The 68,936-nt window shown below is 56.5% G+C and overlaps 2 protein-coding genes across 2 annotated transcripts; both read left to right on the top strand.

Annotated features, from left to right (window-relative positions):
- Positions 1-20,683: 20,683 nt before the first annotated feature.
- On the top strand, positions 20,684-34,173 carry LOC126037294 (electroneutral sodium bicarbonate exchanger 1-like; the record flags this gene model as incomplete). The annotated part of the gene is made up of 16 exons (XM_049797608.1): positions 20,684-20,819; positions 21,631-21,699; positions 27,532-27,613; positions 28,319-28,465; positions 28,917-29,052; positions 29,269-29,429; positions 30,362-30,547; positions 30,657-30,745; positions 30,866-31,023; positions 31,402-31,489; positions 31,995-32,141; positions 32,314-32,405; positions 32,739-32,913; positions 33,050-33,183; positions 33,721-33,966; positions 34,071-34,173. Coding segments are annotated over exons 1-16 (2,049 nt in total), but the record flags the coding sequence as incomplete, so codon positions are not given.
- A 26,244-nt stretch (positions 34,174-60,417) lies between these two features.
- On the top strand, positions 60,418-61,774 carry LOC126037292 (U3 small nucleolar RNA-interacting protein 2-like). The gene is made up of 6 exons (XM_049797605.1): positions 60,418-60,539; positions 60,728-60,790; positions 60,871-61,016; positions 61,115-61,194; positions 61,314-61,387; positions 61,485-61,774. Exons 2-6 carry the CDS (start codon positions 60,768-60,770, stop codon positions 61,606-61,608), a joined length of 447 nt encoding a protein of 148 aa, XP_049653562.1. The 5' UTR covers positions 60,418-60,539; positions 60,728-60,767; the 3' UTR covers positions 61,609-61,774.
- The last annotated feature ends 7,162 nt before the right edge of the window (positions 61,775-68,936 follow it).

Below are 68,936 nucleotides of genomic sequence, written 5' to 3' on the forward strand. Positions count from 1 at the left end.
CTTTTAGTCACCCGGTCGTAAAAGCAGCAGCTCTGGATCCCCGTCGGAGGGGGCCGCGCTTGCCCTGGGTGCGTGACACCCAGGAGGAGACAGTACCCGCCGCCGCGTGCTCCCAGAAAAGGCCTGGGTTCTGCACAACGTCCCATGAGGAGAGGCTGGGGCTGTTTGTGCTCCACAGGGATGGGGTTAGTACATCCCGTCCTGGTACTTGGAGGATTTGGCGCTCCCAAGGACACCCTCGGTAGGAACGCAGGCCTCTCGCTCCCGCTGTGGGAACGGTGTGTGGCCTGGGGGAGTGGGGACAACGGCCGTGAACCGGAGGCCCAAGATCTCTCCCGGCCTGTATCCTGTTAATGAAAGAGATTGCTCTCTGTTGGCGAGGCACCTCTGGCTGCCAATTTGTAAGTCGTGGCAGGGACCGATGCCGGGGGCGTGAAGGCAACCGCGCTCGTGAAAACATAAAACTGGATTTCATTTCAGAGCGCAGCTGAGCAACCCCGCTCCTCAACACTCCGCCATCTGCACGGCCCGCTGTGGCTGGGACTGGGCAGTGCTGCTCATCCCAAAGGCCACCAGCTCACACCTGTGTCCCTGCTGCTTTGCCAGGAGCTTCTGCGCTGCGAGCCATGTTTTGGGGGCTGATGTCCTGGACTGCGAGAAGTGCGTCCCCGACCCGCAGCTGGCCAGGAGGATTGTGTCCCAGGTGGAATTCCCCCTCTCTGACGAGAACCTGGCCAAGGATGCTTTCCTCCTGAAACACATCCCGAAGAACAAGATGGGCTTCGTCAGCATCAAACTGCTGCCGTCCTTCAAGAAGGTAGGCAGTGCGTTGCGTTGGCCAGCCGGGGTGGGAAGTGGCCTTCACGTGGAGGATGCCTGGGTGTTGTGAGAGACTGCAAGAGGTACCGTCTCAAACGTTGTGGTGGGGCAAGTTCTGCTTGAAGACAAAGCCTGCACAGCAAGGAACCAAGGGGAAAAGCCCATCAGCTCAGACCTCAGCAACAGGAGGGGGAGGGCGTGCTGGAGGCTGCCCAGCTCCCTGTTCTGATCAGCTGTTCTGATACAAAGATAAACAATGGCCATGTCTGCAGGCAAGGAGAAGTTACTCCCCAAATGACCCCCAAGCCCAAAGGCTCACAAGGTGCTCATTAACCTGAGGAGTTTGGGTGCCCGCCCGAAGGAGGGGCAAGGATGATAAAAGGACACAAACTGAAGCCCCGGGCGTGCGAGAACACCGGGACTGGACCCCTAGGCTGACTGGACACCTTGGCTGACTGAACCAACGCTGGAGCAGGACTGGTGAAATCTTTCTCTTTTCCTTTCTCTCTCTCTGTCTTCTTCTCTCTTGCCTTTTCCACAATCCCTAGACCTCATCCGTTTCAAGATATAAACGGTTGACCAAGTCTGAGACTAAGAGTGGATCCAGCCGCCCCTGGGCCCTTCTCTGAGGAGGAGTCTAGAAAGCCAGGGGGTCTGCTCGGAACCTCGTGACTCAGCGGGAGGGATCTCCTTAGGATACCGAAAAGCCGGTCGAAGAAACTCTCTGAGACTCGTTTTGGAGTTTTAGAAAGCAGGCATTCTTTATTGCAGCGCTGGATGCACGGGGGATAGTTCCACCTCGCGTGCATGCCACAGCTTCAGCACTAACAGGTTAGTTAGAATAACGAATTGCTTATGAATCAGATTAGTATACACGTACGTAAAAATGATTGTAACTGATTATCTTAGTACTGCCTACACCTGCTCACGCACAAGGAAGGATCCATTTGAGTCGAAGGGCTGCTTTTGCGACCACCGACCCATTTGAAGTTCTTGCTGGCTGTCCTTGAAGTCTTGATTCTTGTCCTTTGCTCTTGAAGCTTAACGCAGCTTCAATCACATGTGGCCACTTTCAACGCTGTTCTCATCGAGCGTACAGGAACATCTAGTGCTAGGAGCAAAGAACTGCAAAACTTCTGAGTAACTACCTCTACTAGTTAATGGCTTGGCTATACTTTTGTCTTCAATCATAGCCTTAGGATAAGAAATCTAACAATTCTTTACCAAAGCTCACTTTTACAGTCACCTAGCAGCCAACCAGTTTCCACGGCTGGTCCAAAACACTAAAACCATCAAAATATTTAGACGTGCCGTACAGAATGTATGGGAATATGCTATCACTGCTTCCCTGAATTGATGTCTGTGGTTACAGCGTTTAGAGAAGTAGTCTTATGCCAATTCCTGTGGTGAGAAACCCTGCCCCCTGCTTCCACGCCTCCCCAGTTCCGTTCGCTTCTGTGCTAACTCCAATCTTTAACCGGTCGTTTGGTGTCGTTTCACCCGAATTTAGCGCGAGGGAATTTCGCCTTAAAGACGACTCCCTGGTCTGTCCAGTCTGGGTGGTGAGCGGTGTCTGGGTGTGCTCTGGCTGTCTGCGGTGAGGTGGACGGGGAGGTCCAGGCTCTGCTCAGGCTGTCTGTGTCCCTGCAAAGCAAAGCACTCGCTGGTGGTGCAGAGCTGGGCCCTGCTCTCTGCCTTCCATGGGCTGCGGCAGTCCTCCAACCAGGGAGGGTGAACAGCTGGGGAAGCGGTGAACAGTTGGTTGCCTCAAAGCCAGCCCAGGGCTGGCTTCAGCTCTTCTGGCCACGGTTTCCCCAGGCTGCTTTGGGAGAGGAGAGCTCTTCCTCCGGCGCTGAGGCTCCTTGATGTTTGGGTTTGGGGCTTTTCCTTTTCTGTTCTCTCCTTTTTCCTCCTCCTCTCGAGCAGAAGAAGGGCTCTCGGTGGTCCCCGAGAGCTGCGGGCGGTGGTGTTGCAGCGGCTCCAGGGGCCAGTTTTGGGGCAAGGCCAGTGCTTGGGGCGAGTCGGCGTGCGGGGCGAGACGCTGAGCAGCAGCGGCACCGGGAGCTGCGCCGTGCTGACGCCGACGGGACTGCGCCTGCCCGGGGTCCGGAGCGGCTCCCGCTGCCCCAGCGGCACCCCTGGGACTGCCCGAAGGAAGGGGCTCAGCCCCCCCAACCCCCCGGTGCTGGGGGAGCTCACCCTGCAGGTGACGCTGCTTCTCGAAGGTGCCGTGGGTTGCCTTGCTCCTGGGTTGTGGAGCTGGGATGGGAAATGGGCAATAAGGAGAGGTGAGCTTTCCAGGCACTTGCTGGCTGGTGCTGAGATTTGAGAGATTCATTTTTTCCCCCCTTCCCGGTCTTGCGGCTGCCCAAGGTGCAGCCAGAGAAGGGGAGGAGGGCCCCTGGCTGGCCCGCAGCTCCCTCCCTCGCCATTCTTGGGGTGATTGGGGGTTATTTTGCTGTGTCGGTGAGGCAGAGCTGGGCTGCGGGGCTGAGCGCGGTGGGACCCGAGGAAGGGCGTGATCGTCTTGAGGCTTTGAAGGGCTTTGCAGCGAGCCCTGTCCCCGCCGGTCGGGTTCAAGACGAATGCCTTGCAGGTCTTGCTGTCGTGTGTGCCCGTGTGTCCCCCCGGCCCCCAAGGTCTGTCATTGTCGCAGGGGCTCTGTGCTGCTTTCTGCGTGGGGCCGTGTCCGTGAGTCCTGCAGGGACCTGTCTGTCCTGGCTTCCCCACCAAAGGGCTGCTTCCCCTGGGGAAGGGGACAGGGGAGTTGTTCCCGTTCCCGTCCCCCCCCCACCATCGCCTGCCGCGCTGGTGGTGACTCAGGCCTGGGGGTGGCTGGGTTCCCCTCGGGGCTTGCTGGCTCGGATCTGGGGCTCGGCGGGTCTTTTGCACCTCTTGGGGGCTGTTTCCCGGTGCCCCCCGCGCTCCCTCCCCGTCCCACACAGGCACGGAGCGGTTCTGGAGAAAGAGCTTTTAATGGGAAAGACTAAAGAAAAGGTCCCACCAAAGCTGCTCTAAACCCACCCTACCCCCCACCCGCCTCCCACCCACCCCCTCAACCCCCCCCAACCAATCCACCCCCCTCCCCTCCCACCCCCCACTCCCCCCATCTCCATCTCACCCCTGTCAGATCCCCCCCTCGCACCCCCCCACTCCCCCCATCTCCATCTCACCCCTGTCTGATCCCCCCCTCCCACGCCCCACTCCCCCCATCTCCATCTCACCCCCGTCTGATCCCCCCTCACACCCCCATGTCGTCTGCCAGAGCCCTGCGCTTGCTGGGTGGCATTGGCAAGGAGCTCTGCGCCTGCCTCTTCCTCGGCTGCTCTGCCGTGGCAGACGGGGATGGTGGCAGGTCCATCCCCGCATCCTTCCGCGGCTCCTGGGGCTCCATCCCGACGATGTTAAACATGTCGAGGCTCAGCGTGGTGTCGCTGAGCTCGGGGATGCAGGAGTCGAGGGTGAGCAGCTCGTCCGGCAGCGACAAGGGGCTGAAGTCCCAGTCGGGGGTGGCTGCGCCGGTGCCCTCGGTGTCCCCAGGCACGGGGCTGCTGCTGGGACCATCCTGGCTGGCCCCCACCGTGTCCAGGGAGCACCCAAGGAGCCTGAGGGCCTCTTCAAGAAGCTCCTGGTCAGGCACTGCAAGGAGCTCTGCGATGTCCCCCAGGGCTTGTGTGTGAGGGGCAGCGCAGGGGCTGGGGGGGACGTCGCTGCCCGAGGGGACGTCGCTGCCCAGTGAGATGTCGCTGCCCAGGGGTGCCCCCGCAGGGGTGGCCGTGCCGGAGGTGTCGATCTCTACCAGCTGCCCGTCGATGTACTGGTAGCCGGGGATGGATATCGGCATCACTGGGCAGGCTGGAGCCACCCCTGTCCCCTCTCCGCTGGTGCCCCCAGGGTGGCCAGGCATGGGGCTGCTGCTAGGACAGCCCTGGCTGGCCCCCACCGCATCCGTGGAGCACTCAAATAATGTGAGGGCCTCTTCAAGAAGCATGTCCTCGGCCGCGGCAAGATCACCTGCAGTGTCCCCCAGGGCTTGACTCTGGTGGGCAGCGGATGGGCTGGGGGGGACATCGCTGCCTGGGGGGATGTCACTGCCCGGGGGTGCCCCTGCAGGGGTGGCCATGCCGGAGGTGTTGATCTCTGCCGACTGCCCCTCGATGTGCTGGTAGCTGGGGCTGCATGTCGGCAGCACTGGGCAGGCTGGGGCCACCAGTCTTGCCTGACGTTGGTAGGGGGCGAGGTACTGTGGCTGGCCCTGGGGGGTCCCCGGGGCTGCCCAGGCCAGGGGGGCCCCGCAGCCCCAGGGCCCCCACAGGGCAGCCCCTGGCAGAGAAGCAGCGCCTTGGCCGAGCGTGGCGCTGGCCGGTGGAGGCAGGTTGGTGGCTGTCCACTGGATGTGGTAGAGCCGGGGGTCGAAGGGGCAGCCCCACGGAGCCATCTGCAGACCTGTGTGGGTGAGAGGGAGCCGTGCTGGGCCGGGGGGACTCTCTGGGGGCACCCACCAAGCCATCCCCCACGGCCGACATGCCCCAGCTCTGCGCCAGGCGCGTGGGGAGCTGCTGTGCCGGTGGGACGCGGTTGCACGTTGGGGAGGGGACTCCCTTCTAGGAGGTGAAATGGGAGAGGTGGCCCCAGATATTTGGGAAGTTCTCCGCAGATTGGCTTGAGTGGGCACGCGTCACCCAGGCGAGGGCAAGGGTGCTCCCGTGGGCTTGCTGAACGCCCGTGCGAAAACCGCCGGGGGGACGGGTGTGACAGGGATGCCAAAGGTGCCAGAACAGACTGGGGTGCCATAGCTGCTGGTGGTGCCTGGGGGGCCTGGAGTGGCCCCCATGGCAGGGGTGCCCAGGCTGCAGGGAAGGGCTGCTCCTGCCCGGGCAGATGGTACAGGTTGGCTGGGCCTAAGAGAGAGAGAGAGGAGCCGTGGCCGGCGGTGAGCTCTGCTCTTGCCCCCACGAGCGTCCGTGGGCTGCGGGGCTTGGGACGGGTCCCTACCTCCAGGGTAGAAGGTTTCGGGGAGCACAAAAGTCTGAAAACGCTGGGACGCCGGGGGGCCCCAGGGCCCACGCGGCGGGAGCTGCCGTGGTGGCTGCGCCATGGTCCCTTCTGGCTGTTGGCTGCTAAGGACTCTTTGGCGTCTCCCAGGAAGGAATGCGGGGGCTCGCTGTGTTCCGCACCGCCCCCGCCCTCCCCCCAAGAGCCTCCCCAGCTCCTCCTGGGGAGGGAAAGGGTTAAGGGAGGCTGGGGGGCCCCTGGGGCCTAGAGGCGGCTCTCAGGGGCTGTGGGTGCCAATACTCTTGGCTTTCAACAGTATTTTTCCGGTGGGGGAAAAAGAACAAGTTGATTCGGCCGAGCCGAGAGGGGACCAAGCCGAGGCCACAGCCTCCTTGTGGCAGGTGGCCAACGCATTTGTGACTATTGGCCGTGCTTCTGTTCGCTGCCTTGGCTGGAGTGACACAGAAATAGGAGAAAGGGCTTTGAGGGCGCGAAGGAGGGTCCCGCGGTGTCACTCGGTGGCGTGCTTTCCCCCAGCTCAAGGAGTGCTGTCGGGGCTTTTAGTCACCCGGTCGTAAAAGCAGCAGCTCTGGATCCCCGTCGGAGGGGGCCGCGCTTGCCCTGGGTGCGTGACACCCAGGAGGAGACAGTACCCGCCGCCGCGTGCTCCCAGAAAAGGCCTGGGTTCTGCACAACGTCCCATGAGGAGAGGCTGGGGCTGTTTGTGCTCCACAGGGATGGGGTTAGTACATCCCGTCCTGGTACTTGGAGGATTTGGCGCTCCCAAGGACACCCTCGGTAGGAACGCAGGCCTCTCGCTCCCGCTGTGGGAACGGTGTGTGGCCTGGGGGAGTGGGGACAACGGCCGTGAACCGGAGGCCCAAGATCTCTCCCGGCCTGTATCCTGTTAATGAAAGAGATTGCTCTCTGTTGGCGAGGCACCTCTGGCTGCCAATTTGTAAGTCGTGGCAGGGACCGATGCCGGGGGCGTGAAGGCAACCGCGCTCGTGAAAACATAAAACTGGATTTCATTTCAGAGCGCAGCTGAGCAACCCCGCTCCTCAACACTCCGCCATCTGCACGGCCCGCTGTGGCTGGGACTGGGCAGTGCTGCTCATCCCAAAGGCCACCAGCTCACACCTGTGTCCCTGCTGCTTTGCCAGGAGCTTCTGCGCTGCGAGCCATGTTTTGGGGGCTGATGTCCTGGACTGCGAGAAGTGCGTCCCCGACCCGCAGCTGGCCAGGAGGATTGTGTCCCAGGTGGAATTCCCCCTCTCTGACGAGAACCTGGCCAAGGATGCTTTCCTCCTGAAACACATCCCGAAGAACAAGATGGGCTTCGTCAGCATCAAACTGCTGCCGTCCTTCAAGAAGGTAGGCAGTGCGTTGGGTTGGCCAGCCGGGGTGGGAAGTGGCCTTCACGTGGAGGATGCCTGGGTGTTGTGAGAGACTGCAAGAGGTACCGTCTCAAACGTTGTGGTGGGGCAAGTTCTGCTTGAAGACAAAGCCTGCACAGCAAGGAACCAAGGGGAAAAGCCCATCAGCTCAGACCTCAGCAACAGGAGGGGGAGGGCGTGCTGGAGGCTGCCCAGCTCCCTGTTCTGATCAGCTGTTCTGATACAAAGATAAACAATGGCCATGTCTGCAGGCAAGGAGAAGTTACTCCCCAAATGACCCCCAAGCCCAAAGGCTCACAAGGTGCTCATTAACCTGAGGAGTTTGGGTGCCCGCCCGAAGGAGGGGCAAGGATGATAAAAGGACACAAACTGAAGCCCCGGGCGTGCGAGAACACCGGGACTGGACCCCTAGGCTGACTGGACACCTTGGCTGACTGAACCAACGCTGGAGCAGGACTGGTGAAATCTTTCTCTTTTCCTTTCTCTCTCTCTGTCTTCTTCTCTCTTGCCTTTTCCACAATCCCTAGACCTCATCCGTTTCAAGATATAAACGGTTGACCAAGTCTGAGACTAAGAGTGGATCCAGCCGCCCCTGGGCCCTTCTCTGAGGAGGAGTCTAGAAAGCCAGGGGGTCTGCTCGGAACCTCGTGACTCAGCGGGAGGGATCTCCTTAGGATACCGAAAAGCCGGTCGAAGAAACTCTCTGAGACTCGTTTTGGAGTTTTAGAAAGCAGGCATTCTTTATTGCAGCGCTGGATGCACGGGGGATAGTTCCACCTCGCGTGCATGCCACAGCTTCAGCACTAACAGGTTAGTTAGAATAACGAATTGCATATGAATCAGATTAGTATACACGTACGTAAAAATGATTGTAACTGATTATCTTAGTACTGCCTACACCTGCTCACGCACAAGGAAGGATCCATTTGAGTCGAAGGGCTGCTTTTGCGACCACCGACCCATTTGAAGTTCTTGCTGGCTGTCCTTGAAGTCTTGATTCTTGTCCTTTGCTCTTGAAGCTTAACGCAGCTTCAATCACATGTGGCCACTTTCAACGCTGTTCTCATCGAGCGTACAGGAACATCTAGTGCTAGGAGCAAAGAACTGCAAAACTTCTGAGTAACTACCTCTACTAGTTAATGGCTTGGCTATACTTTTGTCTTCAATCATAGCCTTAGGATAAGAAATCTAACAATTCTTTACCAAAGCTCACTTTTACAGTCACCTAGCAGCCAACCAGTTTCCACGGCTGGTCCAAAACACTAAAACCATCAAAATATTTAGACGTGCCGTACAGAATGTATGGGAATATGCTATCACTGCTTCCCTGAATTGATGTCTGTGGTTACAGCGTTTAGAGAAGTAGTCTTATGCCAATTCCTGTGGTGAGAAACCCTGCCCCCTGCTTCCACGCCTCCCCAGTTCCGTTCGCTTCTGTGCTAACTCCAATCTTTAACCGGTCGTTTGGTGTCGTTTCACCCGAATTTAGCGCGAGGGAATTTCGCCTTAAAGACGACTCCCTGGTCTGTCCAGTCTGGGTGGTGAGCGGTGTCTGGGTGTGCTCTGGCTGTCTGCGGTGAGGTGGACGGGGAGGTCCAGGCTCTGCTCAGGCTGTCTGTGTCCCTGCAAAGCAAAGCACTCGCTGGTGGTGCAGAGCTGGGCCCTGCTCTCTGCCTTCCATGGGCTGCGGCAGTCCTCCAACCAGGGAGGGTGAACAGCTGGGGAAGCGGTGAACAGTTGGTTGCCTCAAAGCCAGCCCAGGGCTGGCTTCAGCTCTTCTGGCCACGGTTTCCCCAGGCTGCTTTGGGAGAGGAGAGCTCTTCCTCCGGCGCTGAGGCTCCTTGATGTTTGGGTTTGGGGCTTTTCCTTTTCTGTTCTCTCCTTTTTCCTCCTCCTCTCGAGCAGAAGAAGGGCTCTCGGTGGTCCCCGAGAGCTGCGGGTGGTGGTGTTGCAGCGGCTCCAGGGGCCAGTTTTGGGGCAAGGCCAGTGCTTGGGGCGAGTCGGCGTGCGGGGCGAGACGCTGAGCAGCAGCGGCACCGGGAGCTGCGCCGTGCTGACGCCGACGGGACTGCGCCTGCCCGGGGTCCGGAGCGGCTCCCGCTGCCCCAGCGGCACCCCTGGGACTGCCCGAAGGAAGGGGCTCAGCCCCCCCAACCCCCCGGTGCTGGGGGAGCTCACCCTGCAGGTGAGGCTGCTTCTCGAAGGTGCCGTGGGTTGCCTTGCTCCTGGGTTGTGGAGCTGGGATGGGAAATGGGCAATAAGGAGAGGTGAGCTTTCCAGGCACTTGCTGGCTGGTGCTGAGATTTGAGAGATTCATTTTTTCCCCCCTTCCCGGTCTTGCGGCTGCCCAAGGTGCAGCCAGAGAAGGGGAGGAGGGCCCCTGGCTGGCCCGCAGCTCCCTCCCTCGCCATTCTTGGGGTGATTGGGGGTTATTTTGCTGTGTCGGTGAGGCAGAGCTGGGCTGCGGGGCTGAGCGCGGTGGGACCCGAGGAAGGGCGTGATCGTCTTGAGGCTTTGAAGGGCTTTGCAGCGAGCCCTGTCCCCGCCGGTCGGGTTCAAGACGAATGCCTTGCAGGTCTTGCTGTCGTGTGTGCCCGTGTGTCCCCCCGGCCCCCAAGGTCTGTCATTGTCGCAGGGGCTCTGTGCTGCTTTCTGCGTGGGGCCGTGTCCGTGAGTCCTGCAGGGACCTGTCTGTCCTGGCTTCCCCACCAAAGGGCTGCTTCCCCTGGGGAAGGGGACAGGGGAGTTGTTCCCGTTCCCGTCCCCCCCCCACCATCGCCTGCCGCGCTGGTGGTGACTCAGGCCTGGGGGTGGCTGGGTTCCCCTCGGGGCTTGCTGGCTCGGATCTGGGGCTCGGCGGGTCTTTTGCACCTCTTGGGGGCTGTTTCCCGGTGCCCCCCGCGCTCCCTCCCCGTCCCACACAGGCACGGAGCGGTTCTGGAGAAAGAGCTTTTAATGGGAAAGACTAAAGAAAAGGTCCCACCAAAGCTGCTCTAAACCCACCCTACCCCCCACCCGCCTCCCACCCACCCCCTCAACCCCCCCCAACCAATCCACCCCCCTCCCCTCCCACCCCCCACTCCCCCCATCTCCATCTCACCCCTGTCAGATGCCCCCCTCGCACCCCCCCACTCCCCCCATCTCCATCTCACCCCCGTCTGATCCCCCCTCACACCCCCATGTCATCTGCCAGAGCCCTGCGCTTGCTGGGTGGCATTGGCAAGGAGCTCTGCGCCTGCCTCTTCCTCGGCTGCTCTGCCGTGGCAGACGGGGATGGTGGCAGGTCCATCCCCGCATCCTTCCGCGGCTCCTGGGGCTCCATCCCGACGATGTTAAATATGTCGAGGCTCAGCGTGGTGTAGGAGCTACCCTCCTACCCAAGACACAGTATTCCTGTGTTTGTTGAGCTGCCAGAAACAAACTGAGTGTCACACACCAATGTGAATCCCGTGTTCCAAAGTGAGGCCTTTGGAAGAAAGGGCTAATGCAAACCAGCCAAAGGAATCTTCTCTGTAGGGCTAAGGCAGCATTTTGCCAAAGAGTCGCCTGCTACTCCAGGGTGTCCCTTGCCACCTGCTGACTCTGACATTTCTGTCACGCGCAAACAAACTATCTCGACTAGATGAATGAGCAGCGCAGTTTATTACAGCAATGGTACAGGTGCTTTTGGATTGCCTGTGATAAATAGACTGTCTGCAAAGCACGTGCAGGTGGCATTACAGTCGCTTACAAGCACATGAAATGATGAAAGAAAAGAGCTCTGAAGAATTCTAAGTTAGAATTCTAATTCTAATTAGAATTCTAATTCATTTCTGTTGTAGGCACCCGTTGCTTTGGCTCCAACCACCCCTGAGAGCGCGGCAGAGCCCCTGGTGCACCCAGAAGAGCTGGCAAACCTGTCAGAGGAAAGATGGTAAAACGAGCTCGCTTTGGTTAAAATCAGAACCGACTCCAGTGGGTTGTGCCTTTCCCTACCTCATACCGCTGTGGGATGAAAAGGTTTGCAGGCTCTCCCCAGGACAAGGAGAAAAAGAAAAAACGAAAGAGAAAACAGGTCTGGGGAGAGAAGAGTGACAGACGCGCAGAAAAGAGGAGGAGGAAGAGAGAAAACGTTTTTGGGGACGGACCGGTGAAAAGATGCAGGAAGGTCCAGCAGTTCAGGAAGCCCAGGTGTGTACCAGGCTCTGCTGCCCATCTTTCCCAACTCTCAGCGCTGCTGCAAGTCAGTCCGACCCGCTGGCAAGGGACGGTGCTGCGCGGGGCTTGGAAATAACTCCATGGCCGCTCCCCAGGGGCTCCCCATCGAGCCCTGCTGCGTGGCACAGGGGCCCTGTGCATCTGTGCACGCATGCAGGTCTCTAAGGGCATTTCCCGTGGGGATAAGGCGCCAGAGCCGTCCCCTGGTTGATGCCAGCCATAGCTCTCTCTTCTGGGCTATGAACAATTCCTTGTCAACGGTGTTCCCCAAAGAAAGGGGAAGCGAGTCATGCCTATTCCTGCCTTCATGGGTTTATCAGTGCTCTCTGACTCTGTTTCGTTTCCCTGTTACTGGTTGAAGCCCTGTGACTCCCAGGCCCGCCCCCCGTCGCAGTTGATGTTTGCAACAAAAGGATCTTTTCTCTCTTCTGAGTGTGTCTGCCATACGATATTCTGGAGTAGGTAGATGGGGTTTTGTGATGAGTCCTCGGGGAGGAGTCTGGGATCTTGCCTTGTCCCAGCATCCTTTCCCGCAGGCATCAGGGCTGAGTTCAGGTGCTTTAGGAGTGAAACCAAAGCACGGACTCACACAGGAGGGTGGAGGTTGGAAGGGACCTGTAGAGTTCCTCTGGTCCAACCCGCCTGCTCAAGCAGGCTCACCTAGAGCAGGTTGCCCGGGACAACGTGCCCTTGAGTTTTGAACATCGCCAAGGACGGAGACTCCGCAAACTCCCTGGGCAACCTGTGCCAGTGTTTGACCACCCGGACAGGAAAAAGTTGATTTCTCATGTGCAGCTGGAGCATATCATGTGTTTTAATTTGTGCCTGTGGCCGCTGGTGCTCTCACTGGGCACTCTTGAGAAGAGCCTGGCTCCCTCATCTTCATTCCCTCCCAGCAGGGATAAATAGATCAATAGATCGATAGATCGATAGATTGATAGATTGATAGATAGATAAGACACCCCCCGGCTTTCTCTTCTCCCCACGGCAGTGTGCCAGCTTAAAAGCACCAGGGCAAAGTCGGCTTCCTTGAGGCTCCTTGTTTTGCAGGTGACCTGGAGACGTGGAGGTGCGTGAGGTTCCCCTGCCAAGAGAGGCAGAGGGCTGGAGGGCACAGCTGGACTCCTGCTCCTGCAACAGCAGGGACTCGCTGGCCAGAAATGGCCCCGAGGACCCCGGCAAGGGGCTGTGCTCAGTGCTGCAGAGGAAGGGGAAACTCCCCCCGGGAGCTGTGCCAATCTGCCTGGGGGAAAAAACTCCTTCCTGAGCCCAGCCCTGGTGCCCCGAGCAGGGTCCGGGGAGCTCCTGCGGGGGAGCGCGTTTGGGGTCGGCAGCCAGGGACCTTTTCCAGCCTGTTTGGTGCAAAGGCACGGGTGGGCGTGGGGCATCAGTCCCGGGAGAGCCGTGGCTGACTCCTCTTTCCCGGGAAGGGCAGGTCGCTCTCGCCGTGTCTCTGTCCTGCGCCCACCCGGGTTTCTTTGTCCTGCCAGCTGCTGCCCAGCGAGGAGGGTTCGGCTGAGCTCAGCGGGGATGTCCCGGGACCCGCTGAAGGAGAGCTCCTGCTTGGTCAGCATCCTGACTGCTTCGCCTTGGGGGGGGCTCCGCCGCTGTGCCGAGCTCCGCCGAGCCGTACCGAGCCGAGCCGAGGCGAGCGGAGGCGGTCGGGCGCAGCGGCATGGGCGGGCAGGGCGGGCAGCGCTGCCTGCGGGCGCGGTGCGGCTCCTCCAGCCGCAGGTGATGGTGGGCAGGAGCCGGCCCCTCGGCACCGCGCACCGGGCGCTGCAGCTCCTCGTCCGGGGGAGCGCGGGCGCGGAGACCTCCTGCCCACGGCAGGGGCGGGCGGGCAGATGGAGAGGGACACTGCCAGGGGCCGGGGAGCGGCCCGGGGGGCCCCGCGTCTCTGGCAGCGATTGCCCCGGTGGCAAGGACACCGACGCGAAGGGACCGAGCCGGGTCCGAGGACACCGGCGCGGAGGGACCGAGCCGGTTCTCGTGGCTCCGGCGCTCTGCAGAGGCGCCGAGGGCCTGCCAGGACTCAGGCCGCGCCAGCCCTCGGCTGCACCCACGGCAGACTTTGCCTCGGGCTCGGCGCTGCTGGCCAGCCTGTCCCCGCCGCCCCTGGGCTAGCCCCGCTCTCGGGACGGCACGGCACGTCCCACGCGTGAAGCGGTGCCTGGGCTTGCCCTGGGAGCGGCACAACTCGGGAGCGTTCTCCGGCTGCTGCGGCTCCCGTCCGTGCGATGGACGGAGGCGGCGGTTTCCCTGGCGGCTCTCCGCTGGTCTCGGCCCGCGACCCCTCGGGCTCCATTTGGGCAGCCCTGCCCCGCACGCTGGGGATGGAAAGCGGCGCGATCCTGCTGCAGCTGCAGCTGCCGCGGGGACAAAGCCACGGGGGAGTGAGCGAGCAAGCAGCCTCGTGGTGCTTGGTCGCCGGCTGGGCTGAAACCACCACAGTCCTTTTTTGCTGACATCATCGCAAGTGGGGAGAGAAAGGGCTGAGCTCCCAGGGCCACTGCCAGCAGACTGTCATTAGGCACCAGAGTCAACGTTGACTCGAGAGGCCTGGGCAGAGCCCAGACCCCCCTGAAAGCAGCTGCAAGACCTGCCACGAGGTACAGGCCAACTGCTCTGATGCTTCGGGCTCACGCTGGAACCCCAAGCGCTCCAAGCCCCAAAATGCAGCTGCCTCTGCAGCGCAGCAGCAGCAGCAGCAGCCAGTGCAGAGCAGCGTGGGGAGCTGGAGCAGAGGGGGGGGCGCCCGGGCCGGGCTCGGCTCCGTTCGGGTCCCATCGGCTCGGTTCGGCTCCTCTCGGCTGGGCTCGGATCCCTTCGGCTCATCTCGTTTCTGTTCGGCTCCCTTCGGCAGGGCTCGGCTCCCTTCGGCTGGGCTCGACTCCCCTCGGCTCGGTTCGGCTCATCTCTTCGGCTAGGATCGGCTCCTCTCGGCTGGGCTCGGCTCCTCTCGTTTGCACTCGGCTGCCCTCGGCTCCGCTCCGGCCGCAGCCCCGGCCCGGCCCCGCCTGAGGCAAGGGCGGGCGGCGGGCGCGGCGGGGCCGGTGGCAGTGGCGGGGGCTCCTCCCCGTCCGTGGAGCGGTGGGCTGCCCGGCGGTCGCCAGCGCCGGGGCTGCCCGGGGGCCTCGCAGGCCGGCAGCGGGGCTGAGGCGGCGGCGGCGGTGGCGGCATCTCCCCTCGCGGCAGGCCGGGGCGCCGGGTCCCGGCCTTCCCCCCGCAGGCCCGGCCAGCCCCGGCCCCTCCCTGCCGCCCCCGGGGCTGCGGGGGCAGCAGGGGACTGCCTGCCGCTGGTGGCTGTCCGGCGGAGGCCGGCGGGCACCGCGGAGACGTGCGGCTGTGTGTGGAGAGAAAGGAGTTTCTGCCGGCTGTCCCCGCAGGGAAGGGACCCGCAGCCGCCGGGGGTCTCCCTCCCTCCCTCCCAGCCTGGCGTGGGTGGCGGGCTGCGACACAGTCCTGCCCGGGCGTTCTTGGCAGCCCCCGGGGCAAGAGGCCCTGGAGGGAGCTTCAGGGAGGTCGGCAGTGGCGTTTCCAGAGCAGTCGCGTCCCGTTGGCTCTCCTGCTTCCTTCCCTCGGCTGGGAGAACGGAGGACGTCCTCGACAGCAGGTACCTACCTGTCGGTTGCCTGAAACCAGGTTTCTTCACGCAGGCAGGCAGGCGTGTGTACGGACTTCAAATCGGCAGGTGAGCGTGTTGAAGCTACAGCCTGCAGTTTGGTGCCTGCCGGTAGCAGTGAGTTCCTAGGAGACCCTCAATTCGGACGGGACTGGGGGGGCTGCTTTTTTCCTGCCCTCTTTCACTGACCGTGAAAGCGGTCGCTTCCGAGGGGCTACTGCGCTTGCACGGGAGTGTAATGGGAGTAATGGGAGCTGTAAAAAGCGCTCCTGTTCCAGTGCCGTGCGTGGGTTTCGTGCTTCAGTGGGAAAAGAGGCTGGTTTTACTGACGGTGTTTTGAAATGTTGTTTAAAGCGTTCAGCTGAGAAGCTCTCGAGCCTCTGTAGTGGTTTAACCCCAGCCGGCAGCTAAGCCCCGCACGGCCGCTCGCTCGCTGCCCCGCAGTGGGAGGAGGGAGAGGATCGGAAGGGTGAATCGACTCGCGGGTTGGGATAAAGATGGTTTAACAAGTAAAAGCTGTGCACGCGAGCAAAGCAAAGTCAGGAATTCAGTCACTGCTTCCCATTGTCTGGCAGGTGTTTAGTTTGCAGGAAAGCAGGGTTCCATCACGCCTAACAGTTACTTGGGCATGTCCCCCCTTCCTTCTTCTTCCCCCAGTTATATTGCTGAGCGTGACATCCTGTGGTCTGGAATATCCCTTGGGTCAGTTGGGGTCATCTGTCCCAGCCTTGTGCCCCCCCAGCTTCTTGTGCACCCCTAGCTGACTCCCTGGTGGGGTGGGGTGAGGAGCAGAAAAGGCCTTGATGCTGTGTAAGCACTGCTTTCAGCACAAATCCAAAACGTAGCCCCGTGCAAGCTACTGTGGGGAAAATTAACTCTCTGCCAGTCAAAACCAGCACAGCCGTGGAGCTCTGTACGCAAAGTATGTCCTTCTTTCTTGGGCTGTCTGCTGTTAGCAATGTGCCTTTTGCTGGCCTGGCAATCTGGCGCTCAAGTGTGGATGTGGAAAGAGTCTTTGGAAACTCTCAGTGGCAGCAGTTGTTTGTTGTGCTCTTGGGATTTTTTCTTTCACGAGGTTCCCCTTGCGCTGCCACTCCTCTTTGCGACGTGTTTGTGACAAACCTGTCGTGTTGTTTGGAAAGAAGAGCGTGCCTCTGCTGCAGGCAGAGGGGCTGAGCAGGCCTTTTAGGATAACTGCTGCTCTCAGTTTCTAGAAGGCACTGTAGTGGCAAGCCTGAGAAAGGAGAGTGAAGGGAGAGTGTTTTAGTCTGTGGTACTGCTGGCATGCAAGGCAGAGAAAGGAAAGCGGCCTTTGGGTGTGCAGAGGACAATGAATAGGAAGGTTGTGGGAGGTAACAGTTGTGTGGTAAGGCTGCAATGGGAAGTTTGAGTTAGCAGCCAGCAAAGTAACTAAAGCACAGGGTGCTGAGCAGCCTGGTCAGCTGGGGAGGATGTAAAACAAGTGAGGAGGATGGTCCTTTAGAAGTGAAAAAGAGACTTTCCCTGAGGGTGTTGCCCTGGAGGAATCTGCTTGTGTCTGCTAGTCAGGCAGACAGAGATGATGGGCAAGTGCTTTTGTGAGTGGGCAAAACCTTGACCAGCTCAGTCGAGGAGCTCTGGAGCTTTTAGTTTGAGAGGGGACTGGGAATTGCTGGAGGCTGCGATCTGTAGTAATTCCAGAAGTTTGAGCTGCTCTGAAAAAGGAGCTGGAGCTGCTTAGGTTTAAGGGTTGTATTTTTAAGCAGGTGCCTCTAGATTGGGTCCTGCTGAAGGAGTGTTCTGTAGGGCTCAAACTTGGTCTGAAACTTTATGAGTTGTTGTTGGTGTCTCAGCCTCTGATAAAAAATGAATAATGATAGTATTCATAAGTATTACTAAAAAAGCAGCAGCTCAGCATAATCTGGCTCCCTGTGTACGTTGTTGCAAGGCTGTGATCATCATCAGACAGCAGTTCAAGGTTGATGCCCTCAGAGGGCTTTTGGAAAATGTTCTGAACTGTTGAGGTGAAGTCTCTTTTCAGGTGGTGGCAACCGTGCAGAAACTAGGACTGAGATCCTTTTGAGCCTGGAAGTATCCCTGCATCAGAGGAACAGAACAGTGTCGTGGCATCCCGAAAGGGCTGTTTTCATGCCAGTGAGGTTGCAGCAGGGCTAAAATGCCATAGGCAATGACTCAAACCTCTGCCTAGAGAGTGGTTTTATGAGTGTGAGTGAATTTGCTTTGGCAATGAGATGTGCACAGGCATTGCCAGGGCCTGGCTTTACTCTGGAAGTGACTGTTGTTAGCTGCTGCAGAATTGAAGAGAGATCATCCTCTTTCTCTGTCAGAAGCTGGTAGGTATGAGAGCAACTTATTCCTGTTACTGCCAGGAAGAGAAAGTAGCCCAGAGCATCGTCAGACAGGAGGCACCCAAACAAAGGAAGCCTCGTTGTTGGTTTGCTTTGCTAAAGTGCAGCCAGTTTTGCCTGCGTGCTTGAGGAGGGTTTGATTCACGAGCTTGTATTTCTGGAGCTGGGAAGTCCATCCACCTGCTCAGGCAGCACCGGGCCCTGCGGAGAACTGCAAGCTCAGAGGCCTGGCGTGATGAGTTGTCCTGCAATCTGTGTGTCGGGCTTCTCGCTGTAGCATACCTCTTAGTTAATCGCCAGCTGTGGGAATCCTTGAAGCCAAACTCAAACGAACAATTTCATCCCTTAAAGGAACCGACTGTGTCATCTAGGCAAATCTTGGCCTCCATCTCCGGTCCTCAGGATGCAAATGGAGTAAAAGTATTCATGTTACCTGTTTCTTCCTGAGATCAGAGGCATGTAAAGAGACTGCTGCCTGGCGTCACCCATTCTTGAAGGCATGAGCTCCTAGGTGTGCAAACTGCACCCCCAGGAAGGAACGTCTGTAACTGTGGCGTTTGTCATGTCAATTATCTTTTGTCCTCCCATTTTGAGGAGGACTGTGAAGTGAATGTAATGACGCTAGTCCTGTGAATCCTAGTCCTTTTCAGGTTTAAAAATAATTTTTAAAAGAATTACTTTTTAGTTAGGAAAGCTGATGAGGTTTTCTTCACAGGGTTGGGAGAGCCTGGCATGTTGTTTTTTGCGGGAAGATGTCAGGACTGAAGCCAGAGGCAGTTAAGGAAACACAATGCTATGAATGCAAGCAACTGATGGGAGAGTGTCACCTGGATGAGTGTTTCTTGTAATGTGTTACTAGCGTATGGTGTCCCCTCACATCTCATTTCTCCGCTGTGTAGTTCGATGTGTCACTTGTTCAGCTGCTGCTGCTCATTAAATATAAATCTCCATTGGCAGGAGCAGTTACAGGGTCATGGATCTTGGACCAAGATCCTCAAAACCCCCTAGCTATGCGAGGTTTCCCTGCCGCACGTGCACTGCCTTTGTGTCCTGACGCTCTGTTTCTCCAGGAATGTCGGTATTTGCGTGGGGAATTTCAAGGACCTGCCTGTGGACGCGACGGCCCCTACACCCCTGACGTGTTCTTCTGGTGCTGCATCCTCTTCTTCGCCACCTTTGCCCTGTCAAGCTTCTTGAAGAAGTTTAAAACCAGCCGCTACTTTCCAACCAGAGTAAGTAGAAGGAGGTGGCCAGTGTCCATCTCCACACTCATTTCCCAAAATGGCTTTCCTGGAGCACTAAGCAGTATTTGCCCTGCCTTGGTCAAGCTGGGAAACGTTGGCCTTGCAGGCCAAGCTCTCCAAGAGCTTGCATGTCCTGCACTCATTTCCCTGAGTGCAAAATCATCGTAGCATTTCCCACATGCCTCGTGACCTGCCCCAGATTGAAGATTTTTGGGGGTTGATTTTTTTTAATTATTTTTTTCCTCCTCAGGTAGTAGGAAGTCAGGTTTCCCAAAGTTTTGGGGGTTGGGGTTGTGGGATTTTTTCCCTACCTTCTGTGCATTATGTGCTCGAGCAGAAAGTAGATTTGAATGAGGAGCTTCCTTTTGAGGACTAAAGGATGCCTCAGTGCCTTGTTGCCATCCATTGTAGCTGTGAGTGTAGCTGTAGTGGCAGACATGTGTTTTCTTATTTTTAATATTATTATTATTATTTTTAGGTTTTGACTTAAACCAACCCTTGTCGGCCTAGTTAAGCTTTTTTTATTGTCTGACCCCAGATCTCACAGGGACAAACACAGCAGCAGTATCTAAGCAAGGGGTCAGGCTGCATGTGCTCAGAGGGGTGGTGGGATTTGGTTAAGCAGCCTTAGTGTTGTGGATGTCTGCAACTCTTGCATCTCACGTTACGGCCCTGTTTGCCATGCCCCTCTCACCTCTGGTTTCTCACTCCAGGTGCGGTCCACAGTGAGCGACTTTGCTGTTTTCCTCACCATCGTCATCATGGTGCTCCTTGACTTTGTGGTTGGGATCCCATCGCCGAAGCTCCAGGTCCCCCATGCGTTCAAGGTAACGGGGTGTTTTGGCACGTGGGGGTGCCACAAGGTGATGCCGGGGCAGGGCAGGGCTGAGTCTGGAGGAGATGCTGGTGGTGTGACCATCTCCTCTTCCACCTCCAAGTGCCTTGCTTCCTCCTGGAAACAAGAAGATGGCCCCAAAACTAGATACCTACAGGGGAAGTATCTAGAGGTGCTTGCAAAGAGGAGACTGGCACTGCTGAAGCCCCCGGGAGAGGGGGACATGAAGCCAGGGCTGGGAGGTGCTCTGACACAGGGAGGGAGGGGAAAATGAAAGCCAGTGGAGTGCCTGGGCTGGGAGACGATGCTGATGTGTGGGCTTTGTTGCAGCCTACCAGAGGCGATCACAGGTGGTTCATCAACCCCATAGGACCCAACCCTTGGTGGACGGTGTTGGCTGCGCTCGTCCCAGCTCTGCTCTGCACCATCTTGATATTCATGGACCAGCAGATCAGTGCCGTTATTGTGAACAGGAAGGAGCACAAGCTGAAGGTAAGGGCCTGTGAGAGATGACTCCAGCCCCTTCTGGGCTGCAGGTCTGGGGAGAAGCTCTTATTCCCGATGCTTTCTGAAGGCATTGGTTTGGGACAAGGTCAAGCTGCATGGCAGGATGCTCTCCTGGATTAACGATGATGCAGGGAGCAAGTGACAGGGCAGTTCAGATGAGCAACCTTTTGGAGGAGCAAATTAATCTTGGAGCAGTAGAGAACTGCGTTTTTGTTTTAAAATGGCAGCAGCAGCAGGTGTGGGGAATGAATTGTTTTGATGCGCTGCCAGGGATAACTCAGAGTCACACCTTCCTTGCAAGTGGTAGAATTTTCTTTGTGAGTGGAAAAAATGGTTTGGTGCTTTTGGGTTGTCGGTTGGTTTTTTTTGTTGGAGAAGTATGTATCGCACAAGCTCTGCATATCCATTGTGTCTGAACTCCTGCCAGATTTTCATGCCAGGTGCTTGTGCAAAGCCTGCATACACCGTTACTTGTTTCCATTTCTTGTTTTGACTTCTGAAGAAGCTGACTTGTGCTCGAGCAGGGTTTGAGTCTGACTTGCGACGTTATCCTTGCTCTTGTGCTATGGGATGCTCTGTTTCTTGTTTTCCTGCCTGCAGAAAGGATGTGGGTACCACCTAGACCTTTTCGTGGTGGCAGAGATGCTCAGGGTGTGCTCTGTGATGGGGCTGCCCTGGTTTGTGGCTGCGACCGTCCTGTCCATCACCCACGTGAATAGCCTCAAAGTAGAGTCTGACTGCTCAGCTCCAGGAGAACAACCCAAGTTTCTGGGGATACGAGAGCAGAGAGTCACTGGCTTGCTGATCTTTGTGCTCATGGGCTGCTCCGTCTTCTTCACTTCTGTGTTAAAGGTGAGAGGAAAATGCAAACCACCCAACAACCGCGAGCTTGTTGGAAGTTACAGAAAAAACTCCCCTCTCTGCAGGCCTGAGTAGTTAGTTGTGGAGCGGAGGAGGAGGAGGTGATCCCAACCCTTGGGGCTTGACCCACGATGGGAACCAGCCTCGGTTAGGTTTTGCAGCCCTTCAGGCCCCCCGTTTGGTGTGCTCGAGGCGAGCAAGCAACGCAACTGCTTGAATTTTTGGGTGTCTTTCAGGCCTGCCCATGTTTATGGGTTACAGTTGAGCATATTCAGACCAGCACATCTGCTGTCTTTCAAACAGGCAGCCCTTTAGTGGCTGCAGTTTGCTCCCCAAATGCCCCGGAGCAGCCGTTCCCAGGAGCTAAACACACTGAGGTCATCCCCGTGGGCTTCCTTGCACGTTCCTCCCACAAAGTAATCTCGTCTCTAGGCTAGGAGGAGGCCTGTGGCCTTTGCCTGTTGCCCCAAGAATAGGCAGAAGTATTTCTTCTACCGCCAGAGAATGTGGCATAGGGTAGCATGGGTGAAATCGCCTATTTTCCTCCAACCTTTCTGGAAAATAGGATTATTCTGAGGAGAGGTAACTCCCAAGTTCAGCCTAAAGCAGAGCCTTAGCTCACTCGTGTGCACAAAATGGCAAAACAATGGTTAAAATCTGACCCATCTCTAAGCCTGAATGGAAGCTGGAAAGCTTCAAGCAATTTTAGGCAGTGCCTGTGGAAGAGGGTGGTAATACTGAAAATGCAATACAGAAAAAGAAAGGATTGCATTCTTTCTTTTTTTTCTCTCCCCCCCCCCAGTTTATACCAATGCCTGTGCTTTATGGCGTCTTTCTCTACATGGGTGTGTCGTCGCTCAGAGGAATTCAGGTACGGACTCTTTTACAGCGTGCAGCATGTTGGCTCCCTGGTATTTTGTCTCCGTAGCAGCAGGGAAAAAAGCAGTGGCATGGGAAAAACTTCTCGCAGAGCAAGCAATGAAACTCTTTTGTGTAAAAAAGAGATTGGTGGAGGCACAGGAGGTATATAGGGCTGGGAGGACCAGGCAAGTTCAGCGCTCTCTGTTGCAGGGTTTAGGGCAGGTCAGTGTTTGGTTACGTGAAAGCGGGGGAATTCAGTGCAAAGTGAAGGCATTTTTGTTTCAGTTGGAGGATTCCCATTAAAGCCATGCAGATGTTTTCAGTTATCCTTGGTGTGCTTCAGGCATTCAGTATCTCTAGACCAGCAAGCTGAGGTGAATGTCACAGTCAAGGGGAGTTTGGTGGTGTTCAGTCTGTGTGCGTACGTGTGTGTGGGGGTGTGGCTTTGTAGTGGTAGAGGGACTGCTACTGCTTTATCATTCAGTGCTCTTCATTTAATACCTAATTCCTCCTCTTTTTTTTTCCTCTTTTTTCCAAATGTAAACTGGGAATGTCCAAAATAATTTTCTGCTATAGTTGATGCATTCTCCACTTTCTTCTTGATCATGACTGGGTTTTTGGTCTGGTTTGGGGTCCTGGCTTTAATTCACTCTTATGTCTCTTACTGGTACGAGAGGGATGCCCTCTGTGGCAGGGCAGCATAGAAAGCATCCGAGCAGTTGGCCTAAGGTGAAAGAAAAGCATTTGCTCCCTGCGCACCAGTTTTACCTCTCTTGGTTGGTTTGGTTTTGGGTTGTTTTTTTTTTTTGCTTTGGCTCTGCCATCAGCCTGGGAGCTGCAAAATGCAGAACTGCCACCTTCTTGTCCCCTGGCTGTAAACTGCATCTAAGGGAGCACTTCAGGTATTTGATTTTGGATACACCATATGGTCACAGGAGCGGCCAGATGAGACCTGGGGCTCTGTGTCCCTGGGCTGCCCCCTCTGTTGTTCCTCCACTTTCCTTCTGTATTTGGTCTGGCTGAGTTGGAGTTCCTTTACCCCATAGCAGCCCTTGTAGTGCTGTGCTCTGTACTGGTAGCTAGAAAGCTGTTGATAACACAGCATTGTTTTGGCCATGGCTGAGCAGTGCTGGCACAGCATCAAGGCTGTCTCTCTAACATTCCCCCGTCTCCAGTAGGCTGGGGGTGGGCAAGATCTTGGGAGGCAACGTAGCCAGGAAGAAGAGGCATCTAGGTAGCAAGTAAATCTTAGGTCCCTTCAGATGCTGGGGACCCTGCGTTCATGCAGCATTGGGCAGACCCCAGATGGATTTTCCCTTGGCACACTTTACAGTGGAGAAGTTCCTCCTTTTGGTCATTCACAGTGTTATACAACTTTGCTTAGAAGAAAACATCTCTATGCATAAAGGATGTTCACGCGCGGACTTCTTGCTGCACTTTAGATAACGGCAGGACCGCGCAGGTGGCGTAATCGGTGGTACCAAGCAGGAGCTGCCTGGAGGCTCCTCTGTTACAGTCAACCAGCTCCGTTTATCCTGCGGCCAAGGGACATGTGTAGGGACGCAGCCTGAAGGCCACGCTGCACGTACAGTGCAGCACAGACCTGCACCTGCTCAGGTTAACTGTTAGGTGGATCCCTGACTCCTGGAGGTACAGTGATCTCCCAGTCAGGATCTCTGCACCAGGCTGTGGAACTGCACGGTAACTCGGGAACCAGAGAAGGTCCAGATCTGGAGGGGATGGTTAACCACAGGGCCTCACGTTGAACCTCCTCTAAGCTCGTCCTGTGCTTACAGGGTTCTCGAGCCTCTCGGGCATCTCCCAGACTGGCCGGTTACTGCCAGCTCCCTCGTTCCTGCGTTCCCCTCCCTGCCTGCCTGCCCCACTTTGGCCCCTGCAGCAGCACTCAGCTGAGCACCCTCCGTTGCTCCTGGGGAAAGAGCGTCCTCCTTGCTCTCCGTGGCGTTCCCCCAGCACACGGTGCTGTAGCAAGGACAAGGCAGTCAGATACAGACACAGCCTGTTGAACAGAGCGTCCTGCACGCAGTGCTTCCGATAGAGCAGCTCAGGAGCAAGGAGGTGAGCTGGGTGTGCTGCCTCTCACAAAGAGCATTCGACATCGGCGACCTTCCCCGTTGGACCCTCTGCAGCCTCTCTTTTTCCCGGTGTTGTAGGTGTTAGGTTGTGTGGTTAAAGGTTCATCTCCACAAACGCAGAGGAGGACAAAGGAGCAATGGCAGGCAGGGGAACCCCAGTGACCTAGGCAGAGGCAAGGGAGCACCCTGCTGTGGCTTTTGCCAGGTGTCGCAGGAGAGGGCTTGACCACATTGCCTGGGTATGAGGCTCACCAGACAAGTATTGACTCTCCCTTGCTCACCTCACAGACTGACGGGGGGAATGCGCTTCTGTGGCCATGCCCTGCCTCTGAAGCCCGGCCGTAGACAAAAAACTGGCTCAAACTGTGAAGGTTACCAGGCAACACGTGACCGGGTGCACGTGTGCGGCAAGGTCTGTGCGTGTGAATGTCTGAAACTGAGTTCTGAGCTGTCAAGCAGAAGCCTGCTTCTTGCTACACGCAGCCGGCGTGGGCTGGTTGTAAATTAGGGTAACACCTGGAGTAAGCAAAAGTGGCGTGTCCCGAATCCTATAGTTAATAAAGAGCTAGGAGGCAGAAGCCTTAATTCGGAGGCTGATCAGGCATTGTACTGCTCACATAGACAACTTAGATTGGGAAAACTGGGGGTGTAAGGTTCCAGAAAGAAGAGGTGGTGTCAAAAAGAAGGGTTCCCAGAAAGAAGAAGGGATCTTGAAGAGAAGCAAGGGACCCAGGAAGGAAAAGGTGAAGATCCTGGCTGGAGGAAATATCCTGGAAGTGGCGGAAGATCTTGGAGACCAGAGAGCCGCGTGGAGACAAGTGCCAGGGGATGCCCAGGGACCTTGACCAGCACCCTGCGAAACTGGTAAGGGCGAGCAGCTGCACAGCAGGAACCAAGGTGACATTCTGCTTGACCTTCCCGGACCTGCAGTAGCCTCCCTGCTGGGAAGGGGAGTTGGATCAAGCAACTGCAGGATTCAATAGGAATGCATTTCACGAAGGTAAAGAGGACACAGCAGTGGCTTGGAAATGCTGGTTGGTTTAATGGTAAAACTGGAATTATTCTGTGAACTGTGCATTCCTTTTAATATGGACTTAATTTGAAATAGCTGCTTTGAAGTTGTTCTGACTTCACTTTAATCGACACCTGCAATCTTCATCATCTTATCTTCTCCAACAGTGAAACCACACCCTGCCCCTCCCCACCCCCTGCAAAAAAAACCCCAAAACCAACCCAGGAAAAGAAAGACTTCAAGGGCAAGCTAGGCAGCAAAGTTGTGCGAGATTGGTCAAACTGCTCAAAGTTTGCCGAGAGATTGGAGCTTGCAATTCAGATGTACGTCGCTCAGCGTGGGGAGGGTAGTACGCACCTTTCACTGGAGTCAGAGGGAAAAACAGGGAGAAGGGAGCTGCAGCGTAAAGAGTAAAGGACCTGACATTCTTAGGAAAACTCTCCTTTTTCTTTCCTTTTCCTTGCTCCTTCGCTTCCAGATCTCCGTGGTCGCAGTTTGTGCTGCCTCACCTCCAGCACAGCGTGCAGAATGAAACGACGGTCACAGAATTCATCCTCCTGGGGTTCTGCAGCACCCCAGCCCTGCAGCGCTGCCTCTTTGGCCTTTTCTCTGCCCTCTGCTCTGCCACTCTGATGGGAAACGCACTTGTCTTTCTGCTTATCTGCCTGGACTACTGCCTCCACAGCCCCATGTACTTCTTCCTCTGCCACCTCTCCATCGCGGACATCTGCTACACCTCCAGCAATGTCCCCCGTACGCTAAGGAGCCTCCGTGGATAAGGCAGAACCCTCTCCTTTGCTGGGTGTGGGGCACAGAGCCATCTTTATTTAATCTTTGCACTTACAGCGTGCGTGCTGCTGGCCGTCATGTCTCATGTTCGCCACGTGGCAATCTGCCGTCCCCTGCGCTATGCCCTCATCGTGATCTGGAGGCTGCGCCTCACCCTTGCCACGGTTTTGTGGGCTTTGGCATTCGTATTTGGTACACTGCAAGCCTCTCTGGCTTTACACCTGCCTTCCTGTGGCCCCTGCGAGGTTGTCCACTTCTCCTGTGAAATTCTTGCTGTCTCAAAGCTGGCCTGCCCTGCCGCTCCTGCCAATAAAGTCCTGATCTTTGCTGTTTGTGTGTGCTTCTTCCTCTTCCCTTTAAGCCTTAATCCCAATTTGCTCCCTGGACAGCCTGGCCACCGATCTGCGCATCCGCTCTGTGCCAGGATGGCACGAAACCACCTCCACCTGTGGCTCCCACCCGACCGTGGTGGGTGTCTTTTATGGAAACGCCATCTTCGTGTACGCGGGGCCCGGGAGCGGTAACTCCTCTGGGAGGGAGAAAGTTCTTTCCCTTTCTACAGTCTCGTCAGCCCCAGTTTGAACCCCGTCATTGACAGTCGGAGGAACAAGCAGGTGAAGGAAGCCTTGCTGAAGCTTCAGAGAAGGAAGAGGGTCTTTCATTCCGTCTAGCTGGCGCTCTAGGCTTTCACCTGTCTCCTGTCTTTCTGCTCTTTCTTCTTGAGCTCTTGGGGTATTTCTCATGGAATGTTAAGTGGTTAAAACGTAACACAAGACATGGGTATTCAAATGCATTTGTCTCTTGTTTCTCTGTGCGGTCTGGTGAATATCATGACACAAAATGACTCATTCCTTGTATTGCAAATAACTAATTCTTGTTCCTCAGATGCAGCCGTCCTAGACGGGTAGTATGTTTCACCGGAACTGTTGACCCAAGTGGAAAAAACAGTCTTCTCGGTTCTAGCTAGCAGTCGGGATAAACTACTGTGTAGCAGGGTTTTTTTCTGAATCTACCCATTGATCCAATAAGATATTCTTTTTCCCTACCATATTTGTACCTTTTGTTATCCTCAGGATGCTAGAGCTTCAGCTCTACTGTTAGAAAGAAAAAGAGAGAAAACATGATGCTGCTAATGGGCTTTGCCTCTCAGGAGGGTGAACGAGCCTGTGAAGGTTTTTCTTTCTGCACACTTTTGAGCCTGACACCTTTCATGCAGGAATTTTCTCTATTCTGGAGAGTTTTTGCTCAAAGCAGAGCTGGCTTCTGCCCAGGCACTAAGTTTTCCAAGTGGGAAGGGTCTAGGGGTGCGTGGCTTTAAATAGCTGCCTGGATCCGCATCATAGCTTGTGATTTCATAATGGTCCCTATTGTGTCTCTGGAGTTGGTGCACACTGGGTGCCACTTAGCTCCTCCCGTGAGGGCTACTCCATCAGTCCCTGGGGAATCGGGCCCCTGACTGACCTGGAGGTTCAGTTGTCCCCAAAACCCAGTGACTGACGTGAGGATGAACCCAAACGGGGGTTACAAAATGACACTTCTGGAAGAGTTACAGGTAGCGTGGCCGGGGCTCAAAAGTGCAGTTTTGTGGGTTGGGTTTTTTTTTTCCATTTTGGAAATCACTTTTTTAGACGGGAACCTCAAGAACAAAGCGGGAGGTGGGGTTTTTTTTGTCTGAAACACTCATCCCTCTCCTGCTGTATTAAATACGTCCAGACTCTCGTGGTATACAGTACAGGTGATGTTATGGGCTGTTTTATTTGCGTATGGGAAGAAAACCCTCCTACAAGTCTGTGGTTTTAGGGCTGTGCCTGAAGGAGGAGGAGGCACGCAGAGGCGTGATGGCTTGTGGACTCGCGTGGACGCAGGGGTGGATGATGTCTGGGAGGACGTAAGGGAGCTCTCCACCCCCAGCCCCAACTTTTCCCTTCTTGTCGTTGCTAAACAGAGACATGACGAGGAGGCAGTGATTGACCGGGGAAGAAGGAGCAACGCTGTCAGTATTTGCTATGAGAAGGAGGAGTTGGAAGGTGAGTCTCTGCTGAGATCCTGGTGGAGGAGCCACCAGCCCAGCGCGTTTTCCCATCGCACAAAGTCTCTCCAGTGTGCCTTGTTGGGTGTCACATCACGTGCAGCAAAACGTGCCGCGCTTCTCAATAAAGCAGCACAGTTATTGTCACATTTTTTACTGTTATGGCTTTTTAAACGGAGGGAAAAAGCCTCCCGGGAGGCCACGGTGTGAGTTGTAGCCACGGGGCTCGATAATTCACGGCTTTTTTTCTCGCAGAGGTTGCTCCTGGCTTGGAGAGGTCAGGAGAATCATTTCAGGGCTGCAGACGCGGGGCTGTGATTTTCTTTTTTTGTTCTGGAGTTCATTACAATGGGACTGATTTGATCGTCTCTTGTTGCCTCGTGCCATACAGAGCTTTTGAAAATAATTAGCTTGTGTTGCTGCTTAATGAGCAAGTCTGAGTGTTGTCCAGCCGAAGCTGGAATTTGAGAAGAGGTCCGACACTTTCAGGGCACTTTTAGATGACCCGGAGCCAACACTTGTTGTTGCTGTGTTGTTGCAAAGCTTGAGTAAAATAGGCTTGGAAAAAAGGAGGTCCAGTGAAAATAACATTAAGGGAAGCTGGCGTTGCTCCTGGGATCGAACCGTGGCTTAGCAAGGCACCAGCCACCTCAACTATTGCCGCAATGCCGAGAGTGCTGCAAAAAACGCTGCTTTTTCGCAGGCCACCGGACCCTGTACGTGGGCGCGCAGATGCCACTGGTTAGGCAGAGCCACCGGCATCACCGACGCCACTGCCAGAAGCATCGGGAAGGGGAACGGGAGAAGGAGTCTGCCCCGACAGAGCAGGGCTACCACTGTAAGTCCCACCGCGGCATTCGCTAAACTGGGGGCAACGTGGGCACTGGGGCATTCTGCAAGCAGGTCCCCGTGGCTAGTTTGAGTGAGTTGCTGTTCTTCCGAGGGAAAGTGGCCTTATTGAGCAACACCCTCTTTTTCCCAAGTTTTACTTTCTTTTTTTTTTTTTCTTTTTTTTTTTTTTTTAATGCAGTTAAATGCATAATGGGTTTAGGCTCGTCTTCCTTAGAGGGATCCTGGCTTTAAAAATGGCAATGTGGGGAAGGAAAGCAGCCCATCCTTATGCAGAGGTGGACTAGATGCTTCTCCTTCTCCACGGCTCTGTGCAAGCCCAGACAGACGCAGAGGAGAGGGGCCAGCCCAGGGTTTATGGCTGCACTGGTGCTGATGGCCACTTTGCACATGAGGGTGACGAGCTGTGTTCAGGCGCGGTTACGGGATGGGTCTTTGCCTTCTGCCCCCAGGCTCCCCGTCCCAGCGGGTGCAGTTCATTCTCAGGACCAAGGAGGACGAGCAGCACATCCCTCACCACTTGTTCTCCGAGCTGGATGAGATCTGTGTAAAAGAGGGCCGAGATGCCGAGTGGAAGGAAACGGCAAGGTAAATCCCTGCTGCTTTGGCTGCGGTGGGAGAGGAGTCCCCGCACCAGCAGCGCCCGTGGGCTCTGCTTTCTCCTCTCCAGGACGCGAAGCTTTTGCAGCTGCAGGTGGCGGCACGAGGAGCCTTCTCCTCTTGCCACCCCGTGGCTCTGTCAAAGGGGCTGCAGAGCTGGGGCTGTTTTCGTGCAATGGGGCTGATCGCACCCGATGTCCGCAGGTGGCTGAAGTTTGAGGAGGACGTGGAAGACGGCGGCGAGCGCTGGAGCAAGCCCTACGTTGGCACACTGTCCTTGCACAGCCTCTCCGAGCTGAGGAGCTGCATCAGCAATGGGTCGGTGCTGCTGGACATTTGTGCCAACAGCATCGAAGAGATTGCAGGTACCGTGGGCACTGCATCTCTCCGGGAATGGCCGAGCTCAGCTCGCCACGGTGCTCTTCACTTCCAAATCAAACCCTGCCCCAATGGCACGTCCTTTTCCAGAAGTGCCACTGTGTTTTTCTCATGAGCTGTTTTTGGATGTAGACTGGGCGTGCAACAGTCGCGCTGTTTTTTTATTCCAATAGGGGGTCCTTTTGAAAGCAGTTTGTGGGGTTGGAGAAGCCACTAGAGAATATTCTGCAGCCAAAAAGGGGCGTGTGTCAGGGCTTAGCAGGCTGCTCTTAGAAATACGGAGTCTGCGTAAGAGCTGAACCTCCTTAAAGGAACTATTTCTTACAAGCTGTTTCCTCGCATTCTTTTTTTTACTTTTGCCTTCACATCCAGCATTTAAGAGTTTTAAGGCAGAGTTTCTCTGGCGATGACCAAGCAGTGTATTTCTGTGGGGAAGATATTTGAAGTTAATTGCAAAAGCCGCTTTGGAGAAGTTATCTTTGACTGGCGGCAGGTCTCCATTCAGCCCTTTCAAGGGCTGGAGAAGTCGGAGCCGTTCTTAGCACGTTTCTCCCTGGGCTCAGCAAATTGCACTCGATCAGCACGGGAAACTCTGGGAATGTCTGTGCTATAGATTGCTTATAATTTGGGTAAACGTGTAGAGTCAGAAAGGCCAGGTCGGGCAAGAAAATTGCATTATTTAGAATGGGAAATATTTATCTTAGCGGAATGATGAATAAGCACTTGGATGATGTTTCTTAGCAAAAGAAAATTCTCATTTTCGCTGCAAAGGCTGAACATTATTAAAAGGCCTTGCTATGCAAGGCTGAGCCGGCATTAGGGTGCAGCCTGTGTGGCACAGCCTTCCCTGGGGGCTTTGGGGGTCGGGACTTGTTGGGGTTTCTGCTCTGATGGCTTTGTTTCCCTTTGCCATCCTCAGATATGATCCTGGCCCAGCAAGAACAGTCCACGGAGTTTGACGAGCACGTGCGGGCGCAAGTTCGAGAAGTCCTTTTGAGGAAGCACCACCATCAGAACGAGAAGACAACCAACCTTCTCCCCGCTGTCTGCTCGTTTGCTGATGTGAGCAAGAGGCAGTCAGACCTGCACCTCCTCTACAAGCCAGGTGAGGGTTTCTGCAGGGCTGTGGCCCCATTAGACTTGCCCGGGCAAAGGAGAAGCGTCCCAGTTGCTCCTTGTCCATCTTTCTGAGTGTCTTTTCTTTTTCTTACCAGCCCAAACAATCACCCCTTGTCCTTCTCCCACCGCTGCGGAAGCTAAAGATGGGGTGAACCGTGAGAGCAGAGCAATGGATTTAAGCAAGGTGAGACACTCGTAGCTTTCTTACGCCTTTAGGGCCAGATTTGCTCTTGCAGAGTGTGCTGCAGAGCGCTGTGGGCTTTGCTTTTGGGGTAATTGCCTGAAAATCGCTTGTCGTGCCCAGGCGGAGCTGCACTTCATGAAGAAAATTCCCACCGGGGCTGAAGCATCCAACGTGCTCGTAGGAGAGCTGGATTTCCTTCACCAGCCCATCGTGGCATTTGTCCGCCTGAGCCCGGCTGTCCTCCTCTCAGGCATGACGGAAGTTCCCATCCCAACAAGGTGCGAATGAGAAGCGCAAATTTCTTCCGTAAAAAAGACACCCAACCAAACATCAAGTTGCAGGCATCAGTTTGGTGTCCCAAGGGAACAAGGCTAGCGGGAGGGGGAGCAAGCACGTTTCCCCCACCCACGTCTCCTCGCCTTCATTTCTCCATTCCCTGCTGTAGCTTTTAAACCCATCGGCCAATTGTAATGAAAGTTGGCCCCCAAATTACATTTGCCGTCGGTTTTGAAGAATTTCAAATTCATCGCGGCATCGCTGAGCCTACGTGTCCCGTCTTGAGCCACGCTCTGGGCTGAGAGCTGCCAGGGCTTTCCTTGTGTGCTCTTGGAGCAAGGACACCTTCTTCTCTCTCTCATTTTGTTTTTCTTGCCCAGGTTCCTGTTTGTTTTGCTTGGACCAGAAGGAAAAGCCCATCAGTACCATGAGATCGGCAGGTCCATGGCCACTATCATGACGGATGAGGTGCGACAAGATGAGATAGCTCCGGGTCATTTTTGCCTTTCTTCAGCTCTCCCTGTCTCTGAAGTAGTGAGGAAGAGGATTTGCTGTCCCAGCTGCCCGCAGCTCTCCAAATAGCCCAGCCCTCTTTCTCACCCCAAAGCAAACACGCAGATTTGCATCACCCCACATCCTGGAGGCTGAAATCCCGCCCGGGGTGCATCCTGCACCTCATCCTTCTCGCCGGGGTCCCCAGCACGCTGTCCCCAGTGGTGGCATTGCCAGGGCCAGCAAAACTTCTCTTGCTCTTTAAGCAGAAGGGTATGGTGTGCCATGGGGGACGGGGGCCTCGTGGGGGAGATGATTACAAGTGCCGTGATGCACAGATTTTTCCTTTTGGGGGAATATTTCCTGCCCTTTCCAGCAGGGAATTTTGGTGAAAAAGCCTTGCGTTTAGCCAAGAGCTTATTGCACTGGTTAGGACATCCGAGCTGGGTTGTCCTCTCACCAGGTTGTCTTCTATTGGCAGGTTTTCCGTGACGTTGCCTATAAAGCCAAGAACGGGGCTGACCTCGTGGCTGGCATCGACGAGTTTCTGGATCAGGTCACGGTCTTGCCGCCAGGAGAGTGGGATCCATCGATCCGAATCGAGCCCCCGAAAAACGTCCCTTCGCAGGTGGGTGCCACGTCGGCGGGAGGCGGGAGGGGGACGGGCAGGATGGCTGGGGATGCTGTTCAGGGGCCCAAATTCACAAGGTCCCACTCTGACACAGTCACAGAGCCAGACCAGAAGCAAAACAAGCCAGTGGTTACAAGTCCATAGCTTTATCTTACTTCCATTTTAACAGGAAAAAAGGAAGATGCCAGGAGCTCTTGATGACAGTGCTTCTCACAGCACGCTGGAAAAACACAGTGGCCCTGAACTGCAGCGGACGGGAAGGTGGGAGCTTTAATAGTATGGGGTTTTTTTCTGTTTGCCTCTCAAATCTGAGCATGCACCTTCCCTTCTAGCAGGTCTTTGGGGTTAGCTGGTTCAGTGAAGGGGCTCCACATTGCCAGCTTGGTCCCCTGGGCTGGGCAGGGGGGAGATCTGGGCAGCTGGGCTCAGCCCCAGCCATCACCGTTGCACGCAGGTTTCCTTGATTTGGGCTGAAGGAGAGTGCTGCTTTTTAGCCACGAAAGTTACTCTATGCTTGTGATTGCCCTTCTGCAGCAAAGCAAAGTCGACGTGTTCCTCCAAGAGAACAGACTCTCTTCTTTTTCCTTCCTGCAGGCTCTTTGGAGGTTTGACCCTGGACGTGAAGCGGAAAGCCCCGTGGTTCTGGAGCGACTTCCGGGATGGTCTGAGCCTGCAGTGCCTGGCGTCCTTCCTCTTCCTCTACTGTGCCTGCATGTCCCCTGTCATCACCTTTGGGGGACTGCTGGGGGAGGCGACCAATGGCCACATAGTGAGCACCTCTCTCTGTTGGGGGGCATGGGGGAGGATAAAACTCAGGCCAAAGTCCCTGCTGCAGTGAACCGGCTTTGGTTTTTGTTTCTCCCTAACGATTTATTTACTCACGGCCGCCTCTCTTCCCCGGACAGAGTGCCATGGAGTCGCTGCTGGGCGCGTCCATGGCCGGCGTGGTGTATTGCCTCTTTGCCGGCCAACCTCTCACCATCCTCGGCAGCACCGGACCCGTCCTCGTGTTTGAGAAGATCCTCTACAAATTCTGCAAGTAAGGCAGGCTGCCGCAGCTGGGTGCTGCGAGAGCCTTCAGAAGGGGGCAGTGATGGAGAAAAGATGCTTTGCTTTTCTTTTTCTTAGGGGTAGTTGCTAGATTTTAGTGACAGTCCTTTTGTTGCGATGGCTTTGATGGGAGATAAACCGCCCTTATTGCCATAAGGTTTATTATTAAGCCCCAGCTTGCTGGCAGCAGGTGACTGGGTGCAAACCCAGCTGGTTTCAGTGTTAGGGCGTCAGGGTGATGTGGGAGAACACCACCTGGCCCAAGAGGGACCTGACCTCAAGCAGCCTCCAAGGTGTTAACACGAGATCCGTGTTAAACAGTGGTAACTAAATAATTGGCCTCTCCTGCTGTGGGTCTACACCCTGCACCACAGCCCCGAGGCTCTCTGTAGTAGTACATGGAAACTGCATTTCCCATCCGCAGCCTTGACACGCTCCAAAATTGCTCCCCGTTTTCCCCGAAGGCAGGCATGGCTCAGGGCCTCTTGCTGGCCTTTCCAGCCTTTGTTTCATTCTGCTTTCCCAGGGAGTACACGCTCTCCTATCTGTCTCTGCGGGCGTGCATTGGGCTGTGGACCGCCTTCTTGTGCATAGTGCTGGTGGCCACCGACGCCAGCTGTTTGGTGTGCTACGTCACCCGCTTCACAGAAGAAGCCTTTGCCTCCCTCATCTGCATCATCTTCATCTACGAGGCTCTGGAGAAGCTGAGTCACCTGCGAGACACCTACCCTGTGCACATGCACAGCAAGCTGGACTTCCTCACCAGCTACTAGTGGGTTTTTTTCCCCCTGAGAAAGCTGCTGCCCCTTGGCAGGAGCTCCGGGCTGCACCTCCATCACCTTTCCCTTACCCCTGTCTTGGCTTCTCTCCTCCCAGCTGTAAGTGTGAGGCACCGACCCATCCCAGCAACGAAACGCTGCGTTTCTGGGCGAGCAACAAGATCAACGTGTCTGGCATCGCCTGGGAAAACCTCACGGTGACCGTAAGTGCCCCGAGCCACTGCTTCCTCGCGCCGCGTCCATGGGGTCCAGGGGTATTTGCCTGGTGCAGAAGTCAGAGCCCTTCAGGGAATGATGGGCTTCAAACTGTGCTAGTGCTGCTCGGAAAAGTCCTTGCTTAAATGTAGCGTGTGGTTTTAAACCGCTTGGTCCTGGGGAGGAGAGTCCACCTTGTCCAGTCTACCTGGTCCCCAACGTTGTGGGTAGCAAGTGTCCCCGTCAAGCCTGTTGCAGGACAGTATTTCTGACTGGGAGGAAGGTTAAGTAGTGGGTGGTTTGATTATTGTAGAAGTTGTAGGACTTAAGTTCATGCTTGAAAGGTAGTAGCTGGCCTCCTCAATGGGTTCCTAGTAACTCCAGGCCTTGCTTTCTCGTTCAGTGCTGTCTGTAGGTACGTGCATGAATTTGCTTGTCTGAGCAGCCTCTCAGGCTGTTGTTGCCGGAAGCAGAGCCCGGGCCTAGGGCGCCAGGCTCTTACGGTGGCCTTCATCCCCTCTTGGCCAGGTTCTGCGAGCCCTCCCCTGGGGAGGGACAATCTGTCTCTTCTCCTCCTTTCCTAGCATGGTTGTCTTTAGCCCTCCTTCCCTCTTCCCTCTCTCTCTATCCCCAAGAGTTTCCAGTGTTTCCTTCCCCTCTGGTGTCTTCTTTAGCCACGATTGCTCGAATGGCAGGCAGAGGATGTGCCGAGGGTGCGGGGTATGGTGTCCCCTCACATCTCATTTCTCCGCTGTGTAGTTCGATGTGTCACTTGTTCAGCTGCTGCTGCTCATTAAATATAAATCTCCATTGGCAGGAGCAGTTACAGGGTCGTGGATCTTGGACCAAGATCCTCAAAACCCCCTAGCTATGCGAGGTTTCCCTGCCGCACGTGCACCGCCTTTGTGTCCTGACGCTCTGTTTCTCCAGGAATGTCGGTATTTGCGTGGGGAGTTTCAAGGACCTGCCTGTGGACGCGACGGCCCCTACACGCCTGACGTGTTCTTCTGGTGCTGCATCCTCTTCTTCGCCACCTTTGCCCTGTCAAGCTTCTTGAAGAAGTTTAAAACCAGCCGCTACTTTCCAACCAGAGTAAGTAGAAGGAGGTGGCCAGTGTCCATCTCCACACTCATTTCCCAAAATGGCTTTCCTGGAGCACTAAGCAGTATTTGCCCTGCCTTGGTCAAGCTGGGAAACGTTGGCCTTGCAGGCCAAGCTCTCCAAGAGCTTGGATGTCCTGCACTCGTTTCCCTGAGTGCAAAATCATCGTAGCATTTCCCACATGCCTTGTGACCTGCCCCAGATTGAAGATTTTTGGGGGTTGATTTTTTTTTTTTTTTTTTTTTTTTTCCTCCTCAGGTAGTAGGAAGTCAGGTTTCCCAAAGTTTTGGGGGTTGGGGTTGTGGGATTTTTTCCCTACCTTCTGTGCATTATGTGCTCGAGCAGAAAGTAGATTTGAATGAGGAGCTTCCTTTTGAGGACTAAAGGATGCCTCAGTGCCTTGTTGCCATCCATTGTAGCTGTGAGTGTAGCTGTAGTGGCAGACATGTGTTTTCTTATTTTTAATATTATTATTATTATTTTTAGGTTTTGACTTAAACCAACCCTTGTCGGCCTAGTTAAGCTTTTTTTATTGTCTGACCCCAGATCTCACAGGGACAAACACAGCAGCAGTATCTAAGCAAGGGATCAGGCTGCATGTGCTCAGAGGGGTGGTGGGATTTGGTTAAGCAGCCTTAGTGTTGTGGATGTCTGCAACTCTTGCATCTCACGTTACGGCCCTGTTTGCCATGCCCCTCTCACCTCTGGTTTCTCGCTCCAGGTGCGGTCCACAGTGAGCGACTTTGCTGTTTTCCTCACCATCGTCATCATGGTGCTCCTTGACTTTGTGGTTGGGATCCCATCGCCGAAGCTCCAGGTCCCCCATGCGTTCAAGGTAACGGGGTGTTTTGGCACGTGGGGGTGCCACAAGGTGATGCCGGGGCAGGGCAGGGCTGAGTCTGGAGGAGATGCTGGTGGTGTGACCATCTCCTCTTCCACCTCCAAGTGCCTTGCTTCCTCCTGGAAACAAGAAGATGGCCCCAAAACTAGATACCTACAGGGGAAGTATCTAGAGGTGCTTGCAAAGAGGAGACTGGCACTGCTGAAGCCCCCGGGAGAGGGGGACATGAAGCCAGGGCTGGGAGGTGCTCTGACACAGGGAGGGAGGGGAAAATGAAAGCCAGTGGAGTGCCTGGGCTGGGAGACGATGCTGATGTGTGGGCTTTGTTGCAGCCTACCAGAGACGACCGTGGGTGGTTCATCAACCCCATAGGACCCAACCCTTGGTGGACGGTGTTGGCTGCGCTCGTCCCAGCTCTGCTCTGCACCATCTTGATATTCATGGACCAGCAGATCAGTGCTGTTATTGTGAACAGGAAGGAGCACAAGCTGAAGGTAAGGGCCTGTGAGAGATGACTCCAGCCCCTTCTGGGCTGCAGGTCTGGGGAGAAGCTCTTATTCCCGATGCTTTCTGAAGGCATTGGTTTGGGACAAGGTCAGGCTACGTGGCAGGATGCTCTCCTGGATTAACGATGATGCAGGGAGCAAGTGACAGGGCAGTTCAGATGAGCAACCTTTTGGGGGAGCAAATTAATCTTGGAGCAATAGAGAACTGCGTTTTTGTTTTAAAATGGCAGCAGCAGCAGGTGTGGGGAATGAATTGTTTTGATGCGCTGCCAGGGATAACTCAGAGTCACACCTTCCTTGCAAGTGGTAGAATTTTCTTTGTGAAAGAAAAAAATGGTTTGGTGCTTTTGGGTTGTGGGTTGTTGTTTTTTGGAGAAGTATTTATCGCACAAGCTCTGCATATCCATTGTGTCTGAACTCCTGCCAGATTTTCATGCCAGGTGCTTGTGCAAAGCCCGCATACACCGTTACTTGTTTCCATTTCTTGTTTTGACTTCTGAAGAAGCTGACTTGTGCTCGAGCAGGGTTTGAGTCTGACTTGCGACGTTATCCTTGCTCTTGTGCTATGGGATGCTCTGTTTCTTGTTTTCCTGCCTGCAGAAAGGATGCGGGTACCACCTGGACCTTTTTGTGGTGGCCGTGATGCTCGGGGTGTGCTCTGTGATGGGGCTGCCCTGGTTTGTGGCTGCGACCGTCCTGTCCATCACCCACGTGAATAGCCTCAAAGTAGAGTCTGACTGCTCAGCTCCAGGAGAGCAACCCAAGTTTCTGGGGATACGAGAGCAGAGAGTCACTGGCTTGCTGATCTTTGTGCTCATGGGCTGCTCCGTCTTCTTCACTTCTGTGTTAAAGGTGAGAGGAAAATGCAAACCACCCAACAACCGCGAGCTTGTTGGAGGTTACAAACAAACAGTCCCCTCTCTGCAGGCCTGAGTAGTTAGTTGTGGAGCGGAGGAGGAGGAGGTGATCCCAACCCTTGGGGCTTGACCCACGGTGGGAACCAGCCTCAGTTAGGCTTTGCAGCCCTTCGGGCCCCCGTTTGGTGTGCTTGATACGAGCAAGCAACGCAACTGCTTGAATTTTTGGGTGTCTTTCAGGCCCGCCCATGTTTATGGGTTACAGTTGAGCATATTCAGACCAGCACATCTGCTGTCTTTCAAACAGGCAGCCCTTTAGTGGCTGCAGTTTGCTCCCCAAATGCCCCGGAGCAGCCGTTCCCAGGAGCTAAACACACTGAGGTCATCCCCGTGGGCTTCCTTGCACGTTCCTCCCACAAAGTAATCTCGTCTCTAGGCTAAAAGGAGGCCTGTGGCCTTTGCCTGTTGCCCCAAGAATAGGCAGAAGTGTTTCTTCTACCGCCAGAGAATGCGGCATAGGGTAGCACGGGTGAAATCGCCTATTTTCCTCCAACCTTTCTGGAAAATAGGATTATTCTGAGGAGAGGTAACTCCCAAGTTCAGCCTAAAGCAGAGCCTTAGCTCACTCGTGCGCACAACATGGCAAAACAATGGTTAAAATCTGACCCATCTCTAAGCCTGAATGGAAGCTGGAAAGCTTCAAGCAATTTTAGGCAGTGCCTGTGGAAGAGGGTGGTAATACTGAAAATGCAATACAGAAAAAGAAACGATTGCATTCTTTCTTTTTTTTCTCTTCCCCCCCCCCCAGTTTATACCAATGCCTGTGCTTTATGGCGTCTTTCTCTACATGGGTGTGTCGTCGCTCAGAGGAATTCAGGTACGGACTCTTTTACAGCGTGCAGCATGTCGGCTCCCTGGTATTTTGTCTCCGTAGCAGCAGGGAAAAAAGCAGTGGCATGGGAAAATCTTCTCACAGAGCAAGCAATGAAACTCTTTTGTGTAAGAAAAAGATTGGTGGAGGCACAGGAGGTATATAGGGCTGGGAGGACCAGGCAAGTTCAGCGCTCTCTGTTGCAGGGTTTAGGGCAGGTCAGTGTTTGGTTACGTGAAAGCGGGGGAATTCAGTGCAAAGGGAAGGCAGTTTCTACCACTGGTGGAAATCCTCGCTGGGGGGATTCAGTGGGCCGAGAAATGCTAATAATGGAATGGCATGGAATAGCTGCCATTTGGTGGGCAGCTCTCAGGGGCATGCCGGTTTCTAGATGGAGCGAAGGGAAACTGGGTGCTGCTCCCAGGAGGAATGCGGTGGGATCCAGGATTTCTGACGGCAAGCGAGCTGCTGCAAAGTGCCTCCACGTCTCGAGAGGGCCAGAAACTTGCCGCAGCCCCAAGGTGGCAACCTTTCCCTTTTATTTTGCAGTTCTTTGATCGCTTGAAGCTGTTTTGGATGCCGGCGAAACACCAGCCGGATTTCATCTACCTGCGGCATGTGCCCTTGCGAAAGGTGCATTTCTTCACGGCGATCCAGCTGACCTGCCTCGTCCTGCTCTGGACCATCAAGGTGTCCCGTGCCGCCATCATCTTTCCCATGATGGTAAGAGCTGCCACCGCTCGGCAGCGGGGTGTTTGCAGCGTTGGAGTGAGAGGTGGCATCGTCTCTGAGCTCACCACATCTTCCCTCTTGTTCGTGAAGGTTTTGGCTCTCGTCTTTGTCCGGAAAGCAATGGATTTCTGCTTCTCAAAGCGAGAGCTCAGCTTTCTGGATGACCTTATGCCAGAAAGGAAGAAGAAGTTGGACGATGCCAGAAATGAAGCCGGAGAAGAAGAAGAGGTAAGGCTTGCTGTGTCCTCGGGGCTGGACATCTCCGTGTGGCTGTGAGATTGCCTGTTTCTCTTACAGCTTGTCTGGAAACGTTGGGGGAAGATCAGCACTCAATCGAAATAGATCCCAATAGCCTGTAACTTTTGTAACCTTTGTTTCCTCAAGTAGCAGTGAGCTGAACGCTTGAATACAGGTGTAATTTTTAAAATGAGTCATTTTTCACAAAGGTCATTATCATTATGATGATTATTATTAGATGCTGCTGCTGCTGCTGCTGGCAAGACTTGTTCATAATCGTGTTTTGAACACACAATCCCCCTGCCCCGAAATCTTTGGAGTGAACGGTTTCTCCCCTGCTGCACTAATACGAATAGCTGCCAAGGGGCAGAAGCGGAGGACAGACTGCTAAGTTTGTGCTGGGCATTCAGCTTATCTCCACTTGGATCAAAGACAGAGAACGTGATTTGTCCCTTTTTTACATCAGGAGTCCAGGAGGGCCATGGAAGCTGCTGCTGCTGCTGCAAGTTCAGTTCAGCTGAACGTGGGGAAGACCAGTGACGTGGATATCCCAAAGCAAAGCAGTGACAGGTAAAGCCCCACCAAGCACCAGGACCCCCGGCAAGATTAGCTTGAAGGTGTTTGGCAGAGTTTTCTCCACTTGCCTCTTTGTGGGGCATCCCACAGAAACCAGCAGGCAGCTTGGTGGGAAAATCAAATTCGGGGGCAGGGCTGCAGGAAGTGATTGCAGGGCTCTGACCGCAAGCAGAGTGGCTGCAGCACTCGCGTTTGACCCCCAAACCTTGCCTCATCAGTGCCTTTACGGTAGCTGGAGATCCTCATACTTACACATGAGGAGTTGCAGGCGTGATCTGTACCAGCAGTGGCTTAGGAACCCGGATCGGGGCTAAGCCCCAGCAAGAGCCTTTGCACAGAGCTGTTGCTCTGCAGCTCCCCGGCTTGCCTCCCAAAACTCCTCATCCAGCAAAACCTCCCACACTTATGCGGAGCTTTGATTCTCGGGGCTCCGCTGTTCCTCTTGCTGATGCTAATGCCCTTGGTGGCATCAGTTCCCATAATCACGGATTGCTATGTAAAATATTTATTGCAGGACTGATCCTTCTGAGATTATTATCCTGGATGAAATGTCACAAACGACCGTATGGAAGGCTCTCACTTTGAAGACAGAAACCCTTTGAATCCAGGGAGGAAAAAGGTAAAGGATTGCATGTGATCGTGACCGTGCTCCTCTGCAAGCGACGGCGCACGCCTACGCATTTCCCACGCTTTGGCCGGCAAAGCTGAGCAAACGGCCTGTCCCTGGGAACAGGCAGGGAGGACCGTGGCATGCAAACCAGCTCCTCTCTGCTGGGGTGGTCCCCCAAACAGGGCAACATCATCAGCAGCTGGCAGGTCTTCCACTGATGATGCTCTCCCTCTTTTTCTCTTCCCTTCGCCTTTCTCCACTCCCGCTTTTCACGTTTAGGAATCTTGACTTTGAAGGAGAGGAGTGAGAGCGTGACTCGGGGATGTGCCAACGCAGATAGAGGGAGAAAGCGCTTTGTTTCAGTTGGAGGATTCCCATTAAAGCCATGCAGATGTTTTCAGTTATCCTTGGTGTGCTTCAGGCATTCAGTATCTCTAGACCAGCAAGCTGAGGGGAACGTCACAGTCAAGGGGAGTTTGGTGGTGTTCAGTCTGTGTGCGTACGTGCGTGTGGGGGTGTGGGTTTGTAGTGGTAGAGGGACTGCTACTGCTTTATCATTCAGTGCTCTTCTTTTAATACCTAATTCCTCCTCTTTTTTTTTTCTCTTTTTTTCAAATGTAAACTGGGAATGTCCAAAATAATTTTCTGTTATAGTTGATGCATTCTCCACTTTCTTCTTGATCACGACCGGGTTTTTGGTCTGGTTTGGGGTCCTGGCTTTAATTCGCTCCTACGTCTCTTACTGATACAAGAGGGATGCCCTCTGTGGCAGGGCAGCATAGAGAGCGTCCGAGCCGTTGGCCTAAGGTGAAAGAAAAGCATTTGCTCCCTGCGCTCCAGTTGTACCTTTCTTGGTTGGTTTGGCAAGTATCACAATAACGTGTGATGAACTGACCGTAAACCCCATTCCCCGTCCCCCTGTGCCACTGGGGGGTGGTAGGGAATCCGGGAGTGAATTTGTGCCCAGGAAGAAGGGAGGGGTGGAGGGAAGGTGCTCTGAGATTTGGTTGTATTTCTCATTACCCTGCTCTGGTTGATTTGTAATAAATTGAGTTAATTTTCCCCAAGCGGAGTCTCTTTTGCCTGTGACGGTAATTGGTGAGTGATCTCTCCTGGCCTTATCTCGACCCACAAGCTCTTTGTTATATTTTCTCTCCCCTGTCCAGCTGAGGAGGGGGAGTGATAGAACGGCTTTGGTGGGCACCTGGCATCCAGCCAGGGTCAACCCACCACCGGGGGAAATGATGTACTTAAGAAATTATGTACTTAAGCCACACGAAAAAGGCCACAAAGCTCTTGTGAAACAAGATCCCCTTTGTATGATCAACGCATGCCTTGCTAACAACTGTGCCCCTGAAGAAGAACTAAAAGACTGAGAAGAAGGGAACATCCTACCCCAGGAGGCGCCAAAAAGTTGAATAATTGCTAATAGGCATGAAGTCAGAAACATCTTCGAAAACTGGAGGAAAAGTAAAGAAAGGTGGCAGGGGGAGATCATGACCACCAACTCAATTCCACACCAAAAAGGCTTACCCCCCACTCTCCTTGAGCATGCGCTGTAGAAGAAAAGAACACTGGACCTTTAATTCCAAGCAGGGGAACTTCAACCTGATAGAAACTGTGCGAGATAAGCGACTCCCAGCACTAGTTTTGGGAAGAACTTTGGAAATTGAATATGTATAACTGAACTGTATAGATTGCTTGCCCGTTTAGGCATGAGGGGTGCTAGCGTTGCGGATTACCACCTCGCCCCCATCTTTTCGTAAACATGAACTGGAATAAAATACCTCTGCTCTGCTGTGTTTATATTGGCATTTTGCACCCTGGGTAAACGACCCCACTTTTGGGACAACAGTGGGGCAGGCAAAGCACCGCATCCCGCAGGCCGAGGGGCTCAGGCACCCACGCCGCTGCCGGAGGACTGCCGGCAAGAGGTTTGGCATCTGGCGAGGGGCTGCTGGGCCAGGGTGCCCAGGCACCCACCCCACTCCCCCAGCCGCAGCCACGAGTGCTCTCAGTGCTGGGGCAGAGGCCGTAGCAGCTGCCTGTGCCCAAGCCTGTCCCGAGCGGAGGGAAGACTTTGCTGGCGAGGAGCAATCCAGTGAAGGCATTGCTGAAATTGCTGGGCTTGAAGTTGCTGCCGGGCCAGGAGGGGGCCGAGGGGTCCTTGTGCAGCACGTCCTGCTCCAGGGGCAGCAGCTCTCAGGCCAGCAGCAGTCTGCTGGGGGGGACGCTCAGCAGGGACTCGGGGATGGGGACCCATGATACCGAAAAGCCGGTCGAAGAAACTCTCGAAGACTCATTTTGGAGTTTTAGAAAGTAGACATTCTTTATTGCAGCGCTGGATGCACGGGGGATAGTTCCACCTAGCATGCGTGCCACAGCTTCAGCACAAACAGGTTCTATGGCGTAACTAATTACATATTAATCAGATTAGTATACATAGACATAAAAATTACTGTAACTGAGTATCATAGGACTGCCTACATCTGATCGCACGCAACGGTTCTTCATTTGAGTCGAAGGGCTGCTTTTGCGCCCACCGATCCATTTCAAATTCTGTTGGCTGACCTTCAAGTCTTGTTCGTCATCCTTGTTCTTTGATCTTGGAGATTAACATGGTTTCAGTCATATATGGTCAGTTTCAATATTAATCTTAGCTAATGTACAGGAACATCCAGTCATAAGAGCAAAGAACTGTAAAACTTAGGAGTGGGTTACTAACTCTACTAGTTAATTACTTGGCTACACTTCTGTCTATTTTTTCAATCATAGTGTTAGTATAAGATTTCTAATAATTATTTACCAAATCTCCCTTTTACAGTCACCTAGCAGCAAACCAGTTTCCACGGCTGGTACAAAATATTAAAACCAACAAATATTTAGACATACCATACATTCTGTATGGACATATGCTATCACCCACCGCCTCACTTTGGTGCCCTCCTCATTCACCTCCAGCAGCTCCGAGAACTGCAGGGTGTAAAGCGTCAGCCACCAGTCATGCGTCAGGTATTTCACCTGAGGGACAGAGGGGGCCACTGCGTCACTGTGAGTCTCCCCAGGCAGGGGCCACCCTAAACCCATCATCCAGGCAGGCTGCAACCCCATCAACCTGAGGTCATGGCAAGGCAATATCCCCCATTCAGGATTTGTGGGAGAAGGTCGCCTGTGCTCCCGGACCATGGCAAGAAGACACAGCTTCCCTGGACATCACACCACCAGTGCTTCCCTGCAGTTTTTTAGTTAAGGCACGATCTCTCCCAGAGCAGCCTAGGGGAACCACGGGCAGAAGAGGCGAACCCAGCCCTGGGCTTGGGGTTTGAGGACTGCTCACCGCTTCCCCAGCCACCCTCCCTGGGTGGAGAACTGCTGCAGCACGTTGAAGGCAGAGAGCAGGATCCAGCTCTGCACCACCAGCGCTTTGCCGGGACACAGGCGGCCTGAGCAGAGCCTGGACCTCCCCGTACACCTCACCGCAGACAGCCAGAGCACACCCAGACACCCAGGCATCCTCCACGTGGAGGCCACTTCCCACCTCGGCTGGCCAACGCAACGCGCTGCCTACCTTCTTCAAGGACGGCAGCAGTTTGATGCTGACGAAGCCCATCTTGTTCTTCTGGACATGTTTCAGGAGGAAAGCATCCTTGGCCAGGTTCTCGTCAGAGAGGTGGAATTCCACCTGGGACACAACCCTCCTGGCCAGCTGCCGGTCAGGGACGGAGTAGCTGCAGTCCAAGAGATCAGCCCCCAGAACATCGCTCGCATCGCAGAAGCTCCCGGCAAAGCAGCAGGGACACGGGTGTGACTTGGTGGCCTTTGGGATGTGCAGCACTGCCCGGTCCCAGCCACAGCGGTCGGTGCAGATGGCAGAGTCTTGAGGAGCGGGGTGGCTCAGCTGCGCTCTGAAATGAAACGGAGTTTTATGCTTTTAGAAGCGCGCTTGCCTTCACGCCCCCAGCATCGGTCCCTGCCCCAAGTTACGCGGCAGATGGCCTTGCACAATCTTGCAGCCAGAGGTGCCTCACGAACAGAGCGCAATCTCTTTGATTACCAGGATACAGGCCAGGAGAGATCTTTGGCCTCCGGTTCACGGCAGTTGTCCCGACTCCCCCAGGCCACACACTGTTCACACAGCGGGAGCGAGAGGCCTGTGTCCTTGGTACCCTTGGGGTGTCCTTGCTAGCGCCGAATCCTCCAAGCACGAGGAGGGGATGTACTAACCCCATCCCTGGGATCCCGTAGAGCGCAAACAGCCCCAGCGCCCCGACACCGGACGTTGGGCAGAATCCAGTCCTTTTCTGGGAGCACGCGGCGGCAGGTACCATCTCCTCCGGTGTGTCACGCACCCAGGGAAACGGCCGCCCCCTCCCAGGGGGATCCAGAGCTGCTGCTTTTCCCAGCAGGAGACTGAAAGACCTGACAGCACTACTGGAGCGAGGGCTGGGGGAAAGCGTGCCACCGAGCAACACTGCGTGACCTTCCTTCGCGCCCTCGACGTCCTTTTTCCTATTTCTGCCTCGCTCCGGTCAACGCAACGAACAGAAGCGTGGGCAACGGTCACAAACGCACTTGCCATCTGGCGCAAGGAGGCTGCGGCTGCAGCTTGGTCCCCGCTTGGCTCGGCTGAATCAACTTGTTCTTCTTCCCCCACCGGAAAAATACTGTTGAAAGCCAAGAGCATTTGCACCCGCAGACCCCGAGAGCCGCCTGTAGGCCCCGGGGGCACCCCAGCCTCCCTTAACCCTTTCCCTCCCCAGGAGGAGCTGGGGAGGCTCTTGGGGGTGGGGCGGAACACAGGGAGCCCCCGCATTCCTTCCGGGGAGACGCCAAAGAGTCCTTGGCAGCCAACAGCCAGAAGGGACCATGGCGCGGCCACCAACGCAGCTCCCACTGCCTGGGCCCTGGGGCCCCCCGGCGCCCCAGCTTTTCCAGCCATTCGTGCTCCCCAAAACCTTCTACCCTCGAGGCAGGGACTGACCCCAACCCCTGCAGCCCAGGGATGCTCTTGGGGGGCAAGAGCAGAGGTGACCGCTGGCCATCGCTCCTGTCTCATTCTCTCCGGCTCGGCCAACCCGTGCCGCCTGCTCGCACGGGAGCAGCCCTTCCCTGCAGCCCAGGCCCCCCAGGCACCACCAGCAGGTATGGCACCCCAGTCTGCTCTGGCACCTTTGCCATCCCCATCACACCCGTTCCCCCGGCACTTTTCGCATGGGGGTTCAGCAAGCCCCGGTGAGCATCCTTGCCCTCGCCCGGCGGCGCGTGCCCAGTAAAGCCCATCCGCACAGAATTCCCCAAATATTTGGGGCCACCTCTCCCCTTTCACCTCCTAGATGTGAGTCTCCTCCCCGATTTGCAACCCTGTCCCACCGGCGCAGCGGCTCACCCCGTGGGGATCACCCCGGCCACAAGCTCCCCACACCCCTGGCCCAGAGCTGGGGGATGTCGGCCATCGGGGCCGGCTCAGCGGGTGCCCCTGGACAGTCCCCCCGGCCCAGCACGGCTCCCCCTCACCCACACAGGTCTGCAGAGGGCTCCATGTGGCTGCCTCTTCGATCCCCGGGTCTTCCGCATCCAGTGGACAACCACCGACCTGCCTCCACTGGCCACCGCCACGCTTGGCCAAGGCGCCGCTTCTCTGCCGGGTGCTGCCCTGTGGGGTCCCAGGGGCTGCGGGGCCCCCCTGGCCTGGGCAGCCCCAGGGACCCCCCAGGGCCAACCACGATACCTCGCACCCTACAAAAATCAGAGGAGTGGGGTGGCCCCAGACCCTCTGGAGCTGCCAGTGTCCATCCCTGGCTACCAGCACAGCGAGGGGCAGCTGGCACAGATCAACATCCCCAGCACGGCCACCCCTGTGGGGGCACCCCCAGGCGGCGATGTCCACACCAGCCCCTGCGCTGCCACCAACAACCAAGCCCTTGGGGACACTGCAGGCGACCTTGCAGTGTCCGAGGAGATGCTCCTGGAAGAGGCCCTAAGGCTCTTCGGTTGCTCCCTGGATGGAGTGGGGGTCAGCCAGGATGCTCCCAGCAGAGCCTCCGTGCCCGAGGACGCTGGTGGCACCAGCACAGACACCCCCGACCGCGACTTCAGCTCGCTCTCGCTGCCTGAGGAGATGCTCACCCCCGACTACTGCATCCCCGAGCTCAGCGACGCCATGCTGAGCCTCAAAATAGTCAACGGTGGCGGGATGGAACCCCAGGAGCCGTGGCAGGATGCGGGGATGGACCTGCCACCATCCCCACCTGCCACGGCAGGCAAGCTGAGGAAGAGGCAGGCGCAGAGCTCCTTGCCAATGGCACCCAGCAAGCGCAGGGCTCTGGCAGCCAATGTGAGGGTGTGTGTGTGTGGGGGGGATTAGACACGGGTGAGAGGGATGGAGATGGGGGGAGTGGGGGGGTGGGAGAGGAGGGGTGGGGTATATGGCAGGGGGGGTGAGCGGGGGGGGCTAGGGAGGTGTTAGACCAGCTTTGATGGGACCTTTTCTCTTGTCTTTTCAATTAAAAGCTCCTTCTCCAGAACTGCTCGGTGCCTGTGTGGGACAGGGAGGGAGAGCAGGGGGCAACAAGAAACAGCCCCTAAGAGGTGCAAAAGCCCCACTGAGCCCCAAATCCGAGCCGGGGCAAGCCCCGAGGGGAACCGAGCCACCCCCAGGGCCCAGTCACCACCAGCGGGGCAGGCAACGGTGGGGCGGGACGTGGACGACTCCCCTCTCCCCTTCCCCAGGGGGAGCAGCCCTTTGGTGGGGAAGCCAGGACAGACAGGTCCCTGCAGGACTCACGGACACGGCCCCACGCAGAAAGCAGCACAGAGCCCCACGCAGAAAGCAGCACAGAGCCCCTGCGACAACGACAGACCTTGGGGGCCAGGGGGGACACGGACACGCATGACAGCAAGGCCTGCAAGGCCTTCGTCTTGAACACCACCAGCGCCCCCTCCAGCGGGGACAGGGCTTGGTGCACAGCCCTTCAAAGCCTCAAGACCATCACGGCCTTCCTAGGGTCCCACTGACCTCAGCCCCCGAGAGCCCAGCTTTGCCTCACTGACACAGCAAAATAACCCCAAATCACCCCAAGAATGGCGAGGGAGGGAGCTGCAGGCTAGGCAGGGGCCCTCCTCCCCTTCTCTGGCTGCACCTTGGGCAGCTGCAAGACCAGCAAGGGGGGAGAAAAAATCAGAAGGAAAATAAAAATAAAAATCACTGCACTGGCCAGAAAGTGCCAGGAAACTTCATCCCTCTTCATTGCCCATTTCCCATGCGAGCTCCACAACCTGGGAGCAACGCAGCCAATAGAACCTTCGAGAAGCAGAATCACAGCCTGCTGCAGCTGGCCCTAATCGAGCAGCCGAGGTGGGCTGGATGACCTCTAGAGGTCTCTTTCAGCATCTATTCTGTGCTGCTGTGACTCTGTCTCTGTCGTGGTTTAACCCCAGCCAGCAACTAAGCACCACCCAGCCGCTCACTCACTCCCCCCCCACCCAGTGGGATGGGGGAGAAAATCCGGAAAAAGAAGTAAAACTCGTGGGTTGAGATAAGCACGGTTTAATACAACAGAAAGGAAGAAACTAATAATGATAATACTAATAAAATGACAACAGCAATAATAAAAGGATCGGAATGTACAAATGATGCGCAGTGCAATCGCTCACCACCCACCATTCACACCCAGCTAGTCCCCGAGCAGCGATTCCCCCCACACACACTCCCCAATTCCTATACTAGATGGGATGTCGCATGGTATGGAATACCCTGTTGGCCAGTTTGGGTCAGGTGCCCTGGCTGTGTCCTGTGCCAACTTCTTGTGCCCCTCCAGCTTTCTCGCTGGCTGGGCATGAGAAGCTGAAAAATCCTTGACTTTAGTCTAAACACTCCTCGGCAACAACTGCAAACATCAGTGTTATCAAGGTTCTTTGCATACTGAACTCAAAACATAGCACTGTACCAGCTACTAGGAAGACAGTTAACTCTATCCAAGCTGAAACGAGGACACTTTTAACCACTTAACATCCCGTGAGAAATACTGCAATAGCTCAAGAAGAAAGAGCAGAAAGACAGGAGACAGGTGAAAGCCTAGAGCGCCAGCTAGATGGAATGAAAGACCCTCTTCCTTCTCTGAAGCTTCAGCAAGGCTTCCTTCACCTGCTTGTTCCTCCGACTGTCAATTACGGCGTTCAAACTGGGGCTGACGAGACTGTAGAAAAGGGAAAGAACTTTCTCCCTCCCAGAGGAGTTACCGCTCCCGGGCCCCGCGTACACGAAGATGGCGTTTCCATAAAAGACACCCACCACGGTCGGGTGGGAGCCACAGGTGGAGGTGGTTTCGTGCCATCCTGGCACAGAGCGGATGCACAGATCGGTGGCTAGGCTGTCCAGGGAGCAAATCGGGATTAGGGCTAAAGGGAAGAGGAAGAAGCACACACAAACAGCAAAGATCAGGACTTTATTGGCAGGAGCGGCAGGGCAGGCCAGCTTTGAGACAGCAAGAATTTCACGGGAGAAGTGGACAACCTCGCAGGGGCCACAGGAAGGCAGGTGTAAAGCCAGAGAGGCTTGCAGTGTACCAAATACGAACGCCAAAGCCCACAAAACCATGGCAAGGGTGAGGCGCAGCCTCCAGATCACGATGAGGGCATAGCGCAGGGGACGGCAGATTGCCACGTAGCGAACATGAGACATGACGGCCAGCAGCACGCACGCTGTAAGTGCAAAGATTAAATAAAGATGGATCTGTGCCCCACACCCAGCAAAGGAGGGGGTTCTGCCTTATCCACGGAGGCTCCTTAGCATACGGGGGACATTGCTGGAGGCGTAGCAGATGTCCGCGATGGAGAGGTGGCAGAGGAAGAAGTACATGGGGCTGTGGAGGCAGTAGTCCAGGCAGATAAGCAGAAAGACAAGTGCGTTTCCCATCAGAGTGGCAGAGCAGAGGGCAGAGAAAAGGCCAAAGAGGCAGCGCTGCAGGGCTGGGGTGCTGCAGAACCCCAGGAGGACGAATTCTGTGACCGTCGTTTCATTCTGCACGCTGTGCTGGAGGTGAGGCAGCACAAACTGCAACCACGGAGATCTGGAAGCGAAGGAGCAAGGAAAAGGAAAGAAAAAGGAGAGTTTTCCTAAGAATGTTGCGCAGGAGGAACCGCTGCACCGGCTCACCAGCGCCTGGTTCTGCTTCCCCAGCACGAATGACACGTCTGTCCAGGGCACCTCCCCCAGCACCCAAAACAGACTGCACCCCTGCACAGCGCAGCCCACCCTGCCTGCACCCCCCCATCACTCCAAACCACGCTACACCCACACAGGGTGCACAAACCTGAACGGCACCACCCAGCTGATCACTGCGCCCACCCCACGGCTGGACCTCCCAGACAAGTGGCCCCCAGCCCCTCACTGACCATCCCTGACCCGTCACTGACCCCATCATTGACCCCAGCACTGAGCCCATCAGTGACCCCAGCCCTGGACCCATCCCTGGACTCATCATTGACCCCAGCACTGACTCCATCCCTGGACCCATCCCTGGACCCATCCCTGACCCCATCATCGAACCCACCCCTGACCCCATCATCGACCCCATCCCATCGAGCTCGCCGCAACGGCCCGACCCGCAGCCTCCCGCTGCCCACCGGCCTCTCGCCTCCCCTCCCGCCCGTCCCCACGCACCGACCCCTCTGTGCCCACGCCACCTCGCTCCCGGCCCCACCACCCCGGGCGTAGCGCGTCCCCCAGCACCCCGGCCCGGGCCCCCGCGCCCGCTCAGACGACCCAGCAGGCCCGGGCTGAGCCCAGCGGGGGCGTAGGCCCCGGGGAGGGGGGGAGGGGGGACTCCCCCCCTCCCTCGTGCCAGCGAACGGCCGATGGAACCCTGCCGCCTGCCGCGGCAGCCGTAACCAGGGCAACCCAGCAGACCCCAACGGTCGCAGATCGCTGTGGCTGAGCGCACAGGAAGGCCTCTGGTGTCCCGGTGTGCCCACCTGCCTTCGAGCGAGGGGAGCCCGGCGGGCCTTGTCCTGCGCCTCCTGAGGACGAGGGAAGAGCCTCGGCGTGCCTGAGGGGCTGGGGGCTGCTCCCCGGCTCGGCCTGGCCATAGGTGGGGGTGGCACCAGGCCCTGGGAGGGAAGGGACAGAGGACAGAGGGGTGTCTGCGACAAGGGGGATGCCCCCATACAGACAAACCCCAGCCCCATAGCGGGAGGAGGAGGAAGAGGGAGCCAGTCCCGTCCCCCCCAGGGCGAGGAGGGGTCCACGTGCTCCGGGGCAGCCAGAGGGCTTCTGGGGAGGGGGGATCAGGGGGCTTAGGGGAGTGACATTGGGGTACTTTGCGACACCCTGTGGCAGCCAGCCCTGCTCCCGCAGTGTCTGGGAGGACAGTGTTGGGACAGGATGGGAGCGAGGAGCCCCTGAGCACAGCCACCTCTGCCCCCACCACCCCTGGGGTGGCAGGGGGTCCTCCTCACCCCTTTCCTCCCTCCCTCCTGCAGGATGGCGGAGAGACCCCCTGGCCACGTTAGGCAGGCCTGGGTGGAGAAGGCCGGAGCTGCCCCGGCTCCCAGATCCAGGCCAAAGCCCCATGAGATGTCCGAGGTCCAGCTGCTGCGGGCAGGTGAGTGTGCGGGTGCTGTGGAGCAGGGGGCTCCCCAGCCTGCCCTGCCTTGTCCTGGGCCAGGCTCACATCCCCCAGCCAGGCTGGCATCAGAGCTCCCACGGCGCAGTGGCCAGGAAGGGAGCTCTGTTCTGGCGTTCCTGGGACAGGGACTCTCCCTGTGCCCTGGTGCCAGCGCATCCCTTACCAGACCACAGCAGGGCCCCCTCCCTGTGCTGCCCTCCAGCATCACACCCTCTCTCCTGGGGCACACAGGGGACACCGGTGTCCCAGCCTTGAGCAAGGGCTTGTGGCATCCCTGGGAGCTGGGCAGAGGGCTCGGGTTTTCCCTGCTGCTTGCCCCCCAGCCCTTCCTGCTCTCTCTTGGCCAGATCTGTGCTGCTCTGCCTTGGCTTTGCCCAGGGAGGAAGACAATACCCTGGACATCATTCGAGCCTTCCTCAGGAGCAGACCAAAGGTATCCGTGGCCACTTCTATGAGGCTGTGCCCGTGTCTCCCAGCCTGTCTTTCGGCCCCTGTCCCGTGCTCAGAAGGTGCTGGGGGCTGTGCTGGGCCCCCCACCTGGCTGTCTCTCCCCCCTGACACTGTCTGTCTGTCTGTCTGTCTCCTCCCTGGCTGGCAGCAAGAGGCCCAGAAGCTGAGGTTTCTGGCCTCCATCTGCACCGTCTGCAGCACCACCAGCGTGGACTCCGCTGTGTGGGACATGCTTTACTTCTGCCAGCCGGAGGTGGTGGAGACCATCGAGGTGAGGGGACGGCCAGTCAGGCTGAGGCAGGGGCAGGGGCAGGGGCAGCAGGCAGCGACACAGCCCCGGGGGCAGATGAGAGCTTGGCCAGGCAGGGGGGTTGCGGATGAGCACTGCTCCAGGTCTCCATCCTTGGAGATGCTCCAAAGCCACCTGGGCGGCCTGGCTGGATGTTTGCAGGTCCCTTGGCCAGCCTGTGGCTCTGTGACGGGCACAGCCCTTCCAGCCACGGGGCTTGGGACCACTGGGTGCTGGGTGGGGAGGAGGTGCCAGGATGGGGGCACCTGGGCTCTGCCAGCCCCACAGGCTCTTGCTGGGCGAAGGAAACTGCCCCATCCTGAGCTGTCCCACGCTGCTGTGCTCCCCAGGTGCTGCTGCAAGAGGAGCCCGCTGGCCCCCAGGGCATTATGGTGCAGCAGCAAGCCATGCTGGCCATCATCTCCATGAGGTACCTGCCCCAGCCCCCAGCTTGGTGGCCCCGATGGCACCGGTCCCAGGTGGGGGGCATCCCCAGTCCTGGGTCTGAGAGGGAGGCAGAGAACGGGGCAGGGGGTGCCACAGGGTTTTCCCTGCAAAGGCAAGTGCCAGTGTGATGGAGGGTTGAGGGGTCCCCCATGGCATGGGGCTCAGCTCAGGTCTCTAAGCCCAGGGTCTGCCTCCTCCTCTGTCCCCGCAGCAGAGCGGGGCTGCTTCTGCAGGAGAAGAAGAACAGCCTCCTGTATGCCTGCTTCTGCAACATCTTCCACCTGCCTCCTCAGGAGGACACTCAGGGCCCTGATGCTTCACTCTACTCCAAGGTGTGCCAGGGGGTGAACCATGGGGAGTTCCCTGGCTGCGAGGCCCCTTCCTGGGCACCGCAGGGCCATGGCCGTCCCCTGCCAGGCTTCCAGGGCTGCCCCCAAGACTCTGTCCCCCTCACAGACCCTGGCCACGATGGACAGCATGCTGCAGGTGCTGGTACGCAGTGCCGGCACCCTTGGCATCGTGGAGCTGCAGAACGTCTTGGAGGTCTGACCTTGGCACAGGGTCCCCATGGGCAGTGACCCCTGGCTTGAGCGGTGCCCACCCCCAGCACCTGGTGCAAGGAGGGGGGCAGGGAATGTCTCTCCTTACCAGCCATGCCCCCCACCCACCCCCCTGCCTCCTGGCTCCCGCCAGAGCCCCTTCTCCTGCCCCAGCCCACGCCACCTCTGCAGCCTTGCCCGCTGCCCGTCCTCCCCAACACTGCCGCCCAGATGGACCTGCCTGTCTGGCAAGGGGAGCCCAGCCCTGGGGCTTTCCCCCTCCAGCTTCACCATGGGCCGTATCCCAGAGCCCCCACCACAGGTCCCCAGTGAGGTGGTCACCCCAAAGCCTTGGAGTCCTTGGGTGGGAGGCAGAGGGATGTTTTTTGGCGGGGAGTGAATGGAAGGCAGCAGAGGCAGCAGCAGAAGCGGGATGCAGTGACCTGCCTGCCCGCAGCAGGTTGCTGTGAGGGGCAAGAAGGACACATGCCCCATCCCAGGCACTGCCCCAGAGCAAGCCTGGCTGTGCCATGCTGTGCCATGCCACCTCCCTGGCACACCAGCAGCTTTTCTCCTCCCAGCTGCTGCTGCCCTTCACCGATTCCCAGCTGGCAGGGGTGCAGGAGAGGGCCATGGCACGGATCGCCAGGCTGGTGAACTTCATCACCACCTACTCCCTGCCGCAGGTACCGAGCTCCTGGTCTGGGCAGCCCCAGTGCCCTGTCCCTGTGCCCCTGAGCCCCGGCACCTCCCAGGGAAGCTGGGCACCCAGCCAGCAGGTCGGGAGCAGGGGTCTTTGCCCTGCCCCTGTCCTGTCGATGCTCTCTCCCAGGGCAGGGCAGGGCAGGGCAGGGCAGGGCTGCCCCGGGCACAGGCAGGAACCTGGGTCCGGCAGCCCTGCCCTGCTCTTGGCTGCTGCCTAGCTGCTCTGGGAGCAGCTGGGGCTCCCGTTGTGCTCACACTGCCTCTCTTCCCCCAGGTCTGCCCCTGCTTTGCCCAAGCCACGGTCCGCAGGCATCAGTGCTCCAAGACACATCAGTTTGTAATGCTGGGGAAGCTGGTGGGGCACCTCACCCTCTGTTGCACCTGCAAGGACAAGGGGACGCGTCCTGAGGCTGCAGAAGCTCTCTATCACCTGCACACGTTTGTCCTGCAGCAGAGAAGTAAGACAAGCTGTGTCGGGCTGGATCCCCCAGGCATGGGCAGTCAGGGGCCACTCTCCTTGACGAGAGAAAGCCTTATCCAACCTGCCTGCCTGCCTGCAGTCTGAAAAGTCATTTTGCCTTGCCCCCGCTCACAATAGCCCTGGACCCTCCCTGGGTATCTGCTCCCTGGACCTGTCTGGTGCCCTTTTTCTTTGCCAGCAACTTTTCTGCCCAATGCTCTCAGACTGCACTTCCACTTCTGCACCCTCTCTCTAAGCACCCCGTTTTTGCTCCCCCCCAGGCAGGTGGCCCTGGCTGCATGGCACAGAGCAGCTGCAGCTCCAGGAGGACTGGCAAGCAATGAAGCCCTGGCAGCTTTTGAAAATCAGCCACACCCGCAAAATCTTCTCGGTAAGAAGTGCCTTTGGCTCAGTGTGAGTGAAGGGACACCCGATGCGTGGGGATGACAGGGGCTCACGCTGTTCCTGAGCAGGGGCTAGGCAAAGGCCCTCAGGGAGCTTCAGTCCCCTGCGGGACCCTGATGCCCACCATCAGTCTCCTCCCCAGCGCAGCCTGGCTCCGTCCCCCGCTCTCACTGCACAGTCAAGATGCTCTGGGTGATGCTCTGGGTGAGGCAACAAATCTCCCCTCCTCTCCTTCATCCTGCAGATGTTCACAAAATACCTCCAGTCCTCCGACCAGGCAGACATCATCCTCATGGCTATCAAGAGCTTGAGACACCCAAGCGCCTACAGCATCAGGCTGGCTGCCCACATGGTGGATGTCCTTGTGGCGGACCGTGCCTTCCAGCCGGGGCAGGTGAATAGCCCATGGGTGGCACAGCTGATGCTCCAGCCCACTGGGGGACTGTTCCTCCCCTGGCTCTGTGCCTGGCTAGCACTGACGCCGTCTCGAGCTGGCATACCGCACTAGGAACGGCAGCAGCTCCCAGTAGGAGCTGGGGAAATGGCCGCGCTCACCATGCTGACATCCCCACTCCCACCCGTGTCTCCCCTCCAGGTGCTGAACGTCGTGTGGGCCATCTACAGAAGCCGGCCCTCCGTCAGGGCGGTGGTAGCCCGCAAAAGCCTGGACAGGGCCCTGGTGGTGCTTGTGCGCAAACACCCCAGGGAGTTGGTGGCCAGCCTGCTGCAGTGCTCCCCGACGTGCACCCGGTAAGGGGACCACCAGCCTTTGGGGGCTGCTCTCACACTAGGAGAGGGGCCCCAAGACCCTCCCGAGGGATTTCAGCCCGGCCATCCTCTGGGGTGTCCCTGCTGACAGAGCCCCGTGTCCCTGCAGTGTCGCCAGGGCCATGTGGAGGGCGATGATGTCTGACCTCCGGGCTGCGGACAAGGTGCTGAGGGAGCTGCTCAGCTTGCTGGTGAACCAGTCACTGCGCAAGACCTCCGCCTCCACCAAGGACAACCCGCGCATCCTCTCCCTGGCTGTGAGTTGCTGGACGAAGCCTTGCTGACCTCCGGGGCTGATCTCAGCTGTCCGGGGCCCCTGCTCCCCTTCCCTGCCCGCCCCAAGGCTTGACCTCCCCAGGGGTGAGGGGACATCTCAGCGTCCGGGTGTCTTCTGCAGGCAACCAGGGCGATAAGCGAGATCCTCCTGCAGCCTGTCTGCCTGTGGCAGGTGGAGGCAATTTTCCCCCAGCTTTTCCTGGCGCTGCTTTTCCAAGCGTCATTCACCACGGAGCTGACGCTGCAGGAAGTGCACATCTTCTGGACGGAGCACCGACAGGATCAGCTCACTCCCATCAGGTGCTCCATCCCTTTCCTCTCATCCCTGCCAACCACCCGGAGCCAAGCCAGGGTGGGAGCTAAGCATTTCTCCTTGTGCAGGTCTGCGGTGCAGTCCATGAAAGTGCTGCTCTGCAGCATGGGCTTTGAGAGCCAGGTACTGGCCATCGAGGCGCAGGGTGGCTGGGACACCCTGCTCAGCTCCCAGACCCACCTCATGGGAGTGCGCATTATCGCCAGGTGAGAGCCCCTTCTCCCTGCTCCTTGGGGACAGGGTACCCCATGCCACCCCCTCCCTTGGGGCTGATGGCAGTGGGGTCCCCATTACTTGGAGAAAGTGGTACAGACTGGCGATGTCCAGGCTGGTGCAAACCCCCAAAAGATGTGCCTGCCTGGCTCAGGCCTGACAGTGCCTCCTTCCCCGTCAGGGAGATGATGAAGATGCCAAGGCGCCTGCGCTCCGCCATCTTCTGCCATCTGGTAGAGCTCCTCCGGACAGAGGACCCCACCTGGCAGATGGTCGCTATGGTCTTCTTCATTGAGGTGAGCCTGATGGCACCACTCCAAGCTCCCCCCGATGCTCGGTTCTCCCATGCCCACCACTGTGGGGAAAGCTGGGGCAGTGGGTGGGCTCTGGTTGGTACCATGGAGGAGCAGATGAGCAAGCAATGTGCTGTGGTGTGGGGCACGGGGACTCTCTGCAATCCCTGCTGCCTCTCTCCGTCTGGGCTTGGTCTTGCCCTGCGTCCTTGTCCTGAGCTGATGGTTGGAGCCAGCACCACACCTCAGCAGCTCCCACTGCCTGTGTTTCAGATGCTGGACTTTACCAACATCAGTGAAGAGCTGTTCCGTGCCCTGGAAATCTTCCCCATTTATCTGCAGAGCCAGTGCCTGGGGATGCCCAGCCTGGTGCTCAGGGCCATCCTCAGGCTCACCGAGAGGCCTGACACAGTGAGTAGGGGGCAGCCGGGACAGCAGCCCAGGGTGGAACAGTGGGTAACGTGGCAGCTCAGGCTTTCCTGGGCATTGTGGGCTGTGCTGGCTGCTGCCAGCTCTCCTGCCTCCCCGGCCCTCTGCCCCATGGCTGTGCCATGCCAAGGAGAGAAGCAGCAGTGCTGACGGGAACGGGCTCCCACTGCCAGCACGTCCCAGCAGGGATGCTGGCGGCAGAGCAACCGGCCTGAGCGTGGGGTCTGCAGGGCCTGGCCGTGAGGTGTTGAGCCCCAGGGTGAAACACAGCAGCCATGGCAGGGGCTGCTGGCAGCTTGGGCAGCTTTCCAGGCAGCGCCAGTCACCCACCAGCCTATCCAGGGGGGTCTGGTGGAGAAGGGGGCAGCCGAAGGGCTGGCAAGGAGCCAGTGCTGTCTGTCCTCCCCCTCTGTGCCCTGCTCTTCCCATGGGCATGCTGGTGAGCCCTGTCTGCCGGGACCTTGCCCTCGTAACCTGCACTGCCTGCAGAGAACCCAGTGGGGAGGCCGGTGTTCATGGAGAGGGTTTTCACCCCTGTGATCGGTGGCTCCTTTACAAAAAGGAGGTGGCATGTCTCACACAGGAAAGGAAAGCCCTTATCCTGCTGCCGTACGTTCTGGACCAGCTGCTGGATGATGACAGTGATGCCAGCGCCGCGGCCCTGCCCGTGCTTGGCAACATGCTCTGGCTGCTGGAGGGGAAGAGACTCAGCCTCACTGCCCTGGCACTGGCTGAAAAGCTCCTGCTGCTTTTCAACAGCGTAAGGCTGGGGGAGAGCCCCATGTCCCCCTTCCTGGGCACCTCCATTCACGCCTCCCACTGCAGCCCCTGTGCTCTGCAGGGGGATGCTTTGCCCTGCAGTCCCCAGACCCCATTGCTGCCCTTGGTGGCTCCGTGCTGTGTCACAAACCCCCCACCAAGGACTCACTCCGGCTCGGCCTCCCTGCCGCAGCGGGGGACAGTGGTGGCAGGATGGCAGCAGGCGTGCTGAGCCCCACCAATGCACACCCTGCTCTGGCAGCATCCTCCAGCCTTCTGCAGGGCCTCCCTCTCTGGCCCTCAGCCCCGGAGACGCCAGTCTCCCTGGGCAGACCATCTGCATGCCGCAGCTCGCTGCCTTTTGCAGCAGGGCTGCCTGCAGCCATTTTGGGGATGTCTGTCTCCATGTCAGCCCCTTGCTTGCCATGGGCTTGTGGCTGAGGTCCTCCTCCCCTCTTCCCCCAGGAGCTGGACACGGTGCGGGAGCTCTCCATCCATCTCTTCCAAATTGCAACGGGGCTCGTGGTGGGTGCTGAAAAGAAGAAGATGAAGAAGGTGGTGTGGGACAGCCTGCTGCCGCTGCTCTTTCACCTGCATGACCAGGACGAGAGTGTGGCCAAGGTGGGATTCCCAACCTGACTGGTCCTTTGGGGAGGGCAATGCTGACACTGCACTGTGAGGTCTAGCTTGTTGAGTCCCTAGGAACAGGCAGAGCCCCCCTCCCTGCCCACTGCTGCCTTTTTCCTCCTGCTGCCTGGTGGATGGGGAGGTGGGTCCCTTTCCCACCCAGCTCCCTCCACACAGCCCCTGGCATGGGTCCCTGCAGCCCCAGAGACTGGACTACGGCTCCGCAGCAGCCTGGGGCCACCAAAGCTGAAACGCTGAAGCCCCGACAGGCTTCCAGCCAGAGAGGGTGGCTGCCCTCCTCTTCCCCTGGGGTGCTGAACCTGCTGGCAGCATCAGTCCCCAGCTGGTGCGTCTTCCCTGCATGGGCCAGGACAGGCTCTGAGCCCCACCAGGAGGGAGGACACAGGGTCCTGTGCCCCCCATGGTGGTGGTAGCATCTGTGCTGCTCACCAGGCCTCCCAGGAAGCCCTCCGCAGCGCTGGCCAGTTCCTGAAGTGGAGGCAGCTGGTGCGACTGGCCGAGACGGCGCAGGCATGGAGGATCTGCGAGTGCTTGGTAAGCATAGCCCGAGCACCCCTGGGATCTGCCCTGGGTAAGCCCTGCCCGTGCCCAGCAGAGGGGACCAAGGGCAGTGTCCCCACAGCTGCATGCACCCTCCTGGAACAGGCTCTGCTCCAGGCTGTCCTCACCTCCGGGGTCCCAAAGGGGACCCCGCCACCAGGATGGCACCCTAGCATTGCCTGGGAGCCCTCTGCTCCCTCCGAACCCCAATGCGGAGAGCGGAGAGCTGGGAATGTCCTGCTGGGGAGAAGAAGGGTGGTCCTTGGTGGAGGGATGGCCCAACGGGGGGGCCATCTCTGTGCCAACTCTGCACCCTTCTCTCCAGCTGGCCAGGAAGAGGAGCAGGGCCACGTACTACCTGTGGAAGAGCCAGACCTACCTGCGGAGCCCGCAGGAGTCCCTGCGGCTGGAGGCTGTCAGGTTCATCGGTGAGCCCCTAGCCCCAGGGTCCCTTTCTCTGCCAGGGTCCCTGTGTCCCAGTGCAGGACCTGTGGGGCACCCCTTCACTCTCTCCCACTCCTGCCTGCACAGGTAGGGCTGGCAGGAGGCTCATCCATCCCCTCCCCGATGCTGCACCCTGGGGTCAGCCCTCCCCAGGGAACTGCGTGGCCAGACAGGCTGGCTGGTGGGTCCCTGATGGCCAGTGGGTCCCTGACATGCTGTGTCCCCCCAGGACTCCTTGGACGGGATGTGGATGAGCACGAGAACGAGCACAAGTACATCAGAGAGAGTGAGTGAGGGCAGCGGGGAGGAGGAAGGACCTTGGCATGGAGCTCCCCCCCCCAGCCTGGGCAAGGGGGGCTCTGCTCCCAGCACATCTGTGGGAAGAGGGGCGTTTCGGGAGGGGCGTATTCCTAACCAGCAGCTTCCAGCTGAGCCATCTGCCCCCTGGTTCCCTCCTGGCCCTGGGAATCATGAGGTGCAATGTGCCCTGCCTGGAAGGGACATGGGGCTGTCACCTCACCTCTGCTGCTTTGTCCCCACAGTCCTTCAAGGCCCAAGCAAAGACACCAGCCCCTTGGTCTCCTCCCTGGCAACTCAGACACTCCTCATCCTGGGACGAGGAAGGCTGAAGTCGAGGTTTAACCTACCACGGCTGAGTTTACAGATGACGAGGGCACGGATGAGGTCACACTCAGTCCCCAGCGAGGACTCTGCTCAGGCAGAGACAACGCTGGAGCCCCAGCCCTAGGATGCTCTGCAGGCTGGGGTATCTCCTCTTCCTGAGGTCTAACAGGAAAGGAGACACCTCAGCTGGAGGAGGACCCGGCAGCCTCCGGAGAGTGGCAGGACAGCCACTCTTTCCAGTGGTCTAGGACAACGCCTGTCCACGCGCTTCATCTTTGCCACAAAGCACCAGCTGCTCTGCTGGGCTGTTGAAACAGAGGGAAGGAGAAGGCCACGCCAAAGCTGAAGCCAAAGTTGAAACTGAAGCCTTCCCTCCCCTCTGCGGGGCCACGCCGGGGCGAATCTCTTTTTCTGCCTCCCACCGTCCAAGGATCCTGTGCTGCTTTGGGCTGATGTGGCCGAGCTCGGGAGCTACAAAGCCACCAATGCTCTGACTCCAGCAGCATCCTCCCCTCCACGTCCCCAGCAGGAAGGGCAGCTCTGCCTCCTGCCCGCACCGCAAGCTGTGCAGCCACTCCTGCCTGGGGATGTCAGAAGTCACAAGAGCCAGCAGGCCCGGGGGAGTTGTGGTAGCAGAGGGCCCTGCTTGCCACAGCACTTTGCCATCTCCTTCTCCAGGTTCGGGCACCAGGATGTCATCACGGGGCTGGACAGCCTGAGCCGGGAGTGCTGTGTGACGGCAGGGGGCCGGGACGGTACCGTGCGGCTCTGGAAGATCCCGGAGGAGTCGCAGCTTGTGTTTTACGGGCACCAGTAGGTCTGGGGCGGGAGAGGGGGCTGCAGGCAGGGGGGTCAGGCTGGGGCAGCGGTGTGCAGGTGCCAAGCATCACTAGGAGCCTGCCGGCACTGTGGGGATGCTGATGCCCCGGTGAGCCCTTGTCTCCTAAATAGGATCCCAAAGCATGCTCATAACTGATGGCAGTTGCCCCTTCTCTTCACAGGGGCTCCATCGATTGTATCCAGCTCATCAGTGAGGAGCACATGGTGTCAGGCGCCGATGACGGGTGAGCACAGGGCCGGGGTGGTGCCTGGGGTGCGCAGGCGGTGCCCCCCTCGGCCCCCTCGCCCCTTCCCTCCCTGGCAGGTCCCTAGCCCTGTGGGGGCTAACGAAAAAGAAGCCGCTGGCACTGGCCCGGCAGGCACATGGCATGCAGGATGCCCAGGGCCTGCAGCAGCCATACTGGATCTCAGCAGTGGCCGCCCTGCGCAACAGGGACCTCCTGGCTACAGGTGTGTGGCAGCTGCTTTGGAGTGGGGGTGTGGAGAGGGGGGCGTCCTGCTCCCTTACCTGGGTGGGAGTGCATGGCAGTCTTCTCTCTCTGCCCCAGGCTCCCAGAGCGCCAGCGTGAAGCTCTGGAAGTGCGGTGAGGGATTTCGGAAGCTGGAGCCCCTCTGGGACATCCCGTTGGTATGGATGGGGAGGTGGGGGATTGGAGCTGGGCTTGGGGCATCTCTGGGCAGGGGCTCCCCTCCCTGGGCGGCAGGAGGAGGCTGCCAGAGCCCCTCACCCTGCCCTGTCCCCTCCAGGTGGGTTTTGTGAACAGCCTCAAGTTCTCTGCAGCCGGTGACTTCCTGGTGGCTGGCCTTGGACAGGAGCACCGGTACTGTCCCCCCTCCCTGGTGCTGCCCAGGGGCACAGCCCCCCCCTGCTCCTCCAAGGGCTCGGCGGAGGGTAGCCCCCATCTCTCTCATCTGCAGGCTTGGCCGGTGGTGGAGAGTCAAAGAGGCCAAGAACAGCGTCTGCATCGTCCCTCTGAAGCGGAGGGCTGCAGCCCCCAGTCCCGAAGCCCCCGACAGCCCTGAAGCCCCCGACAGCTCCTAGCCCCTGGCCCCAGAGGCGCTGGAGCCAGGTCACCAAACCCCTGTCCCTGGAGCTGCGCCCCGAGTCCTTTGTGCAACCATCTTCCTGGAGCCGGCAGGACGTGAGCAGGGGGTGTCGCATGGCCCCCTGATCCTGCTGGCCCCCCTATCATGATGTGGCTCTGCCCTCTGCGAGGGTCTGCCCCTTTCCCTCAGGTTCAGTCTGACCTGAGCTCTGGAAGAGTCTTATTTAAAAAAAAAAACAACAAACCAAACCCACTTTATTTACATAAATTACAAAATAAAATAATCACACTTTTGCTCACACTAAAAATCTACTCTTAAAAACTCGGTTGGGCTCAGCACAGCAAGGAGCCACAGCAAGGTCTTCAGTGCCTGCATTGGAAACTCTGCATATATTCTGGCCAGGGAGCACCGCAGACACCGTTCCCTCCACGGGCCCCCAGTTTCCAAGAGAGCCCATGCCTCCAGCGGGTCCCAAGCGCCCTACCCAGGCAGGAGCACGGCACAGACCAGTGCGTTTAAAGCTTCTCCCGGAGGAGCCCGTGCAGCCCGAGTCGTTGAAGAGGGCGGTAGCTGGGAGCCTTGTGGAGGATGTCCTGAGGAGGTGTGCGGCTCCAGGGCCACAGAGCCCCCAGGCAGAGAATAAAGAGTTTGCTCCCAAGGGCTTGCTTGTGCCTACATTTATTGATGCCAGGCCATACTGTGTCTGGGTGTTTTCCCTGCAAAGTTTTCCCTCATCTTCCTCCCTCCTACAGCCTCGGTCAGGCCAAGACCCAGTTCTACAGGGAATCTTAAGTAGGGACGAGAAAAGGAGTCAATGTTTCTGCCTTGTTTAGAAAGCTTTGTTGGCTGGGCTATTGGAGGGGCTGGTCCAGCTCTGCCAAGCTGTACTCATGCCTTCTGTGAGTCCCATAGGTGGGCGCTGTTGAAGGCTGCGCCTTGTTCTGTGCGTTTATTCTCTTGTCCCCTCACGACCTCCTGATGGGCCTTGGGGTTCCTACCCAGGCCCGTTGGTGGTCCTGTGTCGCGGTAGAGACGGACACGACAAGTAACAGATCATGCAAAATGGCTCCTTTGTTGTTCTAACACACCTTTTTATCCCCTACTTCGGAGTATGTGTTAGTATATGATTGGTTTAGTTAGTAACTAACAATTCATGATTGGTGAGTTCATCAGGACGGTTCTTCTTATTGCTATCTTGTTTTTGTACCGCTCTTCTCGGATCTTCCCAGACTTTCAAGGATACACTACAAGCTGCTCAAGGTCACACTGTTCTCGAACTGTCAGGCATTCCGTAGACCCGTTGCATCCCCCGACAGTCCTGTCTGTGTCGCAACAAGGGACTGGCCTTCAAAATGAGGCTTTGGGCCCTAAGAGAAGGGTTTGGAGCATAAAAATGAGGGTTTGGAAACTCAGGATGTGGCTTGGACCCTGAAAACGACTGGCTGGATCCTAAAAATGAGGCTTTGGAGACTGAAAATGGGAGTTCAGCAACTAAAAAAGTGGCCTTGGGCTCTAAAAAGGAGACTTTGCCAACTGCAGGGGAGCCTGTGGACCCTCAAAATGAGGGTTTGGAGCCTGAAATGGGGCTCTGGAAGCCAAAACTAAGACTTTGGGAAGGGAAAACGAGGCTTTCTGCCCTGTAAGTGTAACTTTGGAGCCTAAAAGCGTGGCTTTGTGCCTTAAAGCTGAGGGTTTAAACCCTCCAAGTGAAACTGTGGGCCCTAAAGAACAGCTATGGGTCATAAAAGGCCAAAAGGTTTGGACCAGAACAATGAGGACTTTGGCCCTCCAGATGAGGCTTTGGGCACTAAAAATGGTGGGGGAGATGCTACACGTGACCCTTTGGGCTCTGCAAAGGAGGGGAACCTATTGGTGTCGATAGGGCCCCAAGACATGAGGCTTTGGTCCCAAAGAGAGGGCTTGGGTCACTCCAGGGGAGGCCCTCAACTGTTAAAAGAGGCCTTTGGACTCTCCAATGGAGGGTTTGGGCCCTAAGAGTGGGGCTTTGGAAATGAAACTGAGGCTTTGAACCCTGCATTAGGTTTTGTGCCTTCAAGGGATGCTTCAGTACCAAAAACGAGGGCTTTGCACCCTAGAAATGGGTCTTTGGAAGCTCCAAATGAGGGGTTGTGCGTTAAACAAGAGATGCCTTGCACCCCAGATGAGGAGCTTGGCCACTAAAATGAGGCTTTGGGCCCTCCAATTGAATATTTGGACCCTCAAAATGAGGCCTTGGGCTCTCCCTAGTTGCAGACTGGATCCTAAAACTGAGCCTATGGTCCCTGGAAAGGAGGCTCTCTTCCCTGAAAAGGAGGCTTTGGAAGGTAAAGAATGAGGCTTGGGGCTCTAACGGTGGGGTTTGTGCTGTAAAAGGAAGGTTTGGACTTTAAAAATGGGTATTTGGGCCCTTGCAATGAGGCTTCAGGACCCTAAAAATGAAGGGGTGGATTGTGGAAACGATTTTTGGACCCCGAAAATGAGGCATTGGGCCCTAAAACTGAGGTTCGGAGCCTCAAAATTTGAGTTTAGAAACAAGGTTGTGGAGCCTGAAATGGGGCTCTGGAGTTTATAAATAAAGCTTTGGACCATCAAAATGAGGATTTGTTCACAAAAAAGAAGGGTTGGGACGCGAAAAGGAGTATTTGGACAGTCAAAACAAGGCTTCGGGACAGAAAAATATGTACTTGGGCCTTATAAACGAAGCTGTGTACTCTAAAAAGTGGCCTTCAGTCCTAAAGCGTTCAGTCTTCTATTGGGATGCTCCCTGTGGGACAGGAGGACAATTGCTTTGAGCTGCCTCTATTTCAGAAAGGATTACCTACATTTGCCTTCCATCTGAAATACTGCTTAGTGCAACTTGTTGAGTTGTTTGGTTTTTTTTTAAATTGGGGAAGTGTGTGTGAACAGCTGAGTACTAGTATACAGTGAATTACCTTCCCCTGCTGAGAGTAAATGGGTTACCAAACGGCAACTATTCCATGCCATTCCATTATTAGCATTTCTCGGCCCACTGATTCCCCCAGCGAGGATTTCCACCAGTGGTAGAAACTGCCTTCCCTTTGCACTAAATTCCCCCGCTTTCACGTAACCAAACACTGACCTGCCCTAAACCCTGCAACAGAGAGCGCTGAACTTGCCTGGTCCTCCCAGCCCTATATACCTCCTGTGCCTCCACTAATCTTTTTCTTACACAAAAGAGTTTCACTGCTTGCTCTGCGAGAAGTTTTTCCCATGCCACTGCTTTTTTCCCTGCTGCTACGGAGACAAAATACCAGGGAGCCGACACGCTGCACGCTGTAAAAGAGTCCGTACCTGAATTCCTCTGAGTGACGACACACCCATGTAGAGAAAGACCCCATAAAGCACAGGCATTGGTATAAACTGGGGGGGGAAAGAAAAAAAAAAGAAAGAATGCAATCGTTTCTTTTTCTGTATTGCATTTTCAGTATTACCACCCTCTTCCACAGGCACCGCCTAAAATTGCTTGAAGCTTTCCAGCTTCCATTCAGGCTTAGAGATGAGTCAGATTTTAACCATTTTTTTGCCATTTTGTGCGCACGAGTGAGCTAAGGCTCTGCTTTAGGCTGAACTTGGGAGCTACCTCTCCTCAGAATAATCCTTTTTTCCAGAAAGGTTGGAGGAAAATAGGTGATTTCACCCGTGCTACCCTATGCCGCATTCTCTGGCGGTAGAAGAAACACTTCTGCCTATTCTTGGGGCAACAGGCAAAGGCCACAGGCCTCCTTTTAGCCTAGAGACGAGATTACTTTGTGGGAGGAACGTGCAAGGAAGCCCACAGGGATGACCTCAGTGTGTTTAGCTCCTGGGAACGGCTGCTCCGGGGTATTTGGGGAGCAAACTGCAGCCACTAAAGGGCTGCCTGTTTGAAAGACAGCAGATGTGCTGGTCTGAATATGCTCAACTGTAACCCATAAACATGGGCGGGCCTGAAAGACACCCAAAAATTCAAGCAGTTGCGTTGCTTACTCGCCTCGAGCACACCAAACGGGGGCCTGACGGGCTGCAAAGCCTAACCGAGGCTGGTTCCCACCATGGGTCAAGCCCCAAGGGTTGGGATCACCTCCTCCTCCGCTCCACAACTAACTACTCAGGCCTGCAGAGAGGGGACTGTTTTTCTGTAACCTCCAACAAGCTCGCGGTTGTTGGGTGGTTTGCATTTTCCTCTCACCTTTAACACAGAAGTGAAGAAGACGGAGCAGCCCATGAGCACAAAGATCAGCAAGCCAGTGACTCTCTGCTCTCGTATCCCCAGAAACTTGGGTTGCTCTCCTGGAGCTGAGCAGTCAGACTCTACTTTGAGGCTATTCACGTGGGTGATGGACAGGACGGTCGCAGCCACAAACCAGGGCAGCCCCATCACAGAGCACACCCCGAGCATCTCTGCCACCACAAAAAGGTCCAGGTGGTACCCGCATCCTTTCTGCAGGCAGGAAAACAAGAAACAGAGCATCCCATAGCACAAGAGCAAGGATAACGTCGCAAGTCAGACTCAAACCCTGCTCGAGCACATGTCAGCTGCTTCAGAATTCAAAACAAGAAATGGAAACAAGTAAGGGTGTATGCAGGCTTTGCACAAGCACCTGGCATGAAAATCTGGCAGGAGTTCAGACACAATGGATATGCAGAGCTTGTGCGATAAATACTTCTCCAAAAAACAACAACCCACAACCCAAAAGCACCAAACCATTTTTTCCACTCACAAAGAAAATTCTACCACTTGCAAGGAAGGTGTGACTCTGAGTTATCCCTGGCAGCGCATCAAAACAATTCATTCCCCACACCTGCTGCTGCTGCCCTTTGAAAACAAAAATGCAGTTCTCTACTGCTCCAAGATTAATTTGCTCCTCCAAAAGGTTGCTCATCTGAACTGCCCTGTCACTTGCTCCCTGCATCATCGTTAATCCAGGAGAGCATCCTGCCACGCAGCCTGACCTTGTCCCAAACCAATGCCTTCAGAAAGCATCGGGAATAAGAGCTTCTCCCCAGACCTGCAGCCCAGAAGGGGCTGGGGCTGGGGTCATCTCTCACAGGCCCTTACCTTCAGCTTGTGCTCCTTCCTGTTCACAATAACGGCACTGATCTGCTGGTCCATGAATATCAAGATGGTGCAGAGCAGAGCTGGGACGAGCGCAGCCAACACCGTCCACCAAGGGTTGGGTCCTATTGGGTTGATGAACCACCCGCGGTCCTCTCTGGTAGGCTGCAACAAAGCCCACACATCAGCATCGTCTCCCAGCCCAGGCACTCCACTGGCTTTCATTTTCCCCTCCCTCCCTGTGTCAGAGCACCTCCCAGCCCTGGCTTCATGTCCCCCTCTCCCGGGGGCTTCAGCAGTGCCAGTCTCCTCTTTGCAAGCACCTCTAGATACTTCCCCTGTAGGTATCTAGTTTTTGGGGCCATCTTCTCGTTTCCAGGAGGAAGCAAGGCACTTGGAGGTGGAAGAGGAGATGGTCACACCACCAGCATCTCCTCCAGACTCAGCCCTGCCCTGCCCCGGCATCACCTTGTGGCACCCGCACGTGCCAAAACACCCCATTACCTTGAACACATGGGGGACCTGGAGCTTCGGTGATGGGATCCCAACCACAAAGTCAAGGAGCACCATGATGACGATGGTGAGGAAAACAGCAAAGTCGCTCACTGTGGACCGTACCTGGGGCGAGAAACCAGAGGTGAGAGGGGCATGGCAAACAGGGCCGTAAGGTGAGATGCAAGAGTTGCAGACATGCACAACATTAAGGCCGCTTAACCAAATCCCACCACCCCTCTGAGCACATGCAGCCTGATCCCTTGCTTAGATACTGCTGCTGTGTTTGTCCCTGTGAGATCTGGGGTCAGACAATAAAAAAAGCTTAATTAGGCGGACAAGGGTTGGTTTAAGTCAAAACCTAAAAATAATATTAAAAATAAGAAAACACGTCTGCCACTACAGCTACACTCACAGCTACAATGGATGGCAACAAGGCACTGAGGCATCCTTTAGTCCTTAAAAGGAAGTTCCTCACTCGAATCTACTTTCCGCTCGAGCACATAATGCGCAGAAGGTAGGGGAAAAAAAACAAACCAAAAACCCCAACCCCAAAACTTTGGGAAACCTGACTTCCTATGACCTGAGGAAAAAAAAAAAAAAAAACAACCAAAATCAAACCCCAAAAATCTTCAATCTGGGGCAGGTCATGAGGCAGGTGGGAAATGCTACGATGATTTTGCACTCATGGAAATGAGTGTGGGACATCCAAGCTCTTGGAGAGCTTGGCCTGCAAGGCCAACGTTTCCCAGCTTGACCAAGGCGGGGCAAATACTGCTTAGTGCTCCAGGAAAGCCATTTTGGGAAACGAGTGTGGAGATGGACACTGGCCACCTCCTTCTACTTACTCTGGTTGGAAAGTAGCGGCTGGTTTTAAACTTCTTCAAGAAGCTTGACAGGGCAAAGGTGGCGAAGAAGAGGATGCAGCACCAGAAGAACACGTCAGGCGTGTAGGGGCCGTCGCGTCCACAGGCAGGTCCTTGAAACTCCCCACGCAAATACCGACATTCCTGGAGAAACAGAGCGTCAGGACACAAAGGCAGTGCACGTGCGGCAGGGAAACCTCGCATAGCTAGGGGGTTTTGAGGATCTTGGTCCAAGATCCACGACCCTGTAACTGCTCCTGCCAATGGAGATTTATATTTAATGAGCAGCAGCAGCTGAACAAGTGACACATCGAACTACACAGCGGAGAAATGAGATGTGAGGGGACACCATACGCTAGTAACACATTGCAAGAAACACTCATCCAGGTGACACTCTCCCATCAGTTGCTTGCATTCATAGCATTGTGTTTCCTTAACTGCATCTGGCCTCAGTCCTGACATCTTCCCACAAAAAACAACATGCCAGGCTCTCCCAACCCTGTGAAGAAAACCTCATCAGCTTTCCTAACTAAAAAGTAATTCTTTTAAAAATTATTTTTAAACCTGAAAAGGACTAGGATTCACAGGACTAGCGTCATTACATTCACTTCACAGTTCAAAATGGGAGGACAAAAGATAATTGACATGACAAACGCCACAGTTACAGACGTTCCTTCCTGGGGGTGCAGTTCGCACACCTAGGAGCTCATGCCTGCAAGAATGGGTGACGCCAGGCAGCAGTCTCTTTACATGCCTCTGATCTCAGGAAGAAACAGGTAACATGAATACTTTTACTCCATTTGCATCCTGAGGACCGGAGATGGAGCCCAAGATTTGCCTAGATGACACAGTCGGTTCCTTTAAGGGATGAAATTGTTCGTTTGAGTTTGGCTTCAAGGACTCCCACAG

Source organism: Accipiter gentilis, unplaced genomic scaffold, assembly GCF_929443795.1.
Source record: "Accipiter gentilis unplaced genomic scaffold, bAccGen1.1, whole genome shotgun sequence".
NCBI classification, from domain to species: domain Eukaryota; kingdom Metazoa; phylum Chordata; class Aves; order Accipitriformes; family Accipitridae; genus Astur; species Astur gentilis.

Excerpts from the sequence above, each read along its gene's own strand:
- LOC126037292 (XM_049797605.1), top strand. The coding sequence starts at position 60,768 with ATGGTGTCAGGCGCCGATGACGG. Across the intron at positions 60,791-60,870 it reads GTGTCAGGCGCCGATGACGG|GTCCCTAGCCCTGTGGGGGC; the intron begins GTGAGCACAGGG and ends CCTCCCTGGCAG. Across the intron at positions 61,017-61,114 it reads CAGGGACCTCCTGGCTACAG|GCTCCCAGAGCGCCAGCGTG; the intron begins GTGTGTGGCAGC and ends TCTCTGCCCCAG.